General features: G+C 32.8%; 7 protein-coding genes and 1 non-coding gene across 10 annotated transcripts in view; 4 read left to right on the top strand and 4 right to left on the bottom strand.

Annotated features, from left to right (window-relative positions):
* Window positions 1-13750: 13750 nt before the first annotated feature.
* On the bottom strand, window positions 13751-14359 carry LOC105796096 (pectinesterase inhibitor). Its single transcript, XM_012625723.2, has one exon. It carries the CDS (start codon window positions 14357-14359, stop codon window positions 13751-13753), a length of 609 nt encoding a protein of 202 aa, XP_012481177.1.
* An 8957-nt stretch (window positions 14360-23316) lies between these two features.
* LOC105796899 (hypothetical protein) lies at window positions 23317-26332 on the top strand. The gene is made up of 7 exons (XM_012626735.2): window positions 23317-23537; window positions 24080-24456; window positions 24682-25240; window positions 25344-25444; window positions 25544-25633; window positions 25720-25847; window positions 25946-26332. The coding sequence occupies exons 2-7, from the start codon at window positions 24100-24102 to the stop codon at window positions 26088-26090; spliced, it is 1380 nt and encodes a 459-aa protein (XP_012482189.1). The 5' UTR covers window positions 23317-23537; window positions 24080-24099; the 3' UTR covers window positions 26091-26332.
* A 1937-nt stretch (window positions 26333-28269) lies between these two features.
* LOC105796898 (DELLA protein RGL2) lies at window positions 28270-30523 on the top strand. The gene has a single exon (XM_012626734.2). It carries the CDS (start codon window positions 28490-28492, stop codon window positions 30314-30316), a length of 1827 nt encoding a protein of 608 aa, XP_012482188.1. The 5' UTR covers window positions 28270-28489; the 3' UTR covers window positions 30317-30523.
* A 3399-nt stretch (window positions 30524-33922) lies between these two features.
* On the top strand, window positions 33923-33994 carry TRNAH-GUG (transfer RNA histidin (anticodon GUG)). Its single transcript has one exon. It is a non-coding gene; the product is annotated as a tRNA-His (tRNA).
* Window positions 33995-36640: 2646 nt separating this feature from the next.
* On the bottom strand, window positions 36641-46510 carry LOC105796893 (uncharacterized). Of its 3 annotated transcripts, XM_012626722.2 has the most exons (24): window positions 46099-46507; window positions 44857-44937; window positions 44637-44736; window positions 44468-44552; window positions 44263-44312; window positions 43808-43887; window positions 43379-43438; window positions 42837-42936; window positions 42655-42732; window positions 42320-42387; window positions 42133-42201; window positions 41970-42047; window positions 41791-41886; window positions 40876-40946; window positions 40649-40726; window positions 40448-40541; window positions 40191-40289; window positions 39301-39518; window positions 39101-39215; window positions 38284-38415; window positions 38098-38205; window positions 37912-38021; window positions 37736-37828; window positions 36641-37643 (listed from the first exon to the last, which is right to left on the bottom strand). In XM_012626722.2, the coding sequence occupies exons 1-24, from the start codon at window positions 46141-46143 to the stop codon at window positions 37115-37117; spliced, it is 2637 nt and encodes an 878-aa protein (XP_012482176.1). In that variant the 5' UTR covers window positions 46144-46507; the 3' UTR covers window positions 36641-37114. The 3 variants fall into 3 exon arrangements, 2 of the variants coding, with proteins under 2 accessions (XP_012482176.1, XP_052484010.1); XR_008194235.1 differs by lacking the exons at window positions 36641-37643; window positions 37736-37828; window positions 37912-38021; ... (1 more) ...; window positions 38284-38415; window positions 39101-39215 and having other exon boundaries at window positions 39468-39518; window positions 40448-40536; window positions 46099-46510; XM_052628050.1 differs by lacking the exons at window positions 36641-37643; window positions 37736-37828; window positions 37912-38021; ... (2 more) ...; window positions 39101-39215; window positions 39301-39518 and adding an exon at window positions 39536-39702 and having other exon boundaries at window positions 46099-46510.
* A 9347-nt stretch (window positions 46511-55857) lies between these two features.
* On the bottom strand, window positions 55858-56582 carry LOC105796895 (60S ribosomal protein L29-2). The gene is made up of 3 exons (XM_012626733.2): window positions 56468-56582; window positions 56257-56375; window positions 55858-56136 (listed from the first exon to the last, which is right to left on the bottom strand). Exons 2-3 carry the CDS (start codon window positions 56356-56358, stop codon window positions 56053-56055), a joined length of 186 nt encoding a protein of 61 aa, XP_012482187.1. The 5' UTR covers window positions 56359-56375; window positions 56468-56582; the 3' UTR covers window positions 55858-56052.
* Window positions 56583-64675: 8093 nt separating this feature from the next.
* Window positions 64676-66632, top strand: LOC105796894 (GTP-binding protein SAR1A). The gene is made up of 3 exons (XM_012626731.2): window positions 64676-64925; window positions 65132-65263; window positions 66117-66632. Exons 1-3 carry the CDS (start codon window positions 64797-64799, stop codon window positions 66435-66437), a joined length of 582 nt encoding a protein of 193 aa, XP_012482185.1. The 5' UTR covers window positions 64676-64796; the 3' UTR covers window positions 66438-66632.
* Window positions 66633-67464: 832 nt separating this feature from the next.
* LOC105796892 (calmodulin-binding transcription activator 5) overlaps window positions 67465-71764 on the bottom strand; it is a 7227-nt gene continuing 2927 nt past the window's right edge. The window contains exons 5-16 of the mRNA XM_052628049.1: window positions 71707-71764; window positions 71478-71593; window positions 71300-71388; window positions 71137-71182; window positions 70929-71034; window positions 70712-70831; window positions 70574-70632; window positions 69744-70136; window positions 68896-69596; window positions 68175-68721; window positions 67753-68061; window positions 67465-67673 (exon numbers count right to left, since the gene is read on the bottom strand). The exon at window positions 71707-71764 is cut by the window's right edge and continues 68 nt beyond it. Of these exons, the coding sequence (XP_052484009.1) occupies window positions 67617-67673; window positions 67753-68061; window positions 68175-68721; window positions 68896-69596; window positions 69744-70136; window positions 70574-70632; window positions 70712-70831; window positions 70929-71034; window positions 71137-71182; window positions 71300-71388; window positions 71478-71593; window positions 71707-71764 (2601 nt within the window). The 3' untranslated portion in view covers window positions 67465-67616. The remainder of the gene's footprint in view (window positions 67674-67752; window positions 68062-68174; window positions 68722-68895; window positions 69597-69743; window positions 70137-70573; window positions 70633-70711; window positions 70832-70928; window positions 71035-71136; window positions 71183-71299; window positions 71389-71477; window positions 71594-71706) is intronic.

The following is a 71764-nucleotide window of genomic DNA, read 5'->3' as shown; positions in this document are numbered from 1 at the left end:
CCGGAACTAACATAACTTTCAATTTAAAACTCCAAATTGAAATCTGATTCTACTATAATCCATTAGGGACCTCCTATTTCTTATTTATACAATCAATTTTATAATTTATTCAGTTTGGTCCCTACTATACGAAACTATCAATTAACTTCATAATTTAGTCTTTTTTCACCTCTAAGCTTAAAATCTATCAATTTAATACCTAAAACTTCAAGAAATCAACAATGGTAACTTTCTAAAACTTTAACAATTTTATAAATTAATACATGGGCTAGCTAGATTAGGCTCTCATGATCTCAAAAAATAAAAATTACAAGAAAAAGACTAAATTGAACTAACCGATTAAAAGCTTAAAATTTAGAACCCTAGGCCGAAAGCTCTCAATTTTGGAAATTATGGTTTCGGTTGTGGGAAGAAGATGAGAAAAATGTTTTCTCTCCCTTTCCAATTGTTTGTTTTAATATACTTTATATTATTATCATTATATAATTTTAAATATTATAAAACTTTATATATATACACAAAATCTTCCACTACCATCGATTATCATTTCTAAAGTGGCATCATTATCATTTAATAATTGGCTTAATTTCTACTTAAGTTCTCAATTGATTTTCCAATTAAAAATCCGTAACGATTGGATTTTATGATTTAGCTCGTTAAACTTAATTTAATTCAATAAAAATTACATATCCAAAATTCAATTCACTTATATAATAACTTCGTAAATATTATATTTTTGTTAAATATTTACGAATTTAGTTTATAGAAATGAGATCTCGAAACTGCATTTTCCGACACCATTGATTTTGGGTCGTTACAAATCCCACCAACCTTACCAGAACATGCTCATACTCTCAGGGAATTTGAGTTGGTGATACATTCTTGACCTTCAGAGAATTAGAGAACTATCGCAATATATATGTATGCGAATAACGCTGAATCTCCCACCTATCAAAATAGACCCTATGGCGTGCCAACACTACCCATGGTTCTATCCAACGATATTAATAAGGCATTTTTCCATTAGTAATTATCACAAAACATATTCCCAATATAATCGTAATCAAATAACATATAGCAAGCATAAGTAGATTCAATTAACATATCAAATAGTCTCATATTCACAAACTCATTTATCATACCTTGATCATAGCACATAATAAAGCATATACGTACTTCTCGACCACGTACAACATTATCATCCCTTTTATTTCTAATCAGTTATTGAATTATGCATGTAATATATGTTTATTGAAATCGAATTATGAAAGCACAAACCGGGAAAGAGGCTATTCGTCTACGACTTTCTCTTTTCATTTGTTCTGCAATGTCCTGGAATCATCGTTAGATATGTATGATAATTTTGATTTCAGAACTCTCATTAGTTTCGCATATTAAGCATAAAAACACAACAATTAAACATAGATATATTTAATTCAATTTGGTCCCTAAAAACATTAATATCTGAAACACTCGTACCTCATGATTTACCCAATTGAATCTAATTTTGACTACATAAATATAGTATAGGGACCTCATATCACTATTATTCACTATCAAACCTCAAAGTTTTCATCCTTTTCAATAATGTCTCTAACAACACATAATTAATTAATTAATTCAAACTTGACTCAAGCTTAATTCAACACTTCTTACTACATTTCTCACATTTTCATACAATAATTCTAGTTAATAACTACATGCATGAATCTTTTCTTTTCACATTAAGTTTTCTTAAGCTTTCAAAAATGGTGACTTAACCAAGACCTTATCAATTCTTAAACTTAATACTTGGGCTGTAATAGCCCAAATTTAAGGTTATCGGAACAGTGGTTTCGGGACCACAAATCCGATGAGGAAAATTTTATTTTTCTTATATTTTTATGGTCTACTATTTCAAAAAATGAATTTGTGAAAATTTCGTTCGAAAATTTCGACGTTTGGGCACTCAATTTAGTCAAAAGGACTAAATTGTAAAAAGTGCAAAAGTTGAGTTCTACATGTTAGAGGTGTCCAATTGTTATGAAACTTTAAATTGGAGGTCCTTATATGGTAATTAGACCATTGGTATCTTGGTAGACAAAAATGGACATGAGATAAGTGAAATAGAAAATTTTTAAGTTAGGGGCAATTTGGTAATCTAGTAATAAAAATAATTAAAAGGGAAAAAGATGGCAAAAATCATCATCTTCTTCACTAGGACGAAATCAGCAAGGGGGGAAGCCATAGATAGGGTTTTCAAGCTTCCAAGCTCCATAGTAAGTGATCCCAAGCCCCGTTTTTAATGTTCTTTACGTTTTTCGGATCCCTTAGCTTAATTTAGCTTATTTTAGCAATAATTTAACCTAGGGTTTTTATTTGGAAAAATACCCATAGGTGAAAAGTGTTTATTTTGATGTTTTATGATAGAATATGAAGCTAGAAATTATGTTAAACAACTTTTGCTAGCCGATTTTAAGTGAAAACGAGTAAAACGACATAATCAGAAAATATCTAATGTTCTTAAGTACATGTTAGAGTGGGAATTTGATGTTTCCATAGAAGGGAAAAATGTTCAGCATGTCATAAAACATAAGAATAAGGGATGAAGTTTAATTTCTGAGCCTTGGGGCAAAAATGTAATTATGCAAAAGTTTAGGGGTAAAATTGTAATTTTGAAAAAGTTAGAATCGAGGGCTGTTTTGATGAATGTGAGTATTAAATAAGTTAAACTTGCTATTTTAGATCAAGAAGAACGAAACTCGAGGTTAGACAAAGGGAAGAATAAAGCTGAAGACTAAGTTGGTGAATTGGACTATATTTGATACCGAGGTAAGTTTACGGTAAATAAATGCAATATTTTAATTATTATTATTAATTCTGTTATTTTCCAGCAATTATGAATTTATTTTATGAATTTATTTGATGATGATCCAAGCATGAAATGATAGAGAATTAAAATTAAAAAGTCCCGTTGATACATAAGGATGGTACTGGATACGAATGTCATGACATTTGGGTAAAGAGATTCCATGTAAGACCATGTCTGGGACATGGCATTGGCATCCTTGAGATCATGAGAGGTCTCATGTAAGACCATGTCTAGGACATGGCATTGGCACCGAGACGAGAGGTCCCATGTAAGACCATGTCTGGGACATGGCGTTGGCACCGAGACGAGAGGTCCCATGTAAGACCATGTCTGGGACATGGCGTTGGCACCGAGATGAGAGGTCCCCTATAAGACCATGTCTGGGACATGGCATGGGCACCGACATGAGAACATCCCATGTAAGACCATGTCTGGGACATGGCTTTGGCATGTTATTATCAGAAGAGACCCGAGAATCCTTATTGTTCCAATGTAGCTCAACGGGCTAATAAACGAATCATGTTCGGAAAGTTCGCTTAAAAACATGAATGGCAAGTTCAGGTAAGTTATAAGAGCTAAGAACTTATTATATTATCAATTGATATTCGACGATGCAGCAAGAGAAGAGTAAGTTATGAACACAAGTATATTAAGTAAACAAGCAAGAGAACTAGTATGAGATTAACTAAAGAGTAAACTAGAGATATAGACATTTGAGTTTAATTATTTGAGTTAAATATTGTTATTTATTTGCTAGTAAACTTACTAAGCTTTATGCTTACGTCTTTTATTTCTCTTTCTCTTATAGTATTGCAAGGCTACTTCAAGGATCTTAAAGAAGTCGGAGATCATCCACACTATCAAAAACAACTACTCGGTATTTTATGATGAAACATGTTTAAGTTATGGCATGTATAGGGATTTAGTTATTTTGTATGTTTGTAGTTATGATTTTGATAAAGAATGGTGTGTAAGTATTTGATGATGTATGGTCATTAAAATGGTTAAGCATGAAGGTATTTGTTGTTATAAGAGTTTAGGTGATAAATTATGTATGGAAATCATGAAAAGGTAAAATTGTGCAAAGAAACAGAATTCAGGCAGCAACAGTGACGTGAATTTGAAAAATCACCTAGGATAGTATAAAATGAATTAGAGGGTGAATAATATATGGAATGAAATCTTATTGAGTCTATTTTCATGGAAAAATAACGGTGTAGCAAAAGGAAATTTATATTTTAAGATATGTGAATTTTAGTGAGACAAGGTCAGAACTGTTTTTGGAGTCTCCTATTCTGAGTTTAGAAAATCATTAAAAATTGTATAAAAATGGTTATGAGTTATAGTTTATATGTCTAGATTCCTTATTGAGTCTATTTTCTGTATAAACAAGTAAGAACTTAATATGAAAATTCTACAGTGAGAAAACTTATTTTTAGTGACAAGAGGTCAGGACTGTCAGGTGGTGAAATAGGGGAGACTTTAACTAATAAACTGTACTAATTGGCTGAAGAAAAAATTCCAAAAATTTTATGGTAAGTATAAATATGAGTCTAGTTTCAGGGAAATTTACGTAATTAAATTTCAAGTTCCGTAGCTCGAGTTATACTTAATTTAGTAACTGTTGCGCGATTGGACAGCTTTGCTGTAAATAATGAAATTAATTTGCAAAGTAAATTTTTATGCTCCGAATTAGTAAAATAAGTTAAGTAATGCCTCGTGCTCGACTCCGGAAACGGTTTTGGGTAAGGGGTGTTACATTTATTGGTATCAGAGCAGGTTCAATCGGTTCTCGGAAATATGCAGTATGAATAAGAGTCTACCTATACATGCCATACTTATATATTTTGATAGTGTGACGACTCCTGACGATTTTAAAATGTTTTCTTTTATAGTAATGGATCCTGAACGAGCTAGTATAGATGAAGTAAAAAGTAATGCGCCTGCTTCCGCAGAAGGGACGGCGCCACTAGATGTTAATGTTAGTGAAAGACCTGCATCAGTTAGACAGGGAGGAGGAGCTAGAGAAGCCTTCTTCCAAGCCATGAATGATTGCTTTGCCGAGTTTGTTCGTACGAATCCGGCTGTAAGACCTCGACCCCCTCAAGATTCACAGGTTCCCCATATAGCTTCCCCAGCTGCAGGTATAGTCATCAGGGAGAGACCACCTGTTGATAAGATTAGAAAACAAGGGGCTGAAGAATTTCGGGCTACCAAAGATGATGATGCAGAAAAAGCAGAATTCTGGCTTGAGAATACCATCAGGGTTTTTGAAGAATTTTCTTGTACACCTGAAGAATGTATGAAGTGTGTTGTTTCACTTCTTCGAGATTCAGCTTACCATTGGTGGAAGACCCTTGTGTCAGTAGTACCGAGTGAGAGGGTGACATGGGATTTCTTTCAGGAGGAGTTCCGAAAGAAGTACATCAGCCAGAGATTTATAGATCAAAAAAGGAAGGAGTTTCTTGAGCTAAAACAAGGTAAAATGTCTGTGACTGAATATGAACGCGAATTTGTTAGACTTAGTAAGTATGCACGGGAATTTGTGTCCACTGAAGCTAACATGTGTAAGAGATTTGAAGAAGGACTTAATGATGATATTCGATTATCCGTGGGTGTCCTAGAAATTAGAGAGTTTGTTGTTTTGGTTGAGAGAGCTTGTAAAGCAGAAGATTTGCTAAAAGAAAAAGAGAAAGGCAAAGCTGGAGCTGAAGTGCAGGATACAAAGAAGAGGTAGATGAGTAAATCATTTCAGTCTACTTCTAATAGATCTAAGGAGCTCTCTAGCGGATCACATTTTCCAGATAGATATTCTGGCCGAAGCAGAAATAGAAGATTCGAGGGTTTTAGAGCTCAAACCACTACAGTTGCAAGTACAGGCAGTACTCGACCTCCTAGGCCAGAATGTCCTCAATGTGGGAGACGCCACCCCGGAGAGTGTAGAGCAGGTGAAAATGTTTGTTTTAGATACGGAGCACCAGATCACTTTGTTCGGGATTGTCCTGAAACAACAAAAGGGGAAGAAATAATGAGTGCAAGATCAGGAAATGCTCCTATCAGAGGAAGACCGCAGAGAAACCTAGGAGTGGGAGCCAGTAACAGGGGTGCATCTAGAGATTCAGCAGTTAGATCTGATGTTAGAACACCCGCGAGAACATATGCTATTCGAGCTCGTGAAGAGGCGTCCTCTCCTGATATAATTACGGGTACATTTTCTCTTTATGACACTAATGTTATTGCATTAATTGATCCTGGCTCTACACATTCATACATATGCACAAAATTAGTATTTGTTAAAAATTTGTCTGTTGAACCTACTGAATTTATGGTTAAAGTCTCGAACCCCCTGGGCCAGTTTGTGATGGTGGATAAAGTTTGTAAAATTGTCCACTGATGGTAAAAGATATTTGTTTCCCGGTTGACTTGATGTTATTGCCTTTTGATGAGTTTGATGTGATATTGGGCATGGATTGGTTAACTCAAAGATGATGCAAGAGTAAACGTAGATGTAAATATGTTGTGTTGAAATGCCAGAATGGAGAATTACTTCGGGTTAAACCTGATCAGACAGAAGGATTATCCGATATGATTTCAGTTATGACAACTAGGAGGTGTGTCAAAAAAGGGTATGATGTTTATTTGGCGTATGTGTTGGATACTAAGGTATCTGAGTTAAAGATACAGGTAGTGCCAATTGTATGTGAATTTTCTGATGTGTTTCCAGAAGAGGTACCAGGGTTACCACTGGAAAGAGAAGTGGAATTTTCCATAGATCTAATTTCGGGAACTGCCCCAATTTCCAGAGCTCCGTATCGTATGGCTCCTACAGAATTAAAAGAGTTAAAGGCACAGTTACAGGAACTTGTTGACAGAGGTTTTGTTCGTCCGAGTCATTCACCTTGGGGTGCTTCAGTTCTGTTTGTGAAAAAGAAAGATGGGTCTTTGAGATTGTGTATTGACTATCGGTAACTTAATAAGGTAACTATAAAGAATAAGTACTCGTTGCCTCGAATTGATGACTTATTTGATCACCTGAAAGATGCCACAGTATTTTCGAAGATTGATCTCCGATCGGGTTATTATCAGTTACGGGTAAAAGAGCCAGACGTGCCAAAGACAGCTTTCAGGACCAGGTATGGGCATTATGAGTTTCTGGTTATGCCGTTTGGGTTGACTAATGCACCTGCAGTATTCATGGATTTGATGAACCGGATATTCGCATCAGATCCGGACAAAGTTTGTAGTAGTTTTCATTGATGATATTTTAGTCTATTCTCAAGATGAAAATAAGCATGCAGAACATTTGAGAATAGTGTTGCAAATTCTGCGTGAAAAGAAGTTTTATGCTAAATTTAATAAATGTGAATTTTGGCTTCGAGAGGTAGGTTTTCTTGGACATATTGTATCGGCAGAAGGCATCAGGGTAGATCCAAGTAAAATTTCAGTCATTGTCAATTGGAGTCCACCGAAGAATATATCTGAAGTTAGAAGTTTCTTGGGATTAGCTGGATATTATCGGAGATTTGTACAGGGGTTTTCTATGATAGCTTCTCTGATGACCCATTTATTACAGAAAGATGTTAAATTTGAATGGACAGATAAATGCCAGCAAAGTTTTGACCGATTGAATGAGTTGTTGACAAAAGCACCTGTGTTGGTACAACATGAATCGGGTAAGGAATTTATTATTTATAGTGATGCATCATTAAATGGTTTAGGTTGTGTCTTGATGCAAGAAGATATAGTAATAGCCTATGCTTCAAGACAACTTAAGCCACATGAAAGAAACTACCCAGTACATGATCTCGAGCTAGCTGCTATTGTATTTGCATTGAAAATATGGCGACATTATTTGTATGGTGAAAAGTGTCATATTTATACTGATCACAAAAGCTTGAAATATTTGATGACACAGAAAGATTTGAATTTGAGACACCGTAGGTGGCTTGAATTGATAAAGGATTATGATTTGGTTATTGATTACCATCCGGGTAAGGCTAACGTGGTAGCTGATGCTTTGAGCCGAAAATCTCTGTTTGCTTTACGAGCTATGAATGCCCGGTTGTCACTGACTGATGATGGTTCAATCATAGCTGAAATGAAGGCTAAATCGATGTTTCGTCAACAAATATATGAGGCTCAGAAAAATGATGAAAAGTTACAGGCTAAACGGGTACAATGTGAGTCAGGTAATGATTCACAATTTCAAATTGGGACTGATGGTTGTTTATTATTCAGAGGCAGAGTATGTGTACCAAAGGATTCCGAGCTTATACAGAAGATTCTACACGAGGCTCATAGCGGTACTATGTCTGTACATCCGGGGAGTAATAAAATGTATAATGATTTGAAAAAAATGTATTGGTGGCCGTGTATGAAACGTGATATCTCTGAGTTTGTATCAAGATGTTTAGTATGTCAGCAGGTTAAAGCTGAACATCAGGTACCTTCGGGGTTGCTTCAGCCAATCACTATACCGGAATGGAAATGGGAAAGAATCACTATGGATTTTGTATCTGGGTTACCGTTATCTTCGAGGAACAAAGATACCATTTGGGTAATTGTCGACCGATTGACAAAGTCCGCGCACTTTATCCCAGTATGTATGGATTATTCTTTAGATAGATTGGCTGAATTGTACATATCTGAGATTGTTAGACTACATGGAGTGCCTGTCTCCATTATATCAGATAGAGATCCCAGATTTACGTCTCGTTTCTAGGACAAATTGCAAGAAGCTTTGGGTACTCAGTTGTATTTCAGTACTACATTTCATCCTCAGACAGATGGCCAATCTGAGCGTATAATTCAGGTTGAAAGATATGCTTCGATGTTGTGTATTAGAGTTTCAAGGTAATTGGGAAAGGTATCTACCTTTGATTGAATTTGCTTACAATAACAGTTATCAGTCCAGTATTAAAATGGCTCCGTATGAAGCTTTATATGGTAGAAAATGTAGAACACCATTATATTGGACAGAGCTCAGTGAAAAGAAGATACACGGGGTTGATTTGATCCGGGAAACAGAAGAAAAAGTAAGGCTGATTCGGGATAGTTTAAAAGTAGCTTCCGATCGTCAAAAGTCATATACCGATCTTAAACGAAGGGACATTGAATTTCAGGTGGGTGATAAAGTATTCTTAAAAGTGTCTCCTTGGAAGAAAGTTCTTCGGTTCGGTCGAAAGGATAAATTGAGTCCAAGATTTATCGGACCATATGAAATCATAGAAAGAATTGGACCGGTTGCTTATCAATTGGTTTTACCACCGGAACTCGATAGAATTCATAATGTTTTTCATGTATCTATGCTACGACGGTATCGATCCGATCCTTCACATGTTATTACTCCGACAGAAGTGGAGATTCAACCCGATATGACTTATAATGAAGAACCGGTTAAGATATTAGCACGGGAAACAAAGGAGCTTAGAAACAAAAAGATAAGTTTGGTGAAAGTGTTATGGCAAAAGTACGGGATTGAGGAAGCGACATGGGAACCGGAAGAGGCAATGAGAAAACAGTACCCAAACCTCTTTACTGGTAAGATTTTCGAGGACAAAAATCCTAAAAAGGGGGGGAGAGTTGTAATAGCCCAAATTTAAGGTTATCGGAACAGTGGTTTCGGGACCACAAATCCGATGAGGAAAATTTTATTTTTCTTATATTTTTATGGTCTACGATTTCAAAAAATGAATTTGTGAAAATTTCGTTCGAAAATTTCGATGTTTGGGCACTCAATTTAGTCAAAAGGACTAAATTGTAAAAAGTGCAAAAGTTGAGTTCTACATGTTAGAGGTGTCCAATTGTTATGAAACTTTAAATTGGAGGTCCTTATATGGTAATTAGACCATTGGTATCTTGGTAGACAAAAATGGACATGAGATAAGTGAAATAGAAAATTTTTAAGTTAGGGGCAATTTGGTAATCTAGTAATAAAAATAATTAAAAGGGAAAAAGATGGCAAAAATCATCATCTTCTTCACTAGGACGAAATCAGCAAGGGGGGAAGCCATAGATAGGGTTTTCAAGCTTCCAAGCTCCATAGTAAGTGATCCCAAGCCCCGTTTTTAATGTTCTTTACGTTTTTCAGATCTCGGTAGCTTAATTTAGCTTATTTTAGCAATAATTTAACCTAGGGTTTTTATTTGGAAAAATACCCATAGGTGAAAAGTGTTTATTTTGATGTTTTATGATAGAATATGAAGCTAGAAATTATGTTAAACAACTTTTGCTAGCCGATTTTAAGTGAAAACGAGTAAAACGACATAATCGGTAAAAATATCTAATGTTCTTAAGTACATGTTAGAGTGGGAATTTGATGTTTCCATAGAAGGGAAAAATGTTCAGCATGTCATAAAACATAAGAATAAGGGATGAAGTTTAATTTCTGAGCCTTGGGGCAAAAATGTAATTATGCAAAAGTTTAGGGGTAAAATTGTAATTTTGAAAAAGTTAGAGTCGAGGGCTGTTTTGATGAATGTGAGTATTAAATAAGTTAAACTTGCTATTTTAGATCAAGAAGAACGAAACTCGAGGTTAGACAAAGGGAAGAATAAAGCTGAAGACTAAGTTGGTGAATTGGACTATATTTGATACCGAGGTAAGTTTACGGTAAATAAATGCAATATTTTAATAATTATTATTAATGCTGTTATTTTCCAGCAATTATGAATTTATTTTATGAATTTATTTGATGATGATCCAAGCATGAAATGATAGAGAATTAAAATTAAAAAGTCCCGTTGATACATAAGGATGGTACTGGATACGAATGTCATGACATTTGGGTAAAGAGATCCCATGTAAGACCATGTCTGGGACATGGAATTGGCATCCTTGAGATCATGAGAGGTCCCATGTAAGACCATGTCTAGGACATGGCATTGGCACCGAGACGAGAGGTCCCATGTAAGACCATGTCTGGGACATGGCGTTGGCACCGAGACGAGAGGTCCCATGTAAGACCATGTCTGGGACATGGCGTTGGCACCGAGATGAGAGGTCCCCTATAAGACCATGTCTGGGACATGGCATGGGCACCGACATGAGAACATCCCATGTAAGACCATGTCTGGGACATGGCTTTGGCATGTTATTATCAGAAGAGACCCGAGAATCCTTATTGTTCCAATGTAGCTCAACGGGCTAATAAACGAATCATGTTCAGGAAAGTTCAGTTAAAAACATGAATGGCAAGTTCAGGTAAGTTATAAGAGCTAAGAACTTATTATATTATCAATTGATATTCGACGATGCAGCAAGAGAAGAGTAAGTTATGAACACAAGTATATTAAGTAAACAAGCAAGAGAACTAGTATGAGATTAACTAAAGAGTAAACTAGAGATATAGACATTTGAGTTTAATTATTTGAGTTAAATATTGTTATTTATTTGCTAGTAAACTTACTAAGCTTTATGCTTACGTCTTTTATTTCTCTTTCTCTTATAGTATTGCAAGGCTACTTCAAGGATCTTAAAGAAGTCGGAGATCATCCACACTATCAAAAACAACTACTCGGTATTTTATGATGAAACATGTTTAAGTTATGGCATGTATAGGGATTTAGTTATTTTGTATGTTTGTAGTTATGATTTTGATAAAGAATGGTGTGTAAGTATTTGATGATGTATGGTCATTAAAATGGTTAAGCGTGAAGGTATTTGTTGTTATAAGAGTTTAGGTGATAAATTATGTATGGAAATCATGAAAAGGTAAAATTGTGCAAAGAAACAGAATTCAGGCAGCAACAGTGACGTGAATTTGAAAAATCACCTAGGATAGTATAAAATGAATTAGAGGGTGAATAATATATGGAATGAAATCTTATTGAGTCTATTTTCATGGAAAAATAACGGTGTAGCAAAAGGAAATTTATATTTTAAGATATGTGAATTTTAGTGAGACAAGGTCAGAACTGTTTTTGGAGTCTCCTATTCTGAGTTTAGAAAATCATTAAAAATTGTATAAAAATGGTTATGAGTTATAGTTTATATGTCTAGATTCCTTATTGAGTCTATTTTCTGTATAAACAAGTAAGAACTTAATATGAAAATTCTACAGTGAGAAAACTTATTTTTAGTGACAAGAGGTCAGGACTGTCAGGTGGTGAAATAGGGGAGACTTTAACTAATAAACTGTACTAATTGGCTGAAGAAAAAATTCCAAAAATTTTATGGTAAGTAGAAATATGAGTCTAGTTTCAGGGAAAATTTACGTAATTAAATTTCGAGTTCCGTAGCTCGAGTTATACTTAATTTAGTAACTGTTGCGTGATTGGACAGCTTTGCTGTAAATAATGAAATTAATTTGCAAAGTAAATTTTTATGCTCCGAATTAGTAAAATAAGTTAAGTAATGCCTCGTGCTCGACTCCGGCAACGGTTTTGGGTAAGGGGTGTTACATGGGCTTTATTTATCAATATTTCAACTAAAATTAAGAAAAATTCTTAACCAACTCAAGCAACATTTTCCTTCTTTCTTTCTTTCTTTCTTTCTTTCTTATTCGGTGTGAAAAGGATGAGTATGAAGCAATTTTTTTATTTGTTTTATGCAGTCTGTCTCCCTCCAACACTTATTCATTTAATTAGCATGAATTAATTAATAAAAATAAAATGAATTAACGGCCAAGATTGGCTCTTGATATTATTAGTGACAATCAATGGTAAAGATCATCCTCAAGCACTAAGTATGTTATAATGATGGTATAATTTTCCTTTGGACCTAAGTTTATTAGACTCTCCAACATTTTTCAATCAAATCTCATTATTGACACTTGCAATTTAGCTCCTATACTATTATTAAATTATTTATTTAATTTAATTCTACTTAATAATTCAACTCTACAATCCCATATCTGACACATAATTATTCCATTTTAAGTTACGACAAATTTTTTTTAATCAAAACTAGCTTCGGACCGAGTTTTTCGACACTACCGAAACTTCAAATAAATGTAATCACTATTGCCATTAAATTCCATGCCATCTGTCACATGTCAATCATGTATTAACTATTTTTATCCCTTCGTAAAATAACTAAGACTGTTAGGGGGCATTTGGTTTGCCGAATTTTAGATTGTGTTCCGTAATGTAATATTACAAGTGGAATGTGTGGTTACCTTATTTGGTTCATTTGACTGGAAGGTTCAGGTATTTGGTTGATGGAATATAAGATTAATTAAAAGCACATTTACTCAATTGTCCTTGTTATAGAATTTGTTTTTTTTTAACAAATTTAGTTCCTTTAATATTTTTAGTCTCAATTTTCAAAGAAATTATGATAAATTCTTACAATTTATATATATTAATGAGTAAATATATTAGGTTGAAATAAATTTATAAATCATAATCATAATAATTCATGAAAAGTGACTGCAACCCCAGTCATAATTATAATTATAATTAAAATCATAATTAATATATTAATAAATAAATAAATAAATTATTAAATAAAATATAATGATTATAATTGTGATGTATGATATCTACTAGTTAGCTATTAAGAAAAAAAAATTTTTATTTTAATTAGTCAACTTTATTTTTAAAAAAAGCCTAAATTGATTAGAATAATAAAATAAAGGGTAAATTGATCTAAAATTTAAGATTGCATCTTTAATCTAAGATATGATAATGAATGGGCTGTAGTAATCCTATTCTATACTACAAGATGATTAAATTATAGGATGGTCGAAATGTTGAAAATTCAAACACTGCAATCACATTCCGGAACGTAATATTACCGCTGTAATGTTATATTTATGAATCAAATACCCCTTAATGTATTAAGGTAATTTGTATAACATTTCATAAGTTGAAATACCAAATAGAAATAATAAAAAAGGCGCGTTTTGCATGATCCGTGCTTGCAATACTTTGTAGATATATATAAGGGCAAATTAAATCAGTGCAGTAAATCAGTAATGGCAAGGATAATGCTACCAATATTTTGAAGATTCTCATTGATATCCACCATTGGAGAAACTCCATCAGGAACAGGATTCGGCTGCCTCGTAAAACCATCGTCACATGTTCCATAATCCGTAATGGCTGCACTAACCATGGTTTCAATGGTGCCAATGTCGTGAACTGGAATGGCGTCCATGGCGTTCTGCATATTATCCAAAGCATCATCATACATTTCATAGCAACCTTTAAGTCCCGAGATTGTCTTCGGATCGTCGGCGTATTTAGGGTCGGCAGCCATTTTTGTTGCGGTGGCATTGGCCTGTTTGGTTTGTTCAGTGCCGGCTTTTATCAGCATTTCGACAACGGATGCGATGTCTGTTTTGCCATTGAAGAAAGGTGCAATAGTGGTTAAGCAAAGATCGGGGTATTCAGTTTTCGCACACAGGCTTTTGATCTGAGGATCAGAAGGAACCACCGTCGGCGGCTGTGATATAGGCGGGGGAACTGGGGCTGAGGCAGTTATTGGAGCAGAAGCTACGTAAATGGCTAACACAGGCCGGAAGCACAGTAACACAAGCACCGTTTTTTTGTTTGTAAGTTCCATTCTTTTCCCCTTGGTTTTTGTTGCAAAGAATTTTAAAAACCAAAGAAAATTGGTGGATTTGAAGATAAAAGAAACGTATAGAAGTGACAAGTTTTTGGGCGGTTACTCTCATGTTTTTTTCCTTGAACCGGAGCGGTTACTTTTATTCATTGTAATTTGGTAGCTATTCCTATCCAGGAAAAATGAAGTCAATCTGGAGTAATAATATTTAGGATAAACTAGGTAAAATTATCGTGGAGGCCCTGTATTAAGAGTTAAATTATATTTTGTTCTTCTACTTAAAAAATGGGCAAATTAAATCATGTAAATTAGATTAAAGAGTAAACTTATTTTTTTGTTAAAAAAAATTCACCAATCTATACTATTAAAAATTGATGTAGCTGACAAAAAAATTAGATAGTGACATGTGGAGTGCCATGTGTACCTCATGCTGATGTATAGAGACCCGTTTTTAACTGCAAATGTGGATGAAATTTCTTATAAAAGGACCAGTTTGCTCTTTGATCTAATGTTTAGGGGCTCATTTCCTATTTTTTTGAATAGAAGGGATAAAATGCAATCTAACTTTTAGTATAGGGGCTTCCATGATACCTTTACCGGATAAACTACGGTTATGGTCACTCTTTTGTTAACTTGCTAATAGATGTCAACGTGGACTATTAAATCACTATTCTTCAAATATATTTGGGTAATGCTACATCATTTGCCACCAAATTATTAATAAATTTTTACTTTGGTCATAACTATAAAATATTTAAAAAATAATTATTATTAATATACAGATGAAATTACACATTAACTCATAAACTTAATAATTAATTTGATTTTTGAACTATAACTAAAATATTAATTCGATACTATTGAAATTTTAGTTATAATTTAGAGAAAAATTAACCATTAGACCTATGAATTAATGTGATTTACATTATCCCTCCATTACTGAGTTAATGAATGAATCAACAAAATGCTTCAAACCAACAAATGGCACACCAACAAAGAGTCAAAGACCCACTCGTAAGCAAAACATCAACAAGGAGGGAAAAAAAAGCTTCAGCCTAAGACATATCAGCCCTTGTATCAAAATGGAGTAGACTCCAAACTACCAATTTTCTTCCTCTACCATGCTTTTCTATGTCATTTTTTCCTTTTTAATGAGTAACGCCAAAGATGATAAAGTAAGAGTGCAGCAGCTTGTTTGAGAAGAGGAATAAGAGTGCCATCAACATGAGAAGCCACGACTTTATCCATTGCACCCACAAGTTTCCCACCAATGAACACAATAGGAATAACAAGCGTTGGAGCCGACGGGACAATATGCAATGGTGCACAAATCATAGGAAGGGAGGGAGGAGTGAGTGGTAGAGTAAGCGGAGGATTTGCATGAGATGATAGTAGCAAAGGAGGAAATGTTAAGAGGAAGTGAGGGTAGAGAGGTTTTTTTAAATAATTTTTTAGTAATTTGTATATATTTTTTACAAATTTTATAATTGTGTTATTGCACGTTGAGGATTCTTTCTTTGAAAACTTGTAATGTTGAAACCTAAGCACCAGGAATTGTTCTCACTTCTCCACAAGTAATGAAAACCCAAAAATTTGCATTTGAATTATATCTTTTTTTTTTCATTTTGGTATAATTTTTATTATAAGTGGTATTTAAATCATTTTTTTCTTAAAATGATATCTCTGCTTATTTTACAAAATAGAAAAAATAAAGAGAGAAAAATAAAGTAAAAAATAAAAATATTAAAAATATTTTTAAAGTTTATATGATGTGACAATCTATTATTGGATGACATTTTTTAATGGAGATAACATTTGGTGTAAAATGGGAAAGAAGAATAATACCACTTGTGACAAAAAAAAGTTTAGGTATCAACTTGAAGAAAATGGTATAGTTTAGATAGTAGTTTTTGGGTTAAGTTTTTTTTTAAATAAAATAGACTTAACAATTTGAATAGAGATACTAATTTTGAAAAAAAAGTAATTTAAATATCATTTGTGACAAAAATATTAGGTACCAAAATAAAAAAAGTATAATTTAAGTACCAATTGTGTGCTAAAACTTAATTTTTAATAATTTTATAATATTTATTTGTTGTTATGAATATTTTATTATTAAGTGGATGTACATCAAAATCAAGATAAGTTTTGATCAAGATGAAGATAATTTAAGTTTTGATGTTCTATTTTATTTAAACTTCTTATGTCTATAAATATAGATTTTGGAGAAGTATTATAGATTCTTCCCATTGATCAATAAAATACGCTCTCTCTTTTGCTCTCTCATTCTCTTTGTTCTTTACTCTTTGTCTTTTTATTTTATAACACATTATTAGCACGATAATTTTCTCTTTTTTTCACTTCACAATCTTTCGAAGTTGTCCCCAAAATCCAATTCCTTTTTCACCTTAATCTTTCATCCTTACAACTTCATCTCTAGAATGTTGAAAGATTCAATTTCAAAAAGGATTATTATTCTTTGTAACACCCATAACTCAGTTCCAGGCGACCAAACCGAGCTATGGATTTTACATTCTTATCCCCAATATTTGATTTATCATTGTACAAGCATGGGTAACGTATAGATTTGGTAAGACACTTTTATATTTCGATCATATTTTCTTTTTCAATTAGGATATGGCTACTATTAATTTTTATTTGACATAAAATTCACATTCTGATGGTATTTGATTTTTGCCTTTCTAGGTTAATTTTTTTTATGTAAAAGACATTATTGTTGATTAGATATGTTTGTTATTAATATGGTATATATTACTTTTGATAACTTATTTTTTAGGATGAATCCTTTGATTAGACTCAATGTTTTGTCATGAGTTATTTAATTTCTTTCATAGTTGAATTATGATTAACTTATATATCAAAATTATTAAGTGATTTTTCGTGTGCTCTTTTAATGAATAAAACAATCATGATCCGCTTTAACTTATTGGTTTATTTTTTATTTTAAAATATATGTGATCTTAACATTATTTATATATGTCATGTGAGACAGTATTTTGTCTCTAGATTGGTTTCCTATTTTAGCTAAATTTTGTTGAATTATTGAATTATAAAGATTTCAACCAATTGAAATAGTTTGAAGTAGGTGCTTGTTATGAAGCATTAAAAATTATATATATTTGTGATTTAAAGTAGGTGTATGTGGATGAAGCACTAAGAAATCATACATATTTGTTATATTATTATGAATTATGTGATTTAATTATAGGTTATGATTAGATAAAGAAATATATATATGGCCATAAGAATATGATAGTTTTATGATTTGATGCACTTGAAAGATCTCCTATCTAAAGCTCGTTATGGTTGGATGTACCTGAAATTGTAAGTTTTTAAAACTATGAGTATAACTCTACAGTATATAGAATAAGTTCTCGATTAAAATTACGTGGAAAAATATTACTGATGAGAACTTGCAAGAGAAGACTCATTCATCTTTTCATGCTTCAAATGTGTTCCTACAATAGCAGTATCTTGAAAAAAGATTTCAAGAGTTAATATCATGTTTACTTATGATTGAACAACGATTTTTAATCATGAATCTAATCATTCCCTGAAGAGAATGTAACAATATGCAATAAATTTGAAAGACATAATCTTGGACATGGATGTAGTAAGTTGGACTATAATAATAGTCATAGGGGATCGTCGTAATAAATTTTCTCACCACCAGAAGAGGAAAAACAGAAGAAAGCAAGAAAATAAAAGAATTCCCAAGAACTCTTTAAGGAATGGAGATAACTTATGTTATCAATATGGTATGGAAAGTCATTAGTTGCGTACCTGTCAAACACCTAAACATTTAGTTGAACTCTATCAAATTTCTATCAAATGGAAAGGAAACAATATGAAAATGAATAATAAGAATGATGTTGAATCAAATTTTACATATCAAATTGATGATTGTGACGAATCTAAACAATAAAGGGATATTGACATTGTCTTTATTATGATGATCATTTTAAATATTAGCATGCCAATTTTAGGATTTCTATAATCCATATTAAGGAATTTTTGCTATTGATATTCATTACTAAACTTTAAGTCAATGATTTTTTTAGGATTTTATGTGTTTTGTTAAAGATGGAATCTCTAGTATGAGTTGTATCCTTTTGTGAATTGTGACACTCATTACTTAATTTTGGATATCTTATTAGTAATATTTCTTTTCGCCACCGTAGTGAAAAGATAGAGATAAAGAAGAGAACAACAAGAGTTCTCAATATAAACTTTCAAAGAAGAGAGACTACTTATGTATGAAAATTCATTAGTTATGTACTGTTGTACACCTAAAAATAAGATCCACTCTCAAAGTTTGCTATTAATAAATTTTGATTTGATTCAAAGTCTACTATTGGAGTTTAATTTGCTTATTTCTTGATAAAATCGACAAGACTGAACGTAGAACAAAAAATGTACATCTTTAATATTAAATCGACTTGATATATGGTTTAAATATTCGAGATGGTCTTCTGCTTAAGTTTTGATTACATGGGTTACATATTGTTTTAAAACATTTCATTTGTTCACGAAAATGAACGTTAATCGATTTATTTATGTTGTTATAGTAAGTTTTATAACTAAATAATATATTTGACTAAAACATATCTAGTATGCAAATTTGTGTTAATAAACCAATGAATTTTATGATTATTCAATTTGATTTAGTTTAAAGAATTGTTAAAGGTAATAATTCATATGTTTTATATTATTCCATTTGTTAATGATATAGAGAAATGACATGAGCAACTGTAAATGAAAAGTTCTATAAACATGGATGGTTGGAATTTGAATTAAATTTCATGCATATTTACGATGATGATTATGAAAAGAAAATTTGTTAGTTTTTCATTATGTCATATTTTTATGTTAGAGATGCGACTTTTATTCATATATTTAATTTAGGCTTATTTCTATACATGATCTAACTAGTTATTCTTGATAGTTAATTGATTATACAAAACTTTTATTAAAAGGGCTTTAAAAGTATTTTGAATTGATATTATATCTTCTTATGGCTAAATAAAATAACAAGTTATTCGCTCCACCAGTTCTACTCCATTTGATGACGTGAATGTAGCAATACATAACAATTATGAAATTTTAACTTTTGTCATTATTGATAAATAGATAAAAAGAAGATGGATGATTCAAAATGTTGCCAAATGTTTATTCTTAGTTCGAATGCTCAATGATTTATACTAATTTATCATTCCTTGAAGCAGATGATAATTATATAATTTTATTGGTAAGAAATATGATATATGCTTACATTATTGTCGAATTATTTTTGCATATTCCTTGAACTGAATGTCTGCAATAAATATAATAAATATTATATTTTTTATCATTAAAGTCAATTTGGACATTTGAAGATTTTAGCATATTCCCTTGAGCGAATATTGCATATAATTGTTTGAAAATTATATTTATTCTGTTGACTTAGTGGCATTAGAGTTCACATTGATTTAGACATTTCCAGTAGTAAATGTCACAATAGTACTTATATGTGGATAAAAAGTAAAATGAATGACAGTAAAATTGTCAATTTGCCACAATTTATATTGATATTATTAGTACAATTGAAATGCATATTAAAGCAAACCAGAAGTTTACTGATACAAATACATTTACTAGGGGTGTTCATTCGGTTAACCGACCCGAAATAACATTAACCGAATTAACCGACTTTTCAAAATCTTTAACCGTTAACCGAACCGAAATTTTTTTCAAAAAAATTAACCGAACCGAATTTTTTTCGGTTAATTCGGTCGGTTAACCGAATTAACCGAAAATTATATGTTTTTTTATTTTTGGTTAAAAATTAACCGAATTAACCGAATTACCCGAATTAACCAAATTACCCGAATTAACCAAATTAACCAAATTGAATCACTACATAATTAAATTATTTTAGACTTTTAGACTTTAGTTTTAGTCTTAGTTTTAAAATTTTATTTTTATTTATTAAATTATTTGTAATTTAATTTTATGATTGGGTTGGGTTGGGTTGAATACTTGAGTTTAGATTGGGTTTAGGTGAATAGTGGGCCTATTTATATATTATAATTTTATTTATTAATTTTTTCGTTAATCGAAAAATTCGTTAACCGACCGTTTCGAACCGAATTAACCGTTAACCGAAAAATCAAAAATAATTAACCGACCCCGATCGAAAAAATTCGTTAACCGACCGATTAACGAATTCGGTCGGTTAACCGAATTTTTTCGGTTTTACCCGAATTTTGCACACCCCTAACATTTACTACTTGGCGTGACCAGTTAGACCATCCTAGATCATATATGATGCAAAAATTAATTGAGAATTCATATGAACATTCATTAAAGAACCAAAAGATTCTTTAATTTAAAGAATTCTCATTTATTAGTTGTTTTCAATGAAAATTGATTATTAGAAACTCACTAGCTAAAGTTAAGATTTAATATATTGCATTTCGAAATGAATATGGGTTCATTCATCCACCATGTGGATTGTTTTGATATTACATTATTTTGGTAGATACATCTATAAAATAATCATATATGTGTTATCAACTTGTAACTCTGTTGTTTGCAAGATTACTTGTTTAAATAATTAATTTTAGATTATGTGATTAAAACAATCCATCTTTGTTAATCTTGATGAGTTTATATCTTAGTCTTTTATTGATTGTTATATATAACCTTGAAAAACTTTTGTAAAAACTTGCTATTTATGCTCATAATGGTTTAGAGAAAGTATTGATTGAACGTCTCGATTAATATCTAAACCATTACTTATAAGAACTAAACTTCCTATTTCAACATGAGATTATGATGATTTACATGTTGTACACATCAAGCCAATAAATATTCAGCATTACAATTGGTTTTTGATCAAGAGCTAAATGTTTCCATCTTTGAATTTTTGTATGTGTGTATATGTTTCAATTAATCCACCATAACGCACAAAAATGAGTGAGTCCTCAAAGAAAGTTGAGAATATATATTAATTACGAGTCTCCTTGTATTATTAGATGTTTTAAATGTATTGGAGATTCAATTATGATGTGATCTGTTATTACTATTTTAATTTGATAGTTTTCCCGGCATTAGAGGGGAGAAATAATAGCTAAATGAAACCACTGCTTGTAATGAGTTTTCATTATCTAGATCCTTATAGAGAGTAATTTGAATCAGAAGTTCAAAAAAGATAACTCACTTTATTTCAAGTTAACTATCGATGTATTTACAAACTTAATGAGAATAATCACGTGTTATATATCATTTAATATTTTAATTTGAATCAAAGTCTCAAGAGAATAATCGGTTAGAATAAATGATAGATTGATCTGCTTCAAATATAAAAATTCTTCTAGATTGTCATATAGTGGAGGCGGGTGCTCTAGAAGAGACCTAAGACATAACTAATAACTAAAACTCCAAAAGAGATTCAAGTACAAACGAAGATTAAAATAGTAAGAATAAAACAAATCTTAATAAATTATGTCAATTCAAGAAAATGTGGAACCAATAATAAAAGTGATTGACAATGGTTTTGCATGCAATATTATTGCTAAAATAATGCAATAAAGGGATAATCTTGAATAAATCTATTGAGAAATATAGATATGAAATAGATTGGTCAAAATAGAAAGACGCAACTCAAGTATAATTAAATTTAGGAGTTTTTGGACCAAGAGTCCAAATATCTAAATGTATATAAAGCTAGTGAGGGTACAAATAAAGTAGTTTTGCAAAAACAAAATAAAAATATAAAGTTTTTCACTAAGTCCCGACATTGATTATGAAAAGATATACTATTCTTTTGTAGAGGATACAATAAATTTTAGATATATTATTAAACTTGTAGCTCATAAAAGATTAGACTTACGCCTAATGGTTGTTTTACAACCTTTATGAATCACTATATAGTAAAGTTTATATTAAAATCCTTGAAGGATTTAGAATGCTAGAAGCATATTGAAATTCTCGGAAATTATTCATTTATATGAATTGAAATAATTTGAACATATGTGGTAAATTTGACTTAGTGAATAGCAATTGAAGAATGATTATAAAATGATCCAAAATACCTATTTGTATTTTTATATAAGAATTATGATTAAAGTTTGTTATGATTATTATTGAAATTCTTGAATAGATCAAAATATATTTCTCCAAAAAATTTCTCACTTATGACTTTCAAAAGAATGGTGATATAAATGCTTAGCAAATACGTTTAAATGGTCATTTGAAAAACTAATGCTCAAGATTGAATACGTAGAATATGAGATATTATGTAATGTTTTCATGAGGGAGAGTAAATACACGTTGTACTCTTTTTCCCTTAATTGAGGTTTTGTCTCATTGGGATTTATTGGTAAGATTTTTAATGAGACAACATGTTATACGTATTAAATATGTATGTACTATTTTTCCTTTGCTAGGAATTTTTTTCCCACAGGATTTTTATTTTAGTAAGGTTTTAACGAGACACATTATCAACCAATAGACATCCAAGGGGGAGTGTTATGAATATTTTATTATTAAGTGGATGCCCATCAAAATCCAAATAATTTTTTATGTACTTTAAATTCTAATAGCCATTAGAAGTAGAATTACTTTGGAGAAGCATGATAAATTATTCCTACTGATCAATAAAATACGTTCTCTTTCTTTTATTCTTTACTCTCTATCTTTTTATTTTATAAACTATATAAATGTTGTTATAAATATATTTCATCCATATGATATCATGGATATACCTAATCTAATATATATTTTTTAAAATGCTTCAATAAAAAGAGAAAGAAAATTGGGCTCAAGCCTAATGGTTTAAATAATGGTCCTGCCAATGGTATTGGTCTTTTGACGACCTATCCATCTCTTAAGATTCTGCTCCGTATTAAAAAAGGAGGAAAAAAAATCAAAAAAGAAAAATAATTCTTACGGCTCGGTTAGTTTAGGAGCGAAAAGAAATTGAAAATAAAAATGGAGCAAAAAAAAGGAAATACTTACTTACAGTATCATTTACCAAAGCCATTTCTGGAAAGGGAAAACCCTCTGCTCGTTCTCCAACCCAATATTTCTTCAATACCCAAAACCATAATAAAATTTAACAAAAACCCTCTATCTGTAAAAAGGCCTACCTCTGTTTTTCAGTTCTTGTAATTGGGTAAGTCTTTGCTTTTTTTTCTTTATTCCTTTTCTTTTGGTTCATATTATTTTCCCCTTTGTGTTGTTTAATAGGAAAATTTTGATCTTTCTTTTTGCTTTTGAACTTTCAAATGTGTAAAGTTTGAGGCTAGTTTTTGGGAAATGATATGTTTTCTTAAGGTTCAAGTTGTAATTTTTTAGGGTGAAAAATGCAGTCTTTTTTTATGAATCTTTGCCTTAGCATTGAGGATTTTGAGCTTCAAACTGAAAGTTCTTTAGCTTGGGTTTGGTTGCTTTTCCTAGTAATGAGAAATTTTCTGCCATATTAATACTGATTTAGACTAATAAAGGACCAAAGTTGACTAAATAAGTGTGAGATTTGATAATCTGCTGAATTTTTTCTTCTTTTTTCTTTAAGGGGTTTCATTCCAGTTGAGGACATTGTTTGTCATTTATTGCTAATATGATTATTGAATATCTTTTGTGGTTTAGACTTTAGATTGTTTCCTTAATATTTTACTTGTGCATTTTGAGCTTACTTTTGTCATTTGCTGTTTAAAGAGTTGGATTCCCTGCCCATTATGGAAAGCTTTGGTGGGTCGGAGTTAGCTGTCGTTGGCTGTGCCGTAAAGAAGAAGAGGAGTGGCATCTTACGACGTCCACGTGTTGCTGTGCAGACATTTACACATAATTACATTTTATTGTCATCACCAACACCAGCCATAGGTTGTAGTGGCAATGAAGATCAAAATTTTAAGAATGGTTCTAATGGATTTGGAAGTGAGAATAAGCTGAAACTTAAGCTCAAGCTTGGTGGGGTTACACGTACGATCCACACAAACTCCACCGTGGATCATGCCTTTGATGTTGAGCCTGGCTTAACTAAGTCTTCCCATTTCTCCGATGTTTCTCAAACACGAGAGAAGTCCTTTCTCCTGGTATTTTCATCTAATTCGAACAAATCACTTCCTGCTTTTACTGTTTGTATAGAATTTGTTTTGTCATGATTGGCTGTCTGTTGTTGTCACTTTTACTTTTGCCATATGTGTGTGTGTGCACGCATGTGTATCACTTTACAGTGTCTCATTTGTTCTTCGGGTATTCTTTATATCCAGTTCAACCTCTTGCAAGCTGATGGTTTGTTGCATGAACAATCACTGCAGGGCAAGAAAGGCTCCTGTGTTTCAGATAAGGGAGAAGGCTACGGAGTTCGATGGAAGGATTTATCCCGAAGTGGCTCCGGTTATGGAAAGGGGCATTCCTCTAGGGGAAAAGCAACTGGTGTATGTGTAGCTGGGAATGAAAATGACAGACACGAGCCAACTCGTAAGAGCAAACGGGTTCCTAAGAGGCGTGTATTGGATGTTGGTATAAATAGTGATGATGATGATGAAGATGAGGAAATCCGTTATCTAGGGAGACTAAATGCTTCAAATGGTCACTTGAACCTTAAAGATGAAGAGGATGAGAGAAATGGGGGAGAAGGTGCTGCTTTTGAGGATAGAGATTATGTGGAAGAAGACGAGTGTATATCCGATGATGAGCCTGGATCTAAAAGGAAGAAGCTGGGAAGGGGATCAGTTGATTTGTTTGTCGAAGGAAGAACCGAATCAACTCCCACTACACGAAATCGAGCTCTTCAGTCTGGGAAAGATCTCTTATCTGGTCCGGGTGCGACTCTTGTTGAGTTCCCTGACGGTTTACCTCCTGCGCCATCTAAAAGTAAGGAATTACCCCACTTGTTCTTTCCCTTTCTTGAGCATCTTTGAGCTTTCCATGCTAAATGTTATAAATTAATTGTTTTAATAATGATCTGTGGTCATAGAACAAAAGGAGAAACTTTCCGAAGTGGAGCTACAGTTGAAGAAGGCCGAGGCTGCGCAGAGGCGTAGAATGCAGTCTGAGAAAGCAGCCAGGGATGCTGAGGTTTTACCCTCTTTTTTCTTTTCTTCTTTTGATTGGTTTTACAATTGCTCCACGATCATTCAAGAAACAGTATTCAGTAGGGTCTTTGAATTGTCGTAGGCTGAGGCAATCAGAAAAATACTTGGTCAAGATTCCGCAAGAAAGAAAAAAGAAGATAAGATGAAGAAGCAGCGGGACGAATTGGCACAGGTCTGTGACCCTTTTTCCACGTCATGCTTTTTTCTTGGTGCCATGTAGTACTGATTTCATTCATTTTGATGTTATAATTGATGCAGGGAAAGGCAACCAAATCCGAAACTCTCGCATCTAACACGGTGAGGTGGGTTATGGGTCCTGGTGGAACGACAGTTATATTTTCAGAAGATATCGGTCTACCACAGTTATTCAATTCAGTGCCATCTGGGTACTTCTACAAATCCATCTGTCTCATGCTTTTGACGATTTATATACGCTTTCTCCAGTAATTTATTTGTGTTATTTATGCATTTCTTTTCCCTCTAGTTATCCACCACCAAGAGAAAAGTGCGCTGGTCCGAATTGTACAAATGCATACAAGTATCGAGATTCCAAGTCGAAGCTTCCACTATGCAGTCTTGATTGCTACAAAGCAATACATGCAAAGGCTCAACCTTTAATTGCATGTTGAGATGAGTTCTTTCGATTTCCCAGATTGATGCGGAAATGTTATATCATTCGTGAGATGAGAATCGAAGGTGACCATTGATCATGTCATTTTTCACTTCTAATGTTCGAGCTTGAGCTCGAGCTCCTACATAGTAACCAAGCTCGCTCACTTTTGTAATTGTACTCATTCCAACGGCTTGTTTGTTTGTGGACAATGTATTCATGCCTCTAACCACAGTAATGAAAGCTCCATTTCTCTTTTCATTCCTCTATTTTGTTATGTGGCTATGCCCTATGTTATTCACATTTTGATGTATGTTGGATGCAATATTTGAACTTTTTCCTTTTGGAAAGGTTTTCGGAAGATTATATCTCGATATCTATGAATAATTTTTCATTGAACATCAATGTCAGGCATAAAGCGACAGATTTTGCCTATAATAGAAAAGTGAATATGCTTTGAACATTGCCTGTCTTCAACCATTGTAATACTATCTGATCGAATATCGAACCACCACCACCACCACTGTCACCTCTACCGTAACTCTATTTGGTAAGCTATGTAAAGTAAATATACAAAATTGAAAGAAACTGAGAGGAGAATGATTTGAAGGGTAAATTTCTTTTTTGGTCACTCAATTAGTAATTTTTTGTTATCCAACCATGAAAAGTTACAAAATGATTATCCAATTATTAGTGAATTTTTTTTTGGTCACTCAACTATAAAAATTACAAAAATGGTCACCCAACTATTCAATTTTGTTTTTTGGGGTCACCAACAGACTAACGTAAAAATGAAAACACCCAAAAATCAAAGATAGTTGGATGAAAAAAAATTATTAATAGTTGGATAATCATTTTATAACTTTTTATAGTTGAGCGAGTAAAAAAGAAATTTAGTTGGGTGAGAACTAGTGTAGTTTACCCTAAATTGAAATTATAATTAAGCTGGGCTTGGAAAGTAAGAATAAGGCCCATTAAAATACTTAAGCTATTTTTGTATGAAAAACCCATTAATCCAGGGCTTTGACTAGTTTCCAAAAGCTTTACTTCAATGGGATTATTTATGACGTAAAGTTGGGTAGGATTAAATCTAAAAAGCTCATAATAAATTGAAATTATTTAAAATATTACATCTTTTGTTTCAATAGTTAATTAAAAAATTCAGATATAAAATTAATTTATTTAAAATATAATAATAAATAAATAGTTTTTAATAATTAAAATGATATAACAATACATTCGAACATTTGACTCGATATTAATTTTTTATTTAAAAAATTCAATTGAAACTTAGAAAACATGAGTTATGACCATATCTATTCTTTTTTGACACAATGCCTAAAATTACCTATAAGCCTCCAATCTATAAATAGGAAGATTTTGAGTTTCAGTGCACTCAAGTTTACGTCCTCTTGTATTGACAATAATACATATGTCATTTGAACTAAAACTAAACCTAATTTTAATTGTTTATAGATAAAGAATTTATTTTTAAAATATTAGGGTACGTAATGAATTATGTCATTTTTTTCATCACTTTCAAGACTCGTATATCGAACATATATATATATATCAATGCCCGACAACTTAGTTTGAAAAACATAGCTTAAACTATTCCATTCAGAAAATCAATTATCCCTAGAGAAAATCCTTGAATGAATTACCAATTATGCATAGAGAAAGATCCTTTTAGAGCTTTGTAATTATAAAATTTGATGAACTGTGACATAGCCACCCTCATTGGGAAGAAACCCAAGTTGATGCGTCAGCTAATAAGTTGATTTTCCTCCAAAAATTCATAAAAAAATAATGGCAATGTAAATAGATGTCCATTAGGGACAAAACATACGTCAATTGCCTGTCTGTCATTCTCAAAGTACGAGTCGTTGTTGCAGGCAGCATTGTAAGATCTCCCTTTCATGTCTTTATCAAGGTTTGATTATTGTTATATGCACTTTTCTGTTTGTCATTTAATGATCTTTTGTTTCTTGTTTATTTACCATTCTATGCTCTTTTAGTCTTTTTAACCACGCAATTGTTTGATTCATTACTTTCTCAACAATATATGATATCAGGCATTTGAATAATCCTGGTTTGCTCCTTTCCAATATTTATATCTAAAATTTATGTTAAACACACATTTAAATTGTGAGAACGTGGATTCGAGTATATTAAAACGTATTATTTTTAATTTAAGAATTGAAGAGAGGTTATGTCTTTGTTACACTTTGAAAATATCAGTATGTATATATTAAGATTGCTATACTTTTTCAAAGAACAATATAGTATTATATTCCTTGTAAAATAAGAAAATCTTCTCGGTTACATCATATAACAACATATACAAATTGTTGAAATTGGTGAAATACTTTGTATTAGTTTCCTTGTGGATTCTCCAACTTTCCATTGCAGTTTACCATGGGGAATGATGTGTTCTCTTTTGTTGACTTGAATGTTTATGGAGCTCCAGATAAGTTGAGTTCTTCTAATAATGAATTTGAGAGCTCTGATGGAGGTAATAAAGGGAAAGCTGGTGGTTTTTATGGTGTTGAAGATTGGGGTGAAACTGGTGGCATTGATTCCTTGCCTTCTGATTATGGATTCTATGGAGATGCATCAATGGAGGCCTCTGGTTTCAGTTTCTTCAAACAAGATCATCAGCAGCAGCAGCAGCAGCAACAAGAACAACAAAGTTTTATAGAATATGGTCTGCATAATGGTGTGAGTTTCAATGCTCAATCTCCATTGATTCAAGCATGTTTCGATGAAATTGCAGAGCTTGGTGGGATCAACAATGGAGTTTATGAAGATATTGGTGAGGCAAAGAAGGGAAAACAGTACCCTGGTTTATCTTCTCTTGGACTGCTAAACAACTATGGCAATGGATTCAAACGGTTGAATGGGGAAAGGAAAACCGATGATGACATAACCGTATCCGACACTCAGGACGAAGACCGAAAGCTTTCGACCGAAGAAGTCATGAGGGTTGCTGGTGAGATGTTTCTCAAGTCATGTGGCCAAACTATTGATGGAATCTCTGGGGTTGATCATCCTTTTAGTCTTTCTTTTTCGGGATTTTCGGATCGGGAGACGAGAGATATCGAGCTTGCGGCGCTCCTTCTTGCTGCTGCAGAGAAAGTAGGGTACCAACAATATGAAAGTGCAAGCAGATTGCTGAAACAATGTGACTACATGTCATCGAAAACCGGAAATCCGGTTCAGCGTGTGGTCTATTATTTCTCCGAAGCCCTTCGAGAGAAGATCGAAAGAGAGACCGGAAGAAGTTCATCGAAGAGTTTAAAATGGAAACCTTTGTGTAATTTCGACACGGATATGATAGCCTTGAACCCTACTGTATTGGCATGCCATGGAGCTTTCCCTTTTGGTCAGGTTTCACAATTTGCAGGGATCCAAGCCATTGTGGAAAATGTTGCTGAGGCCAATAAGGTTCACATAATTGATCTTGCAATAAAAAATGGTATTCAATGGACCATCTTAATCCAAGCTCTTGCATCTCGACAACACGAATATCGTCTCGAGCTCTTGAAAATAACCGCGGTTGCAACCGAAGCAAAGGATTTAATTGATGGTACCGGTAAGAGGCTCTCGAGTTTTGCTCAGAGTTTGGGAGTACCTTTTGCTTTTAAGGTTGTTATGGTCTCAGATATGTTAGATCTTAAAGAAGATTTCTTTGAACTTGATGCTGAAGAAACCATAGTTGCCTACGCCGCGTTTGCTTTCCGGAGCATGCTTGCGACGCCGAACCGGATCGAAAATATAATGAAGGTACTCAGGGTTATGAATCCTTGTTTAATGGTGGTAACCGAAGTCGAAGCCAACCATAACTCACCGATCTTCGTGAACCGTTTCATCGAAGTCCTGTTTTACTTCAGTGCATACTTTGATTGCATAGCTACTTGCATGGAACAGGATAGTAAGAACAGAGAGATCTTAGAATCAGTGTTCTTTGGTGATGGAATTCGGAACATGGTAGCGGCTGAAGGCACCGACAGGAAGGTCCGGAACGTGAAGTTCGATGTTTGGAGGGCGTTTTTCGTCCGGTACGGGATGGAGGAGGCCGAATTAAGCATGTCATCCAAGTACCAAGCAGACCTTATTCTCAAAACTTTTGCGTGTGGGACTTGTTGTACACTCGATATGAACGGAAAATGCTTGCTCGTCGGTTGGAAGGGAACGCCGATGCATTCGATTTCAGTTTGGAAATTTCTAGAAGCCAATGTCTAAATATTACCAGTCTTTTAATCTTTGATGCTTCCATTCAACTGTTGAATTATGAAAGTCTCTATAGCATGATCATCATCAGCAGCAGCAGTGAATGTGATGGTATAACAGTTCTGTTTCATAGTCTTTTTGCTTAAGGATATCTTATTTGATATCTTTCAGTATTCATTATTAATGGAAAAACAAGTTCTATGCTTTTGCAGTTTCAAATTTTTTAGCTTTCGATTTTTCATAAAATTTAAAAAAAAATAATTTTGAGGTATATATAAAACTATGGAGATGGAGTAAATGAGAAGCTACTGGAAGATAAAGATTTTAGTGTTGGATACTATTATTGTTGCCAGATGGGAGAATATTCTGTTTATTTGAATATGAACGGAAATCAAATATCAACGTCCAACCACATTCTGCAATTGATTAGCTAAAATCTACTGTGCCAAAGAGAAGTATTGGTGCTTCTCCCTACACGTACCGATACCAAGTCTTGGCTCAGGCCACTGCACTGTTTCAAGTTGTTTTGATTTTCTGAGATCTGTTTTGAGTCCCGAACACTTCCGATCATCCCCAAATCACTTTTAAATGATTTATTAAATTTCTAATCCTAAACTTCATTTAATGATTTTATAAAAATGTTTTAGTGATTGAATATGATCCAATAGTACCTCCCATCCTTACCGACTACTGGGATAAAAGTCGATACCAGTTCAAGATGCATCATATCTATTACAAAAGCCCTTGAAAAACCCAGTAAGGCAAGGATGAAAGCATTACTTAAGGTTATCTTTAATTGTTCAAAAGCATCTTGTGCGAAGTTTTTCTTTCTTCAACAAGTCTGACAGAGGAGATGCAGTTTTAGCAAATCCATTAATAGAACACTTTAATACCCTACTATACCCAAGAACCCCCTAACTTCCTTGAGATTGTGGGGGCATCGACCACTTTAGGATAACTTCAATCTTGGAGGGATCTACTTGCAACCCATAGAGACAATATAACCCAAGCACTTAATTCTACTTCACCCAAAAATGCATTTACTCTCCTTCGCTACTACTTTATTCTCATTTAATGTCTCAAGAATAACACGTATGTATTTTGAGATGATTAGATAAGGAACAATTATGCATTAGGATAAAGTCGAAAAATACAAGTACAAATTTATGCAAGTATTGCTTGAAAATGTCATTCATTGTAGTTTGGATTGTTAAAAGACTACAAGGAATTTGTAATGTTCGCCATGTGTTCAAAAAGATTGTTTTCATCACATCTTCAAGTCAAATTTAAACTTGTTGATAGAATTTAAATTTGTTGGTATCCTTTTTTCTTTTTCATCATCAACTTGTCGTTTAATTTTTAAGTGGAAGTTCAATCTCAATTTTTTTCTCCTCAATGATTACCTTATTAGGGGTTGTTCGTTCTTTTATTGCGCTTTCGTTTGGATCAAACGACAAGTTAAATTTCTTAGAGTATTTGTTTTGGGGTTGGGTTTAGATGTATCCCCAAAAGGGAGGTGGTAGAAAGGATGGTCTAATCAACTTAAAGATCCACAGATCCCATGCTCTCTAGTAATTGACCACTCTTAGCTAAACTTAGTCTCCTGTAAACAAGCTAGGCATTTTGCATGGTTCGCACTAATAGGCTTAAAGGATAATCCCTCATTCTTAATCTCAACTCCTAATCATGAAATGTAGTCCACCAAGAATGACAATGGTAATCCAGTAGTTTAATTGGACAAAGTCCCAAAACGATTTCGATATTTTTCTCTTGTAGATGTTTGTGATGTTAATGCCAATAAGCCCTGCCGTGCCTTCAGATCAGTAAACTTAAACAGCTCAATCATCAGTTCGGTGAAATTTTACCAACACGAGAGTTGCTGCATCTAAAGATACCATGGAGCGTTCCCTTCAAATAGAAAGCTGCCATTATAATCTGAATGATGTCCTGCAATTTAGTCTTAATTTTATTAAACAAGTACCATCGGTCATGATAGAGCAATGAAAGCACCAATTGGAACAAACTGCATAATTGGTTAATTAGCTCCAAATACACTGAACCCAAAGCAACACAAGAGAAAAAAGAAGAATGTGGAGTGAAGGGAGATTATAGATTAAGGAAGAAAGGTTTCAGTATGAAGTGTACTAAACCATGAAATAAGGTTAGCATCAACCACATTTATTCAAAATTGCTTGCATACCTTTAGGTTATCTCTACTTACTTGTATTAGATATAGATAGTACTATCCTAGAAAGATATTTCCTGCTTGTATTCGTTGGGTGGTTCCTCCTCAATATGGTCTTGGTATTCTTATTCACCTGCATCTATCCAATTATTACTTTAATTCATCATAAATCATGAAATATGATCTTCTAAATATACATCGAAATCAGGATAACATAAAATCATTTATGCTTAGGACAAAAAAACTTATCAAATCATTAATTAAATATCTTGGCACCTTTAAAGCTTCATGCAGAAGATCAAAGAACAGTAATATCAATGAATTTACAAATGGTAGCCCTTAATTCGCTGACGAAGTTGGATGACGATGCTGTCACTCAAGAATATCAACTCTACACCGTCAGAAATTGTTGATAAGGAATATATATATGTATATATAGCTTTACTTTTAAGTTTCAGCCATTAACTTTATTCCTATTGCTGTATTTTCTTCATATTAGACTTTTCGGAAATGAGTAGGCATCGAACATATTCAGTTTTTTCAAAATTTTTAAAGGATCCTTGAAAATTCATATATTTGTTTATAAGTAGGAAGGTGGTGGATAAGTCTGGCCAAAAGCAAAGAGAAAACAAAGAAAAGCCGATTGAGGCGATGAGGAGGAACCAACAGCAGGTGAGGAATCATGTGAGTGATTCAGTAGAACACGGAATCGATGAGCTGCACCGGGCAGCTGATCGGTGCCTGGTTTATCCTTTGGCTGCCATTGAAGGCGCTATCCAAGGAGCCGCTAGAGGGGTTCACAACGTGGTCACTCAGAAACACCATTTAGAAAACGGAGCCACATGCGGCAGCAGCAGCCACCCTGGCAAGTGTAAGTGCAAGAGAAAGAGCAAGAGCAAACCACATTGTTCTAGATGTGGACACCCTGTTGGATCATCAACACCCTATGAGTTTTACAGTTATCCTCCCGCTCCGCCTCCGCCTCCGCCTCCGTCACCACAGTTTCAGTATCACCATCAACCCACTTTTCCAGTTCCTTGCCGCCCTCCCTACTAGTCACTTTTATGGTCTTAGCAATACCCATGTCAAGTATATATATGAATAACAAGGCAGAAAACATATATGTTATGGCTGTATCACCTTGAGCTTAATTATAATAATTTGTATTAGGTAAATGTTTTAAGCTAATATTTTAAATTATAGTTGTGCTTTGGTTAAAATTAGTTCTTCTTGGAACAGTACAGTATTTTCCTGGGCCAAAGACAACGGTTTGAGCTGTGTTATTGAACAGTACTTTTGCAATCGATGGCAGCCATCAGGAATAAAAGATTAAATTGGAAGTTTGGGTTGAACTATATACCAGCTTAGCATCACAAAAACAAGATTCAAAAGTTAATCTATAATTAACTTAATATATAACAATTACCAAGCATGTGGCTGTAGTTTAGTGGTAAGAATTCCACGTTGTGGCCGTGGAGACCTGGGCTCGAATCCCAGCAGCCACATCTTTATATTTTTTTAAAAGCACATGTTTCACGTGCTTGAATTGAATGGCTTATACTTTGAGAATAAGACTTTAAGACCACCTTTAATTTAAAAATTTACGATTACATCCTTCCTAGTGCCTACCATAGTTGTTAATTTGGTTTTAGTTTATTTAAATGTTTTTTTTTATATTTTATATATGATTCATGATGATTATGTAACTGTTTATTTTATTTAAATGTTGGGAAAAATATTATAAACTTATTTCAAAACATACAACATCCTTTAATAGTTTATATTATTTTTAAAAATAATATAAAACTTATGTACAGGCTTTATTAAACAAAATCTCACCATTGTGATGTGTCAAAATTTACAACTTAACAAGGGCAATCCATTCTTTTAAAACCCAGAATAATTTATTATAATTAAATGGTCACACTTGAAAAACAAATTAAGCTAGAAAATTCTGTTTAGGAACAAATATAATTATTATAATTTTATAAAATAAAATGATTAAATTTAAAATTATATATAATTTTTATGTAGTATATATTGTAAGTTAATGAATAATTAATGTAATATATGTAGCTTTAGTGAATTGGAGTTTCAGTATATTCTTCTTGTATCCAGTTGCACAATTCCTTTTCCTATATTTTGCAAATTTTCAATTATTTCCTGTAATAATTATTTTAAATTATATTTTTTCGGGCCATACCTCAAAGATGTTGAAGGAATTAAATTATTAATTAGAACATCGTGTCGTGACCTAATGGTCAGAGTGTGTATTGCCTTAAATGTGGCTTGGGTTTAAATTGCGCTAATCGCGTTGTTGTTAGGGCATTGCCCACCTCTTGTCATATCTACTTTTTTTATATAATATCTAGAACTACCTATAGCCCTCTCTCCAACCCTTAAATAAGAGGATAATGCGCTTCAACGAACTCGAACCCACAACCTTATACCAATCGAACTAAGACACAATTAGAAATTATATATTCTTTTTAAACCCTACTCGTTTTATTTCCACACATGTTAATATTTTCGTTTGGAACATTAGCTTTTAAATTTAAATTTAACTTTATTTCTTTTCAGTTAATCTCTTTCATATATAATTTGATAAAAAAATTATAAGTAATAATCTGAAAATATCGGTAATTTAATAATAGTATTTCTTTTCTTTTTTCTTACATAAAATATGCAACAATAAATAGAAGCAGCATACAATGTAATAAACTAGTATATGATTTTTTTTTACAGAATAATCCTAAACTTATATTTTTATTTTTAAAAAAATGTGAACTACAAAAATAGTCACTTTTGTTTGCCTTGAATTATATTTTAGTCACTTATGTTTGAAATGTTATGTTTTAGTCATTTATGTTATTGTTTTGTTACGAAGTGGTCACTCTACCGTTAAGTTTTGTTACCTCCCTAATAGCGGTCCTACGTTGCAGTCCAAATGGATTTTAAATGCTAACTTGGATATCCTACGTGGCAATCCAAATTAAATTTATTTAATTAAAAACCTATTTTCATCCCAGCAACTGAACATCCAAGTTGACATTTAAAATCTATTTGGACTGCCATGTAGGACTACCGTTAGGGAGGTAATGGAGTTTAATAGTAGAGTGACCACTTTGCAACAAAACGATAATGTAAATGACTAAAACATAGCATTTCAAATATAAGTAATTAAAATATAATATGAGACAAACAAAAATGACCATTTTTATAGTTTACCCTTAAAAAATGTAAAAACGACAATGAGTAGTTTATAATTTTTAAAATATACAATTATAATACCTCTATATCTTATTATTTTTGAATGATTTAATTTTGAGTTAATAAGATACACAAATATTATAATCAATCCATGTGAACAAGAAAGAAATCGGTATATACTTATCCTCTCTAAATAGACAATGTTTGATTATAATAGTTAAGTTTATTGTAAAACTAATATTTTACCATAAAATATGAAGTAATTTTTTACTAAATTAATTCTTTCTATACTAAGTGAAATAAACATGATCAATTTTAGTTAAAATATTATTTTAATAAAATATATTAATTACATTTTATAAAATAAAGATATGTAAGTTTTATTAAAATACAATTTAAATATTTTGTTTTAAGTACATAATAATTGCACTTTATAACATCTAAAATTTTGATAAATAAATGAAGGAGAAAGAGTTGTACAATTGTATTGTGTATATATGTTGATGAAGCATTTTTACTATTTTCTTTGTAGGCAAATTTGGGTGTGATGGATTGATTTTCCCTGTTCTTGTTTGCTTTGTGCTCCTACACGACATGATTATACACTCCTTTCCTTCGCCTCCGCTGAGTGTATGATTCCAATGAGGTAGAAACAAACAAGGAAAAAGACTGTAAATTCCAATTTGGGAATAAATTTAGGCTTTTTATTTTCTTTCCCCGGCATTAAAGAAGAAAATCCCCCTTCAAAAGTAAATTTTACCTACCTACTACTAAATTCTAATATACAAAGAGGGTCTGTCTATAAATGAGGTCTTCACTCACTCTTCACCCTACAATCAAAGAGAATTTGGCCCCTTCTACCCACAATCAAATATTATATTTCATCCCCCTAAACCCTCCCTCTTGTTTCTCTCTATAACAGCCACACCCACCACAAAATCTGAACAAAGGGGACACTAACGCATCCCCAATTTTACTGCCCATTCTGTCGGCTGGTTCACAAAGCTAATATTTAGAACAATATTTGATTTTTTTTTCTTAAAGAAAAAGAAAAGGTGAAAATTTTGACAAAAAACAGGTAATGTTCTAAAGAAGCAACAGTTTGGTGGTGAGGCTAAAAGCAGAAAGTCCAAAGCTCAGCTCAATGCATCAGAAAGGCCTGGTAGACTTGGCTTTTGCATATATAATTCAGTATAATTTTCCCAGCCCTTCACTTCCAATTTATATGGTGATCATCCGTCCCCTCCCTCCGACAAACAATCCGAATTTTCTTCTCATCAGCTTCTTGATTTTTCTCTGAATCCAGTTCTTTGGTAGCCCGTACTGAGACCCTTCAGTCACCAAGCACATGCTTCAGTTGAATACAACAAACAAGATAACAAGTGACACTGCGCATGATGATTCTCCAAAATAACTTAAGATCCATTTACAGTCATTTCAGGTGAGGATTTTGGTGGTACCAAGGGACAGTCATCGCCACTTAATTGTCTATTGTCTGAGGGGCTATGCAAGCAATCTGAACAATTTCTAGGAGGTTCCTTCTCTCTATGGCTATCCTCTTCCGAACCACTTTTACCAGAACTTCTAGGACTGCTAGATTCCATCTCTGTATGATTTCCCTCACCCAAGGCTTTGGTCCCTTCAGCTGATTGACTAGATAAAGGCATAGCGTTTGTAGTTTTCTTACTTGGCAGCACTGCCTGGCTTAGGGTCGAACACAAAGCCGCAAATACACTATCTCTTGCTTTGGAGCTTTTACCCAGACGCTGCTTCTTATAAGCTACTTCATTCTCATGCTCTCTAGAAATCAACTTCCGCTTCAACCTAAGGGTCTCCAAGGTTCCTTCATCGTCCTCTGAGGTCTCAGTATGCTTCTTGGGAGGTGGTCTATAGTCTTCATCATCCTCATCGTCCTCATAGTCGACCAGTCCGCCAGATCTTGGGCTACAAAATCAGAATGAAAAATATAAATTATGAACCCAAACACACCATACAGCATTTTCAGTAATCAACCTAGGATGAGGCCATTGAAATACCTTAATGATGGGTAGCTTGCAGAAACTCCATCAGATGAAACAGGTTGAGATTGTACTTTCCGAGTGCGAGATTCAGATGATGTATCGTCTTCACTGCATATGCATGCCAGATATAATCACTATAGCAGAAATGGATCAGAGGAAAAGCGTCGACTCATCTATTGATGAAAGCATACCTGTCCTCATTGAAATAGTCTTCCTCCTCTTTCTCCAGAGCACGCTCATCAATTCGTTTTCTTGAGTCCAACACATTAACATTAGCTTTTGTTCCACAATTTTCCAAGCACTGCAAAAAGATAGTCACATCAATGAAGTTTAGACCTAAAAGTCCCAGCAGTAAAAAAGGGCAGTAACCGGAATACCTGTTCATATTTGACTTTCAAGGACTGAACAGAAGCCAAATACTCGAACTTAACCAACTGATTCCAAAATGAATCAACTATATATCTAACCAATAACTTCACATTTTCCTGCATGAAACAAAGTTATTAACAGACAGAATCATCAAGATACTCTAATATCACTATACAGACCAGATATATATGCACCTTGCGGATATATTCAAAAAGTTCCAGGACTGCAGAGTTCAGCACATTGTAACGATTCCCATTAGCAACAAAAGCATCTATAACTGGTTTGAGAAGGTTTTTCTTAACAAAATGATTTACCAGATGTTCATCCTGCAAGATGAAAGCTTAATTTAACCAGTTAGAACATGCAATAGCTTTTACTCAACTTGTCAAAAATATTTAGCATCCATAAAACTGCTAATTTGCAACAAGTAGAAAGAATTTAAATATGGGAAAGTCATTGTCCTAGAAATTGCAACTTACAAATGCACAAAAAGAACAAAAAAAAACAATAATCATACAAACAAACATAATAGCTCAATGCTTAACTGAGCCATCTAAAACGACAATAGTTAGAAACACTAGAGGCAGGAGATGTGCCAACAATCAGCAAAACACAATATATGTTATTTATGGTACCCCTACATGGGTGCGTCCATTATATGGATGTCATAAAGGTGTCAAATAAACCCCTATCAGCCTCTATGTCCAATTCGAGCAAGATGTCAAATAATTATCAGACATAACTTGAGAAAAAGTGAAGAGTCAAAGCCACATATATTTACTACATATCTTAAAAGATAAATAGACCTTTAAACTAAGAAACTAACATCCTCACATGCAACTAACAGCAGTCAAAAGTGAAGTCAGGCATCATTCACATAGTAAACAGTTTCACCTCCAATTTCATCTGTATCAATGCTATTTTATTATTCTAAAGATGTCATGAGTGAGTGTGAACTATTCAACTTGATAGGATAGAATTTATTCTAAAGCTTAAACTGAACTCACTTACACGACGAGAGAGAATAGTGCGAACAAAGCGAACCGCAGCAACTACTAGGTATTTTTCCCTTCTCCGTGTAAGTAACAAAATTTTGTCTATAACATTGTTAAGCAGAAAATTACACCTGAACAATTAAGAAAAGGCCAGTTAATATCTTAGATTAAAGAGTCAAAATTTTCTAGATTATATAAAAGTATAGAAAAGATTACTTTATTCTATAAGGATGATGCACAACACAAAAGCAAAGCAATTCACATATGTTCAACAGAATTTCAGGCTTTGTGCTATTTTGACTTTCAACTCTTCCAGCACTGCTTGCCAAATTACTTGTTGACTGGCCAACCTCATCAGAAGGACATGATAATATTATGACGTCAATTAGCTGGCCCAAATGCTTGTCATAAAAAATATCAATAATGGTATCTCTCTGCAACAAAAACAATATAAAGTCAAGCACTTGCAAGAAAGAAATGGAACTGGTAACTAAAAAGTAGGAACTAGCAATGAAACCAGCATAGTGAAAAAAAGAAATTAAATCTTATCTGAAAGTTGACATTCCTCCAACATACAATAAACCAAAAATCAACATCCAAAACTTCTCCAGACGCAAACTAAAAAAGAATGTGGATTACAAATATTGTGATAACCAAAATATGAGGCATGAAAATCAACTGCTAATCTTTCTTCTGTCATGATATCTCAGTATGTTATGGTAAGCATCTCTCAATAATCTAACAGCAACCAGAGGATCAAGCATAAGGCTTCTGAAGTTTGATTGAGCTAGTTAGACATGAAAGTAGAATCTAGCCAACTTCTATGAAACCTCAGCTCATTCATCGACTCCACAGCTTGATGCATGAGAAGCTGAATTCAGCTTGTTTTCATATTTCTCATCCTCCACCATGCTAGGATGTAACTTTATACAAGTCTATGGTTCCCTAAGAACTGAAGTAGAGAATATGGTACATATTGTCGTGCAGTAAAGCAACTTAAGACAAGTAAAGGTTGGAATTTAGGTTGAGTGTAAGTCTATACAATATCCCATCTATCAAAATACAATATAACACCAGCACATAGAAATAAAGATCAAGGTAGGCACCTGAGCTCCTGTCAATGAGAACGAATCCAATAAACTACGAAGAATTTCAAGAAACTGGCAGTGCATATCCTCCCCAAAATCTGTTATCATCCCTTTAACCTGTGGATAAACAACTATATCAGTTCTAATTCTATCTCCACATATATAGACACATATGTAAAACAGTGAAGGATATTTCTTAAGTTCATCCAATGGTACTGCTTCAATACAAAAATTAACATCATATCATCAATCACTAATAAAATTAAAATGCATACCAAAAGTCCTAAAAGAGGAATCCCTTCCTGGCGAACAACATGAGAGCGCAGAAGGGTTGGATCCTGATTCAAGAATAGTATGAGGATGTCTGTCCTGCATCCATTATTGAGACCTATTATTAGAACTTAACTAGGGAAAAGATTACATGCTACGCTGGAAAGAAAAAAGCATATTAAAGAGAGATACAAAAATTGCATTACCCAGTTAGTACAAGCTTTTTATCTTGACTCTGCAGAGCATCACTGATAATGTCAAAAATACCTTCATTTATAAGATCCCTAAAATGATCAAGAAAAGAAACCAATTCAGCCATAAGATAAAAAAAATTTAATTGTTTAAAATATAGGAGAAGCGGTAGCTTTCAGAATCAAGAAAGCAACATGAAAAGAATGCTAATACCAGATGTCTAACTTGTAGAAAAGCCTACCTAAATAGTTGAAGCTGCTGCACCATCTGCAGGCTCTTGCTTAAACTACAAAATTCACGCAAGAAATATACCTATTGAAAAAAAAAAACATGATTGATACCAAATCAATTAGAATAGATCACATAGATTAAACCCATCGGAAGAGCCACAGATAACAAATATTCCAAAATGAAAATATTTGACCTTACCCAAAGCATGACCTTTTGCAACCTAGTAAAATGCTAACATCTAAACAGAGAAAAAAATTGCAAAAATCAACGGCCTAAGACAAACTAAAAGCAAAGGAGGCCTAAGCAAACTCACAATCTAGGCCTAAACATCAATTCATTTAACCTCAGTTAAATCTAAACATTTTAAAATTTAACTGAATATAAGGTAAAATACTAAAAGAAACTCCTAACTGTTTCACTTTTTTAAGTAAACCCCTATACTTTTATTGTACCCAAATACACCCTCATTTTTCAATTTGTTCCCATACAAGCCTTTATATCAAATGAAAGATTTATGTTAAGGGATTACATACAATACCAAATTAAAAGTTTAGGGTTTATTTGAGTATAATTAAAAGTAAAGGGCATATCTGGGTGCAGATTAAAGATTAATGTAATATTTGGGTACAATAGAAGTATAAGGACATGCCTAGACAAAGTGATAAAGTTCAAAAGCTTTTTTTCCTTTTTGGGGGGGTTATTTCAGCCTAAAATCTAACATCTAAATGGATAAAAGAAAATGCATCTTACTCAAATTGAAAGAAAAAAGAAGGGAAAAGAAAAAAGAGGGGTAATTAACTAAAGGTCAACAAAGTTAGATATCTTACAATCTGCAGCTCATAACAGTTAGCATTAGAATAAAGGAAGTAGCAATCATAACCAAATGAAAAATCATTATACAATTAAAATTCAATGTCATGATTACCAAATTCTTCTTTGATTCAGCAGATGTGGTGGGTGACCTCAACCTGGTAAACAATTCTTGAATAAAGGTGCTATCGTCCTTCAATAAAGAAATAACCTAGAAGACAACACTGCAGTTAAGTGGAAAAGAAACAAAAACCCTAGGCCTCACATATTAACAAGAAGCACTAAAAATCTTACTATAGCATTGTTAGAATGAATCATAGAATTGAGACTGGCAACTGTTGCCTCATCCAATACCCTCGCCAAAACAACATCCTGACAGAAGCAATCAGAAGCAAGAATTACAAAACCAAAGACATGAAGAGTCATAAGCCTTAGCCTTAACATTTAAGATCCTTACCTTCAAATAACCAACACGGTATGCCTGGTGTATTTTTGAGATGACCACCGGATTTTTAATTGGAACGGCCTGTAAAAGAATAAGAATGAACCTTTTTTTACAGAACTCCTGATTTTCTTTCACCTGATCTAAACTCCCTCTATACACCACCACTATAAGCAGCAAGACCCATGTAAAATTAAATTACCTCCTTAAAAACAACATGTTCTTTCAGAAAATTCCGATAGTGTTGCACCTGAGGAACATCAGGATCATCTGCAAACCAGAGAAGAAGAAACTGCCTTACCAAAACAAGCTAAACTATTAAGAAATAGACAAATTTTGGGAAATAGACATCAAACATAGGAACATTCAAAAAGGCAAAATATATAAAAAGGTTATTATCATAAAAAATAATTGTACAATATCTTATAACTACAAGCCCACATCCAAACAATCATATGAAGTTGCAAATTGAACATTCAATTCAATCCACCAACAGTCCCTGATAATAAATCTGTAAACAAATAGTGATATACTTACACTCAAGAGAACCAATAATATCCATGATCAATTCCTCCCCAAATATTTTCTCGAAAATTTGAGCACTATTGAGCAAAACTGTAAGATAACCAATAATATAAATCATGGATCCATGAATCAGTCATAAATACAAGCATGTTTTAATAAAGAAAAAATAGCATTTAAGCGAAAAATGTACTAACTTATCCCCTTGACTATTTTAAATATCATGTGAAGACCATCCATATTTTCCAAGTCTTCACAAATTCTGAATAGCTCCATCAGCTTCTGGAAGAAATCTTGCTGCATTGAGATCAAACTCAATTTAGCACGTCCGAACATTTAGAATTAACACAATAGAAAGTCAAGACAGATACTAAACCATAAGTTTGAAACAGAAACAAAGAAAACCAGGAAACCAAATAATAGAAAGCATAGCGAAAAATTAAAAATAACCAAGAAATAAAGCACATAGTTACATGTAGAAGAAATATGCAACATGTTTGACATTTCTCCCATATGATATGGAAGATCGCTGAGAACACAAAAGCTCAGAGAGTTGAGAAGCCAGAGGAAAATAAATTATTACCTTGATAACACAGCCACAACTGATAACTTAATGTGGCTGAATACCAACATTATCAATGGTTAAGTGACTGGCAGTTAACCACAGAATACTAAACTGCGCAAGATCTACATACAGAAGATATTAACACACGTAAGCAAGGTTTTAAAAGAAGCATACATCATTCAATATTAGTTCTGTCAGCCGCATCTGATCAGCAATGCCACTCTCAGTCACAGTCTGCAGGGGAAATTGATGAACAAAATGAAAAAATATTTAGACAGGTATACCTGCGCAGACTAATTTGAAGAAGCTTTCCAAGAAATATAAGCAGATCATACAGAAAATATAGAAACTACTAAAAGAAACAAAAATAGACAACCTACTCCAAATTACAAATAATTATAACATAAGCTGAAATAATTATAATCAAGACTAGCATAAAATAAATAACAACTTCAAATAATAAATAAGGAAGAAATGAGGAAAAAAATCATTGAGTGAAAACTTCCAATACGTTTGAAAAGGAAAGAACTCCAGGAATCACACCAAGCAACAAAAATAAACTTAAACAGAATGTAATCTAGAGAACGACTAGTTCATTAAAACCTTGAGGATTATTGGGAGAGTAGAAAGTTCCACAGCTGGCAACTCCCTCAACTCACTATTCATTGAGTGAAATGTTTCACCTGCGGTAATAATATATGAGACAATTGTTATTCATCAGGGTATTTCAAAAGTGCTCAATGATAAGTTCGATACAGTTCGTAATATAAATACATTGCATACTCTAAGAAAACAATCATTCTGTGCATCATGGCTGAAGATATGGCCACTAAACAAAAGAAGCCCATTTAATAAAGGTCTGCCTACATTTAAGGCAGAAGACAAATACATTATTTGATTAACAAAACTAATTCTCTTTACAAATTTTCCAGTTTCTAGAACTTAAGTCTTTGTTTGGACAAGATTGACTAAGGGAGTTAACCATTTATACAGATCTAATGTTTAATCAACTTCGGAGAAGAGTTAACTTCAAGGGTTTCCAAAAAATACAAACTTACTGTTGAGAGAACTGAAATGTATATTTCGTTGCACATTACAAATGTGGTCCCTGTAATAGAGAAAAAGGATTAGTAGAGGGGTAAAGAAAGGGAAATAAAGGTTGATGTCATAAACTTCCAGCACAGTGAACTGTAAGAAAAAGGATATAAAATTTGAGATCAAAAGCATTCAATGCGAATGAAACAACTTATAAACATTACTTACCATATGTAAGAGCATCCTGTGTTCTCTTGAAAACTAAGTGCTAATTCTGTAGTATACTCGGAGTCTCTCCATGATATGATTGTATCTAATGATAAACGCACATATCATGAAATCAAACTGATATTTTAACAAACAACAAACATTGCTATTAATGAAGGCAGAAGAATACCTTCTTGTTTTCTGTAAATGTCATCAGGGCAGATACGGTGCACAAGCAATGTCTCGTTGTCCTCTTCATCAAAAACATACAAAGCCAGCTCTTCTGATCTCTGAAAAATAATATACGCATTCATTTAAAAAAGAGAAGGATAATTTATTTTCGAAACCAAATCCAGCATATCCAGATTCAAAACAGAAAAACCTGAACCAGATAAGAGAATTGAACAGACCTCCAAATAATCAACAGTGACATGCCCAGTTCCTTGATCATCCCATTTACCATCCTCATTCAAGCGATAGACCTTTACTCTCTGAATTTATATGTAAATAATTTGACCAAAAGAAAAGGAGAGAAGAGTTAAATAGCATTCAAAGACTCATGCAAAATTCAAGAAACAAACATCAGAGACTGAAAATGGTGTTGGTCTGCTGTACCAGAGGATATCATTAAAACACTGCAAAGTCCCACAACATGAAGTTAGAACTTTAGCTGCTATCTGAGCCATTCTACTCGTAAGAATATATGATTTTCTTATGATTTGACCCAAAAATGTAGAGTATTTAAATAGCATTCCCAAACTCATTGGTAAAAGTCTAGCACACTAAACAACGATATCATTGCATAGTCCCAGTAACATAAAGTTAGACCTTAAATGTTATTTAAACCATTCCACTGACAATGAGGAAAACTTTTTATCCTTTTCCCGTCTGCCACAACACCCCCCAAAATGATAATTCAATCATCTAGAAGTATGAACTATGGCACTCAAAATAACAGAATACTAAAATCCGATACGAAAATTAGCATATCCATACGGGAAAAAAATTTTCCCCCAAAAAAGCAGAAGCATATAACAGTGTACTAATATTGCAAAACAGGATAAAATCCCAGTTAGCTAGAAACCTAACCAAAATAAGCATGATGACAGGTGCAATGAATTAATACTCATTTAGAATAGTTGGTACAGTTGCATACATCCTTTGACATAAACTACAGTAGTCATACTCCAAAAGAATCATAACTTATTCCAAGTTTCTTGAGCGTAAAATTGATTAAAGGCTACAACACAGCCCAGAATGCATTTCAGACCCATATTAAGCACCCGAACCAGGGGAGGAAATTCCATGAAAAAGCACAAAAACATGAACTTCAAACCGATTTCTCTAACAGCCCAAGAAAAAAGACAATCTGGCACCCCACTTGAAGCTAATTCACTTCTCCAAACACTTCAAACCAAAACCTAATGACTAATACTATGGAATAGATAAAAAGGGTCACACCTTTACCTATAAAGCAAAAAATAATTCAAAACTAATTGAAAGATTAGAACTTCACTTTGTAAATTCACATATCATTTCTCAATAAAAAAGAAGAAGCTATAATTAATACCCTAACTCATCCTAGTAGTGAAGTAGCAAAAAGTAAAACAAAATTCTAGGGTCCAGACGAGGACAGAGAGATATGAACTGACCTGCAGCGAATTGGAGTTGCCTTGAGATTTCTCTTGAGCGCCCATCGAAGCTTCTCGGTCTCCGGTTCCGAAAACTTTTCGAATCCCAAATAATCCCGTGGAGTCGTCAAGATTGAAAATTCGAAGTTAAAATTGAGAGATTAGAGGGATGACCTCGAATTAGGGCTTTTGGGAAACGAGAAGAGAGAGAAAAGAGCGGGCACTTGAAATAATAGGCGGGAGAGAATAAGAATTCCTTTTGGGAAGGGGATCAATAGAAAACCCTAACCACCATTAACGTAAGCTGAAGAAACCTTAATTTTTCCTCTCTTTACTCTCTTTTTCTCTCTTTCCTTTCCTTCTTTCTATTTTCTGCGCTAAGAGCTTGTCGTTCCCCGGCCTTCGATGAGTGAAAGGAAAAGAAAAAGAAAAAGAAAATAATAAATAATTAACAATTGAAAATTGAAAATTTGTTGTTTTTAAACAAATAAACAATTGAAAATAATTGGGCTTATTTTTGCATTTAATTACGTGTTTGCTTTCTGGTAATTTAAAATTGGTTTCCATGCAAAATTTACCCTTAAATTATATTGATTTTCTCATACCTATATATATTTTGTCTAAACTAATAAAATAAATTATTTAGTAAATTTTAAATTTTACAATCAAAATTTAAAAATTTTGTTAAAACATACTCTTTTAAGATTATGTATTAAAAATTAAAATTTTTGCAAAGAGTTTCTCTATACATTATGTATAAAAATCCTTAATATATATATATATATAAAAGGAAGGCACAAATATCTTTTTCCTCGCGATAAAAGTGTTTTCTTTTTTATATTTTTAAAAATGATTAATTTTTGTTTTAGTCTTTTATTATGTACAAATTTAAGATTTAATCTCTATATTTAATTTTAACATAATTTTATCTCTATATTTTTATAATGTTATTAATTAATCCAAATAATTAATAGTGTTAACTTTTAATTAAAATATTTCGTAGTTATATATAATTCGAATGTTTGGTGTTTAGATTTTAATATTCGATCATCACATAATCTCACATTACAGTCATCTCGTAATATATGATGTAATCTCATTACACTCATCCCTTAAGAAATCATAGATTACTAGTGTAATCTTAAATTTTGGACCAATTTACATTTTAATTTTATTATTCGATCAATTTAGGCTTTTTTTCTTAAATAAAGTTTAAGAATAATTAAAATAAACAATATTTTTTTAATAGTGAACCAGTAAATATCATGTATTACAATTATATTCATTGTACTTTATTAAATAATTTGTTTATTAATATATTAATTATGATTATAATTCTTGTAACACCCCTAATTCGAATTCGTTGCTGTAACAGGATTATGGAGCATTACCGGAGTTTACAAATTAATTATCAGACATATCATTTCATCTAGCATTCATATTAGAAACCAATCAAAATCATACATATTGTCCCTTAAACGAGCCCTCGAGGCCCAAATTATGGATTAAAAATAAATAGGGACTAAATCGAAGAATCAAAAAAAATTTCAAAAAATATTTAAAATTTTCAACACTGCAGGGGTCACACGGCCGTGTCACCTGACCGTGTGTCATACATGGTTGAGACACACACTCGTGTCTCTACCCGTGTGGATGAAAATAGGCCATTTTACAAACCTTATTTCTCACCCAATTCTATGTCAATCTACAATTAACATTACACATATCAACAAGTCATAATTAGACATCCAAAACAAGCCAAAATAAGTGGCTAACCCAACAAATTATGTATAGACCATCATTAAACAAAATACCTATACATACCATTATAACCAAAATCAAAACATTCAAAAGTACCGATAGAGCCGATGGATAGTGTGATACAACTCCAACAAGCTTCCAACCCACTCGAGCTTCCAACCCAATCAAGCTTCTGATAATCTGAAAAGTAAAAGGAAAACAAATACATAAGTAATGAATGATTAGTAAGCTCGTATAAACTTTAATCACAATACTTCTTTTCAAAAATGAAATTTAAACATATCAAGAATAGTCCAATATTGATACCTCAATACTCATGAAGTTGTATTTAACATCTCATTAAGTGAATAAATGCACAGTATCACTTATACATATTATTCCTGGCATAGTAGGATTTTAAACAACTTTAACTCTTCCAAATTTCTTTATTTTTCATTTGCGTTTTTTTACTTTCCACATTCATTCTGTATGCATAACACACCATTCATAAGCATATCATTCCATCATATCTACAAGCTAGTGCATTTAAACATAGACATTTTTTCAAATTAATCACATGGTAAATCATTTCATAAGAAATTGCATAACTTAAACTTTACCACTCTTTCATAAGCACAAATATATTTTCATCTGAGCACTTACCATTTCAATGCATCTTATAATTAAACATGTTACCATTCAACCAATAATTTGGCACTTGCCTAAGCATCAAACAACAACACTTGTTAGCGTACTCGAACATATTTCATATAATTTCAACATCGATAACCTTATTATCTCAACATGTCACACTTGAATTTATTACTCGTCTCAGTTTACATAATTTTCATGTTTCAACATATCAAGATATTGATATATATATTCATTTCATGATACATATCATCTTTTACTGTTTCTTCATATACATATATCATCCTAGACAACTCCCGATAACTTACCATTCGAAGAACGACTTACGGATATGAGTACAATCATTTTCAGAAGCCCGAAGGCTAAACTGAAGCACATAAGTGCTAAACAGAAACCCGTAAGGATCGAACGGAAGCTCATAAGAGCTGAACGGAAACCCATAAGGGTTAATTAGAAGCTCAAAATAGCTGAACGGAAACCCATAAGGGTTAAACAGAAGCTCAAAAGAGCTAAACGGAAACCCAATAGGGTTAAACAAAAACTCATATGAGTTAACTGAAGCTCATGGAGCTAAACGGAAAGTAAACACGAAAGTTGGCAACAAATGTTGAACCTCAGTTTACTTGGGTAAATTATCGTCGATTCTTCCTTCGCCACACAATAATCGTACTTAATCCCACATTCCACTTTAGCCAAATGTTCATTTCAATTCATAATTTAACAATAATTCATTTTTCAACAATATGCTAAATACATAATAAATTTAGTAACATTTCATTCAATTTCATAATTTTAACAATAAATTTTATTTTCAACAATAGGTATGAATAAATACATAATACCATTCATCAATTTAATATGTAAACATTAAATTTTAACCATACAAACTTACGAATTGAATTGAAATATTTGTAGGAGTTCAGGGCTATTCCACTATTTTTCCTTTTTCACGAGTATCTTTAGAATCTTATTCTAAAATATAAAATTTCTTATTTATTAGCATATATTTCAGTTCCAATTCATTTCACAATTTATACCCTTCAATTTTAAATTTACACAATTATCTCAACTTTTACAACTTTTACAATTTAGTCCCTCAACTAGTTAATCTATCAAATCAATTATTTTTCTCGATTAATAATTTATCCAAATATTGTAGGCTATCATACAACCCTTAATAAAACAGAAATTTAATACCAAACCCTAATATTTTAACTATTTTCACAATTTGATACTAACATCAATATTTAACAAAATCACTTTATATTATAATCACACAACAAAATTAATGCTCTAAACTCACTTGATATTAATAATTTCTTTCAATACATTAATTTAGACAATAAAAAATTTATTTCATGCAACTTTGGTCTTTTTACATTTTTAAAAATTGCCCTAAAATTTTACTTTTATTCAATTTAGTCCATGAGCCTAAAACATGCAAATTATCCATTTTAATGTAAACCCATGCTAGCTTAATATTCATATATATATCTTCTCCTCCTTTCCATTCCACATCCTTAATGTATATAACATTATCTATAATCCCACTATTTACTTATATGTTCATTCAAAGCTGTCCACTTGAGTCATAGTCACTAAATTATTTATATCTTGAGCTACGAAATTCTAAATTAAGAACCACTTGATGCTTTTGAAACTAGACTCAAATATTTTTCTACCATAAAAAATTCAAAATTTATAATTAAGCCAAAAAGTACAGTAAAATCTTCAAATTTATCCCTGTTCTGCTGGTTGACAGCTTCGACCTTTCTTTACTAAAAATTAATTATCTTTTAGTACGGGGTTTGGATGATGTTTCCATTTGTTTTTCTTGAAAACAAACTCATTAAGAATTTAAAAATATAAATTTAAACCCCTAATTATTTTTTTTACAAATTTTTATGATTTTCCAAAGTCAGAACAGGGGAACCCGAAATCATTCTAACCTTGTCTCACAAAATTTATTATATCTCATAATTTACAATTCCATTGTTTAAACTGTTTCTTTTATGAAAAACTAGACTCAATAAAATTTAATTTCATATTTTATTCAACCGCTAATTCGATTTCCACAATTTTGGTGATTTTCAAATTTAAACCATTGTTGTTGTCCGAAACTATTTTAATGCTAATTTTACTCTTTCATGGTTCTTTGTATTAACTTTCATTTAGACAAACATAATCATTATACTTTTAATTATTGTCCAATTTAATCCTTAAAACTCACTTATCATCAACTTTTTTATAACTTCTCTTATTTCCATTATAAATTTTACAAGTTTACAATTTAATTCCTAATATCTTGAAAATTCATTATTTACTATAATTTCACTTTAACATCACTTTGTAACTAATTCACTAACACTCAACATTCCATTTAAACTTCCTAACACAATATTTTATTTCACACATCAACTTTTGTACACTTTACAATTTAGTCCTTATTACATTAACATTCAAATTCACATAACCTATTTTGTTTACTTTACAATTTATTCTCTTTTCTACTACTTCAATATACCATTTTAATTTTATACATAATATTAGCACATTCACAATTAATTAAACTAATTTAGCATACTCTATACTTGATTAAAATTAAATAAAGTAAATTTCTTGAAGTACTTACCTTGTCCCTTTAATTTCCTCACTTTTTCTACCATTTTCTCCACTTTCACTTCCAATTTCTCTCTTCCAAGATGGTATTTTAACTCTCTAGTGTCTCTACTTCACTTCTTCTTTTGGGTGGTTATGAAAATTTTCAAAGAATTTGAGAGAAAAAATGAGATTTCATAGTAAAGGACCAAATTGTAAAGAAAAGAAAATTTCTTTTCTTTCTCTTCTTCTCACGTAGTAGTATGGAAAGATGAAGAGAATTCTTCATCATTCTTTGCTTTTATACTAAATATAATAATAATATAATTAAAAATCAAGTCAAAATATTAATAAACTATTATTTATTTATTTGATTTTAATCTAAAATATCACCAACATCATCATTACTCTTCAAAATTATCTTTCTTGCTAAATGACTATTTTACCCTTTATGATCTTTTAAAATTTCATCCTTGAGTCATCACTTAATTTGGTAAAATTACGATTTAGTCCCTCATAATTCTTCACCTATTAAAATTGGTCCTAAGTCATCCATTTTCCTTAGTCTCTAGATCCTTCCACCCTTAAAATATTTGCACTATTAGTCCTTTAACTTTTTCATATTTACACTTTAACTCTTTAAAATTTGAGTATTTACTCTTGGCCACAAAACTTCTTACTTTTGCGATTTAGTCCTTTCTTGAATTAATATATCATAATATACTTCCCAATGTTGACATAACTCAAAATTTCCCTTTTTGTCACTTTATTTCTTTACTTTACTATATCAAGGATAATATCTTACTTTATTCTTGTAGTAATTTTCGGGTATTACAATTATAATTATGGTTGGTGTTACAATCACTTTTAATGAATTATTATAATTATGATCTATAAATTTGTTTCAACACCAGATTCTATAACAAGGACAATTGAGTAAAAGATGCCTCTAAGCAATCTTACATTTCGTCAACCAAACATCTCAATCTTACATTCCAGCAAAATAAACCAAACAAGTTAATCTCACATTCCACCCGTAACGTTACATTTTCATAATTTTATTACAAAACGTAATCTAATATTAAGCAAACCAAATGCCCCCTACGAGCTTTAGAGATAAACATGGAACATTTCATTTCTTTTAAGGTTGCATTTTTTTTACATTATAAGACAACGGTAAAATTATAATTTTGACCACTAAACTATGCTGAAAGCTAAGATTTAATATATATTTAACCGTTGACATAATTCAGTGCTTCTACTTTTGTGATACCTTAAATAGTTAATATTGTTAACTATTTCAATCCGTCAGTTTTTGTTAAAAATACTACTCCAATAAAAATAATCATTTTATCATAACTAGTTCGGATGAGTATTTTTAAGAAAATAACCCCAATCAACATTCTCAACCGTTATTTTTATTGTTATATAATTACTAATAATGATAATTATAATTGACCAAAATTTTAAATCTGAAAACTCTATGAACTCAAATCCTGAAAATAAAAATGGATGACTAAATTATAAATGTATGAAAGATATAAGAACTTAGATGAGAAGCTAAAACGCATGTTAGTTAAACAATAATTAATAATAAGCTTTTGAACTCTTATCCATGCCGCCATCCAATAAAAATCGCACAACGATTCGTTAAAACGAGTACCGAATTTGTATTTGACACGAAAGAACGCAGCATCGAAAGGTAGTTTTAATAACGTCATCTGCCACGTGAAGACATCTGAATGGTTGATTTTAAGGTACGGTTATAGTGGTGAAATGACGGGTAAAGGAAATTGCGTTAAATTGTCAGAAACAGTAGGAAAATTAAGGTGGAAAGACAAAAAACAAAGTCACAAATTTCCTCATCATTACTTTGTTTGAAGTTAAATATAATAAAACAGAAAAAATAAGTTACGTCGTGATGATGGATTGATGATAATGATGATGATGAAGTCATACCATGTCATAATCAGGCATATAGACTTTTGAAACATTTAAGGTGTTTTTTTAGATTCGTTTAAATTCTATGGCTATGGTTGAATGGAAGCCTGGAAGGGAAGGAGTGGGAACTCAAATTTTTTAATTTAATGATTAAATTACAAATAGTTGACTTCCAATGAATTTTTAATATGAAATTAAATTTAAGTGAGATTGATTTCAATAGAGGAAAATTTGACATATTATTTATTTTGGTATTTGAATTTAGTTTTTCAAATAAGTACTTAAATGTTTGGAAATGTCCTGTAATAAAGATTTCAACAAACAGAATTAGAAATGAAAATTTAAATCTCATTCTTCATTGAAAATTTTGAATAGAAAATTATAAATTAGTGCAAAATAAAAAAGTTCTCTGACAACTGTGACAAAATAGTAAAGATTCTTTTTTTCTAATCAAAATGACAGCGTGAACACGATGTAGAAATAATGTGACATGTACGATCAATTACCGTTAGATTTAACGTTTTTTTAGGATAAAAAAGAAATTGACCTAAAAATTGTGTGACCAAATGGATAGTTACCCATTACATTTATATTATTTCATAATAAAAATATAAATATGTTAAAAATAATACTAAATTAAAAGGGCATTTAGGCATAGACGAGAGAATACAATTCTCAACACCACTGAAGTGTATTGTGAGGATGAGCCTATTTCACTGGGCAAGAACCAAGATGTGTAAAGCCAATTTTGAAACCCCATCTTCTAGCAACGGTTTCAGTGTCAAGTCACCCTACAATGCAAAGATGTCAAAAATCTTAAAACTAGCAAACCCCTCAACATGTTTGGTACTAAGCTCGAGGTGTCTATGCCCGAGTTTATCTCTAAATCTATGTTTTACCTTTGGTGGGTGCATTATAAACCCACCACTTCCTGAACTCTCGACAAAGTCATTTTATGAACTCGTTTAAACTCTCAATGAAATTAGGAGACAAGCTTGAGGATAAAACTAAGCAAGTCCAATACCACACTAGGATAACACTTAAGAGTAAAAAATCTCTCAACCGTTGGGGCCTCCACTAGGGTGATGTTAGAACTGCATCCATTAAAGATTGGATTACTTTAGCCCCTAAATGAATTTGGAGTCCGAATGACCTATTTACTGTCATAGCTAGCTAGCTTTGTGTTTGAATACCTGGATACACAGGGACCGAGTAGCGGTGGATGGGATTGATCATAGTCCTATTTCTGTCATCTATCAAGCAACCCAAATCCTCCAACTATATGCACAGATTCAAGGCGAATAGGCCAGTTTTTAAGAAACCAACCTGTGGATGAGAACCAGAGAATTTCCCGAGTTGGAAGGTAGCGGTGGTGGTGTTTCTACTAACACATCAGCTTGGATACGTAAATGGCGTTTTAAACAGATCAGTGTCGGTGGTAGTACAAGCTTTAGCAAAGCTCCTGGAATGCACCCACTATCTAGTCTAAAAGTATAGACAGGCCACAATTCTCGCCCAACACCTCCAGATGCATAGGATGGACACATCACCTTGGCAAAATGACTTCTTTTCAAGACCACAGTAAATGCACACTCATCCTTGGACCCTGAGAGAAGCAATGGCTCTTCGCAATAGTGTAGTAAATAGGGGTCTTGACTAGACTTTTCTCCTTATCCGTCTTTATTTCCTTAATTCCTTTTATCCTTTTGCGTTTCTCTTTGCTTTTGTGCTCTTACGTATTGGAAAAAAAGTGAGCGTAAAATGGAGATCACTCCCTCAACCGAAGATCTTAATCACCTGTAAAAATTTGACTGGGAGAAAACAAGGCAAAATACTCTTAGGATCCCCTCACAATGGAGGTGGAATGAGATCCAAAGGGAGCGTAAGCAGTTTTGCACTTAAAAAGTTAAAAAAATTACACCAAAAATAACCAATGCCAAGAGTTCCCATAGACGATCAAATCTTATACAATTCCTACTAGTCATACAACTACTCGTAAAAAGCAACATTCAAGGGATTCAGAATTTAAATCCCAACATTTATAACTCTCTCCCTGTCATCATCTTTTGTGGCCACCTTTTTTTTTTTTTGAAAAAAGACCAAACCTAAAGGTTAGTTCAATCGGGTCACGCAACAATCAGAAAATGCCAGCATTTTCAAATCTTTCTGCAGTCTGCCTAAAAAATTCCACAACATATGCCTAAAACAGCAATCCTCCCTACACAAAATTCAGCCTAAGAAGTGGCCAGAATCAAGAGCAAATTCTTGAATGCAAAATAGGTTCGCAATTCTAATTTATGGTGCTAAAATATAATCTATGGTCACTTTTAGAACGTAATGTATAAACCATGACAATTCTTACAAAGAACTATTCCGGATTGAAGACTATCCTCAAAAGTCAAAAGGGAAAGTTATGATCCATAGTCTTTGCCTAAAACTAAAATTGCATAAAAAAGAAAACAATACTATGCCAGTAATCAACAAGTATACTAGGTAGGACATCGATATGAGAGTATGACACTCCAAATACATGGGAAAAATTGAAAAAACTTGTACAACACGTAGTTGTGTTTGATACCCATACCCAAAATCGAGCAACTAGTTTCTGGATTTCTTTTACTTGGACCAATAGCTAAAAGCAAAACCCCAAGTCTACTTGGACCATAATGCTTAATAACACCTAACATAAATCACTTCGGATAAGAAAAGCAAATTATAAAATCCACTCAGTGTCATCCATGTCCATGCATCATTATATAGCTAAAAAGCAAGAATTTTTCCAGGCCAAATCAATTAACTTTTAATACATGAAAATAATAAGAGAAAGAAATAAGGAAAAAGAACAGCGAATAAGATCAAAACATGTTCATGATATTAATAAGCTCACAACTTCAGATATTTTCTAACAAATATAATCAATAATCCCATAAAACAACAATACAAAAACAAAAGGAGTGTAAAATTAACACTAAATTCCATAGAATATAGTAAAACAGCCCTAACTAGAAAAACCTTAATGAAGGATAATTTCTTTTTCATTTAAATTTACTCTTCCTCAGCGGCAGACTCCCCATTCTTCTTGTTGTGCTTCCTTGCATACCTCTGGTTCCTCAAGAACTTTGGATCCATCTACACTCACAACAACAACAACAACAACAACAACAACAACAACAACAACAAAACAATTTGTGAGATAAAAATCTTAAGTTAACTCAAAATTCGATCGGAAAAAGAAAATAAAAATGATACCCCTTTGGTGGAAGTATGGCGTTGCCTCTTGGGCTTCTTGATGCCATTCTTGTGAGCCTTGTAAGACTGATTGTGAGCGGTGTGGTTCTTTGACTTGGCCATATCTGCTCAACCCTAATCTGAATCAGACCCAAAAAACCGCTGTGTTAAATTGACTCTGTAGAGAAAAGAAGCGATTTTCAATTGAATAGAAATGGATTTAGAAGCTAACCTGATGGATATCAAGATGCGGTGGCTCTCACTAGGGTTTTTGGATATTATATATAGGGGAAAGTTTGAAACCCTAATTTCTTGATGTTGGAAGTTGAAAGACGAGAATGCCCCCGAATTGTTTATTGGTAGATGGGTCGGGTTTTACCCATTTCGGAAAATCAGATAAACTCATCATTAAATTTTATCAATGCCCAAATTATATTTTTAGATAAAGCTCAAAAGGGAAAATATAATTTTTTAAATAAATCTACGAGGGATAATGCATAAATGATCCCTTAACTATAACAAATATTTGAATATGGTATATGTCTTTCTTCTTTTTTTTAATTAAGGGTCGTTACTTGTAAGTTGTAAGGGCATTTTATTAGTGTCCACAATTACAAAGTCATGAATTTCGACAAAGTAATCCATCTCAAACAGTACATCGTTATCACTATTAAAACCTATGCGGCTTACGCAATCCGTTACTCTATTGGTCAAACAGGTTACATACACAAACTCGATGTTTAGAAATGTTACTAAAAGTCATTATTTTCTTTGAATCATCAGTGTCTAACACTCATTTCCGATACATATCCTATGGTCAGGGAGAAGTCAGGGAAACTAAGTGGAGGTTCGAACTGACTGATGTTGAAGAATCAGTGGATGGGTTGTGGTTAGGGGTGAAATGCCACTCGAACCCAAAGCTACCTAGTTCTCCCCGAAATGTGTTGAGGCGCAGTAGTTGACTGGACATATAGGGGTAAAGCATTGTTTCGGTGCAAGCCGCGAGAGTAGTACTAAATTGAGGCAAACTTTGAATACTAGATATGACCTCAAAATAACAGGGGTCTAGGTCGACTAGTGAGATGATGGGGGATAAGCTTCATCGTCGAAAGGGAAACAACCCGAATCACCAGCTAAAGCCCTTAAATAACCACTCAGTGATAAAATAGGTAGGGTGCAGAGACAGGCAAGAGGTTTGCACTCAAAGGTAGGGTATTTCCCATTTTTATAGGAACTTTTGTACCAAAAACAATGGTATCTCCAATTCTAGCCCCTCTGGGATGTAAAATATATCTCTTCTCACCATCCCTATAGTATATGAGACAAATGTAACACCCTTAACCCTTATCCGTCGCCAGAATAGGATTATGAGGCATTATTGGATATAACACAATTTAGCACAGTCATGAAATTCATCTCATACTTAATTGTCCTAAATAAACTCTAGAATTAAATAACAATTATTCTATAAAATTTAAAAGTCAATTATCACGAATGAAACACTTAACTAATAAAAACATTTGAGTTTTATTATTTATAATACACAAATGAACCATGCATCATCAATTCAATCACATCAATATTTTTGGTCTACTCTAAATATTTGAATTAAATTGTTGTACCACAAAATCAATTTTACACATATTTCATATTTACAAGATTTAAACAAGATAACTAAAAATAATATGATATTCAAATTACCTAAATTACAACTAGGTATGTATTACACCATGTACCAAACGCATATATTTCCACAATAATTGCATATAATCATTTTATAAATAAGCCACAACTAATCTTACCAATTCGTATCATTAACCAAATATCTAACATCTCTTTTAGCAACTTCAACTTAAGTGCCTATTATACCACTTAAAATTTATACACATATATGGCATTTGTAACTTACAATATGGTCAAATATACTTTTAGTACCATTTATGCATATAGCCTCATGCGTACAAACACCGTTTCAATTTGAACCAATTTCGATCAACACAGGGGCTATATAAAAATCGGTCCTATATAACTAAACATTCATGCATAGTATACGTATATACTTGTCATTACAAACCGAATCCAAATAGCCAAACCACAAATAATTATATCTTAAGCATAAGTATACATATTTATTTCATCACTAGTCGAATACAAAATCACATCATTTACCACTTTCACACCAATTCATTTTACAATTTATACAATCCAATAATAAGTCAAAAATAAGCCACAATAAAAATTCGTCCATAAATCATATATCAAGTTTACTAAAATGATCTAATCATAAGCCACATTTATATCAATAATTCCAACCGAAATCAAATACCAAACATAACACAAATATATATATCATACTTCTCAAAATGAACTTATACTATAATCGCATATTCATAACTATTAACAACATGATCTAGCCATTTTCGCATGACTATACATATATGCACAATTCAAAGACCAACCATATCAAGCTAGACTATACATGCCATAAGTCATAAATACAAGTTTTCTTTCAAGGTACCAAAATAGATATCGATAGTGTGATGACGTTCCACGACGATCCCGAGCTCGAGCTAGTTTTCAAAATCTATAAAACAACGGATAAGCACACACAAAGTAAGCTTGGGAAGCTTAGTAAGCCATAAGCAAATAAAGTATAATATGAACATTAACTACATTTTTCTATTTGGCCGAATATGAATAGTCACATGTACATACAACTTACCTATTTATAACATACACATTTCATATCTTCATCTCAAATAACTATACTTACTTTACTTTCATAATCATTTAACTTCGTACGTACTTGAACCATTTAGCTCATTTCCACATTCGATCTTAACTCGATATTGCCTGTTGAACCCTTTAGAATTAAATAGGATACTCGGATAACTCAAAAAGCTCATACAATGCCAACGTTCCAGACGTGATCTTACATGAAATCAAATATCGATGCCACTATCCCCGACAGGGTCTTACACGAACTCGTATACGATGCCTATGTCCCAGACATGGTCTTACACGTAAATCACAAATCGATGCCAACGTCCCAGTCTTGTTCTTACACATAATCACATATCGGAATCCTATGTCATGACATAAGTATCCTATCTATTCCTAAGGTTCGTACAGGACTTTTAGACGTCGTAATTCGATCGATTCAAACTCATAAATAATACTCCCATGATTAATTCAATTAAGCATATACACTTATATTTGTAATAAATCAATTCGACACTTATAAAATATATACATTCAATTTAACGACATTTAATTACTTATGTACTTACCTCGGACAAAGACAAGCAGATGGAATCGACTACTCGACCACTTTCGACTTTTCCCGATCTAATTCGGTTTTCTTTTGTTCTTGATCTACATAAATTCAAATTTGGCTATTTAATAACACATTTCATTCAAATTTATTCCAAAAACACATAAATGAGCAAATTGCATCTTAGCCCCTAATATTTCACATTTTTCACAATTTAGTCCCTATTTCACAAAACACAAAATACACATAATTTAACAATATTCTAGCTTGGCCGAATATTCATATAGCTCATATAAGCCCGCATATTTCATTTATTTCACATTTTAGCCCTCAATTTTTCATTTTCACAAATAAATCCCTAATTTGTATTTTTATCAAAAGTTACTTAACAAAATTTAATAATCTATCAACAAATATTTATTTTTCATTATCAAACAACAAAAACAATAATTCCTCATCAATGGAAATTCACAAAATACACAATCAATTCAAAGATTAGGACACGAGCTAGCTAGAATACGAAGCAACAATCTCAAAAACATAAAAAAATATAAAAAACCAAGCAAAATACATACCAAATTTTAGCTTCCAAGGTGCCGAATGCTTAAAACACAAAATGTCTTCTTTGTTCTTCAAGTTTCGGCAAAAACAAAGCCAAATGCATGGCATTTTGTGTTTTATTTTATTTAATATTATGTTATTTACCTTTTACCATTTTAACCTTAATGATATATTAATTTAAAACACTTGCATCATGGACATAAATGTCCACTAACCTTATAATGACTTATTAACCTTTTAAGGACTTCATATATGTCAAACCATAACAAATTAACATATTAACAATGAGAATGCCACTTTTACTTTTTATGCGATTTAGCCCTTTTTCACAAATTAAATACACAAAATGATAAATTAAATCACCGAAATTTCACACATGTCAATTCACATACTATAAGCACGGAAAATAATATTAAAATATTTTTTTGACTCGGATTTGTGGTCTCGAAACCACTATCTGACTAGGGTCTAAACCGGGTTGTTACAACAAATGTATGCATTTCGATTAGGGTCGTATTCTATGGTTACAATTCTACCATATATGTCTTTCACATTTCATCGAAAATCCTTTTTACATTATAGACGCTTATGACCTTCTCCTTGGTTATATCAAAATTTGGGAGCAACAAAAATTTTGGTAAGGACACTGTTCAAATAGGATCTACTAACATCATTGAAAATATTGTTAAAATACTTTTACGAGAAGGTTTTATCGATAATGTAAGGAAACATAGGGAACACAACAAATATTTTTTGATTTTAACCCTACGACATAGAAGGAATAGAAAAGGACCACATAGAACTATTTTAAATTTACGACGAATGAGTCGACCAGGTCTACGAATCTATTCTAACTATCAACAAATTCCTAGAATTTTAGGCAGGATGGGGATTGTAATTCTTTCTACTTATTGGGGTATAATGCCAGACTGAGAGGCTCGACTAGAAGGAATCGGTGGAGAAATTTTGTGTTATACATGGTAATCTGTCCGGTATACGAATTGTATCCGAAACTCTCCATTTGTGAAAAAAAGAAGATGAAAAAAGCACGGGTTGTCTAATAGAACTCCTCTTGCCCTACGGTAGTTGATACGTCAAAGAAGTTTTACTTGGAATAAAAGAACAAAAAGATGGATTCACGACTAAAATGGGAAATTTCTCTTTTAGCCTCTTTCTAATTTATAAGATTTTAAATTAGTAATGGTAAAATAACACTTTGCTTCTAAAAAAAAGATAAAAATTGATTTAATCCTATAAAAATTATAAATGTATATGCCATTAAAATGGTGAGATTATATTTTTATTAATGTAAAAATTATACAACTTAATTCCGCCTCCAATTTTTTTTTTTAACTTCAGTCTTTTATATATGTGATTTATTTTTTACACATATCCAAGTAGTGTGCATATGAGTAGTGGTATAAGGTGGTGAGTGGCTAGTAAATGTTCTAATAGTAGCATTCCGTACATCAATCCAAGCTTAACCCAAGTAGTTTAAAAGATGTTTGTGAAATTTATCATAGAGTTGGACGTGGTGGCGGTGGTTTCAAGATTTCATGGTCTGCCGTTGTTCTCAAGTCAATTTGTTAAGGTAAACTACTTAATTCGTCACTTGAATGTGATCATCCAAATAAAAATAATTGTAATTTAGTAAGTGAGAATTTGTTCTTTTGCCATTATAATAAAATTATCTTTGCCCGTGGTTTTTTATCCTCTTTGGAGGGGTTTTTTCACGTTAAATTTGTGTGTTCAATTTCTTAATTTATTCCGCTATTTTTGTTACTTGTTGCTTAATCGGGTCAATTCCTAACAAGTGGTATCAAGAGCTAGTTCAAAGATCAACCCATTCAGATATGGCAACAACAAGGTTTGAAATTGAGAAGTTTGATGGTGAGACAAATTTCAATCCGTGGCAAGTTCGGATGATGGCAATTCTAGTTCAATCCGATTTGAAAAAGGTTGTTACCAGGAAAAAGCCTGAGAATCAAATAAAATAGAATGGGAAGAGCTTGATGAAAAGGCCTTGTCTGCAATCCAGTTGTGCCTCGCGAATACGGTATTGCAGGAGGTATTGATAGAGAAGACCTCATCCGCCTTGTGGAAAAGGTTAGAAACTCTTTATGCAACTAATTCTCTGGCTAACCGTTTAGTGTTGAAACAACATCTATTTACGTTTCGCATGAACGAATGTGAGCTTCTTAGAGATCACATCAGTCAATTCATTACTCTTTTAAATGATTTAAAGAACGTTGAGGTTCATATTGGTGATGAAGATCAAACTATGCTATTATTGTGCTCTTTACCCCATTCATACAAGTCTTTCAGTGAGACCCTGATTTATGGCAGAGACAAAATCTTGTTCGAAGATGTGAAGGGTCATTTGTTGAGTAGAGACAAACTCGACAATGAGCTTCATTTGGATAGCAAGGTAGATAGGCAAGCTTCCATTTTAGTAGCATCAAAGAAACGAGACAAAAGGTGTCGCTATTGTAAAAAGTTAGGTCACGTCAAAGCAGATTGTTATAAACTGTGAAATAAAAGAGCTGCTGAGAGTAACGAGGAAGATGTAGCTGGTGCTAATTTGGCCAATGAAAGCGGTGATAATTTCTTGTTAGTGTCAACGAGTGATAACTCCAAGCTCACGTCCGAGTGGATCCTATATTCGGGATGTTCTTTCCACATGTGTCACAATAGAGAATGGTTCTCCACATACAGTTCGGTTGAAGGTAGAGTTGTGTGCATGAGAAACGATTCATCTAGTAAGGTAATTGGTATTGGTACTGTTAAAATTAGGATACACGATGGGACGATTAGGACACTCTCAGATGTCAGGTATGTACATGATTTACGAAAGAATCTCATCTCCTTGAGTATTTTAGACTTGAAAGGATGCAAAATCAACATCGAGTCAAGCGGCATTAAAGTATCTCGTAGAACTCTCATTTTGTTAAAAGGTAAAAGAACTGGCAGTCTTTATATTCTGGAAAGTTCTACAGTGACCGGTGAAATCGAACGTCCCTCATCCGTTACAGAGTCGAAGTCAACTCGTTTGAAGCGGAGGCAACTTGGTCATAGGAGGGGAAAATGTATGACTGTTTTGTTGAAGAGAGGTTCTCTTTTGGATACAGGTTTTGAAAAGTTAGGGCACTGTGTTCGTGAAAATCAGACCCCGGTTAGTTTTGATTTGGCAGTGTACAAGTCGAAGGCTAGAAGTCTTCCAGTTTCTAAGCACAAATTCGACTTAGTTAATTTCCTACATAATTCAAGATAGGCTCGTGGCGGACTTTGGCAAAGATGGCGTTGTAGAAATATGAGTCAAGGTAGATATTTGTTAAGTATGACTCCTATTTTTAGTCAAATTTGAGAAATAATCTTCTAGTTAAACTCTGTTTATTTGTTTCAATCAAACACTGATTAGTTTAGATTGTTTTATTATTATTTGACATATGAATTTAGCCTATAAATAGGCTATTTTACAACCTTAGAAATAACACCCAATTTAGAGATTAGAACTCATAACACATTTAGAGAATTTTGTGTTTACGTTTTGAGGGTTATTTGTTTTCGGGTTTTTTGGGGTTTAGTTTTATCTCCATTTTTTGTACTCTTCGTTCTTTTGCCATTATAATAAAATTATCTTTGCCCGTGGTTTTTTATCCTATTTGGAGGGGTTTTTCCACGTTAAATTTGTGTGTTCAATTTCTCAATTTATTCCGCTATTTTTGTTACTTGTTGCTTAATCGAGTCGATTCCTAACACATATAATCATTTTGCGATGAACAATAGCAAGTCAAAAAATAGTAAAAAGATGATGATGTGAAATGCTACATCAGATTTTATTAGTGGATAAACGGTTGAGTGACTAAGATGTTTAATTATTGTAATGATTGTGATTAAATTATAAATATTTTTATTTAAGTGATCAAAATGAAATTGTCCAAAAAGTTAGGTGACCAAGTAGTTTACTCAATTCGTTAATATGCTATTTAGTACTTAAGTTTGGCTTAATATTAAATTTGATATCTGAGTTTAGTTTCAATGTTCAATTTGGTACCCAGATCAAATGATATTACGTGAGTTAATAAAAATTCGACATTTGCGCTCTAGTAAAAAAAACATAAATATTAAATTGAGAAAAAAAATGTATCAAATTAAATATTGAAGTCAAACTTAAATACTTAATTGAAAAAAAAATTTCTAAAACCAATTTCGAATTTAAAATTTATTTCAAAACCTAATCAGAATGGAATGAAGTTTTGCCAAGTAACTCGACCCTGCAATCAATCATCCAAATGAAATCTTGCACGTTTGGTCTCGGATACACTCGGTTGTATCCGATCTTTCCTCCATCATGCCACGTACGCAATCATAATGGCACCGCTATTGATTTATGTGTTCTTCTCTAAAATCCAACGGCCACGCCACCCCCTTATGACGCGTACCAACCAATCACCGTCTTCCACAAAGGCTAATCCCTTTTAAATAACCGGCGATTCCCAGTAGCTTCTCTTTCCTTTCCAGCATCCACGTCAGCATCGTCACCGGCCAAACCAGTCACTCATAGCCAGCTCAGTAATCTGTTTAAATCAAAATCCCAGAATAATCTTTTCAAAACCACCGAATCTAAGTTTAGAGAAAAGAAGAGAAAAAAATCTTTCCTTTTTGTTTTTGTTTACATACTTCAATTTTCTATCTGTCCAAACAGAATTTAAAAAAAAGAAAAAAAATGTTTCTTGTAGATTGGTTTTATGGGATTTTAGCGTCTCTTGGTTTGTATCAAAAGGAAGCAAAGATCTTGTTCTTGGGACTTGATAATGCTGGCAAAACAACTCTGCTTCATATGCTCAAAGATGAGGTTTTTTTTTTAAAATTTGTTTTTCAATTAATTTTTAAAGTAATAATCTGATATGAATACCTTTTTTTAGCTTTTAGCTATTACTTGAGCAGAGTTTCTTATTATATGTGAAATCTCAAGGCTTCTTGTGAGTCTGCTTGGTTGCTGAGAAACTAAATGAAAATATCAAAGTAAAAGTATTGAGTATTGGAATTTGAAAATTGCAGAGACTAGTTCAGCATCAGCCAACACAGTACCCAACATCGGAAGAACTAAGCATAGGAATGATCAAATTCAAGGCCTTTGATTTGGGTGGTCATCAGATTGCTCGTAGAGTCTGGAAGGACTATTACGCCAAGGTATTTGCATTTATGTATGTATGTGTGTGTGTATATATATTTTTTCAATAAGAAACCAACTAAAAAATTCAAGTATTAATCAATTGTTATCACCAGTTTAATAAGAAACATGTTAATGGATGGTTGGATGGTGAAAAGACTCAAAAGACAGCAAAATTTTGCCCATATACATATTTGCTTGGTTGTATGCCCATATTTTTGCTGTAATTTTGGGATGAGAGAGTTTTGTTATCTTTTAAAGAGCATAGGTCATCTTTTAACCGGTATGGATGAATTTGGTAACCTTCCTACGTGATTGAAATCATTTTGGGATGGTTTTAGGGTTTGGTTCTTTATATTTTTCTTTGAGGGAACCATTTAAGCCTCCCGAGCCTGGTTTGTCATTTGCTACATTATCCTAGAGGTAGGGTTTTGTATTAAGATTCTGATTGTATTGCTGTTTTACATAAATTAGTTGTGGCGTTGCAAAATGTAATCTGATTCTCCATCTTAGACCCTGATTTATTATCATGTAGGTAGGGACGTATATTTGGCATGGATTTTTATTTTTTTATTTTTTCCCCCTTATATTTGAGGAATCGTACCACGTGCCTAGTACGGGTACTTGAAAATGGTTGGTCTGGGTAACATAGGTAATTTATAATGAATCTTCATTAGTTTTTACTGAAATTGTTGATGCAATCCTTCATATTGAGGATGATTACTTGATGTGAATTGGTTGAAACATCATCAAAAACGAAAGAGTTCTTAGTTTGGAGGTGGATATTATAAAGGTTTGATTGTATGAATCAGTTTAGCTACGTTTCAAGTTCTTCAATTTGGGTTTATCTATGGAATCTCAAATGTGACGCAGGTCGATGCTGTGGTGTATCTGGTTGATGCATACGACAAGGAACGATTCGCAGAGTCGAAAAAGGAGCTTGATGCCCTCCTTTCGGATGAATCACTAGCAGACGTACCATTCCTCATCTTGGGGAACAAGATCGACCTACCGTACGCAGCGTCGGAGGACGAATTACGTTTCCATATGGGGTTGACAAACTTCACAACAGGGAAAGGGAAGGTTAATTTGGAAGGCACCAATGTGCGTCCACTCGAAGTTTTTATGTGCAGCATTGTGCGTAAGATGGGATATGGGGATGGTTTCAGATGGCTCTCTCAGTACATTAAGTAAAAAAAAATTGCCATTTTTAGCCGGCAAGAAAAATATGTGTGCGCTTTGTTGTAAATGTTCATCTTAATCTAATATTTAGGATTGGAACTTTGTTTATTTTGGTTATGTTGCTTATAGAGAGGATGGTAAAGTTACTTTGGTTGCCAGTTTGGTGAGAATCAAATATAGACCAAGAAGGAATCAAGATTTTGTGTAGCTGTATGTCAGTAAATATATATACTTTGATTTTAAAACAAAATAAATCTCTCTTCCAATGCTTTTCTAATTTAATTTTAATTAAATTATATAGAATTTTATAAAATCGAGTAGTTTATGATTTAATTCTTTTATTCAGATTGATCTGTCAATTAATTTTAATCTAATTAATTCGGTTTTATAAACATACAATTTGATTTTAATAACCTAACAACCATGTATATTTCCTCTTAAATTCAATATATTTCAAAGAAACTTATTGGACATTAAAAGAATTGAGCTCAAATTTAATATTATAAATACGAGATAAATTTTAAAATTATATATAAATTTAAATTTAATGTGTAATTCGATACATAAACTTTGATTTTATGTAATCATACATGAAATTCTAATTGTGGTTCAAAGATATATGTAAAATTTTAATTTTGATTTAATTATATATATTTTAAGAAATAAATACATTAAATTATTTTTATAATAAATAAATATAATTATTCGTATATGTAATATATAAATTTAAAATGATTCTATACCAATAATTATGTTAATAATTTGTAAGACTTGAATCTAATCAAAATTTCAGATATAAAATTACATAAAATTAAAATTCATACGTAAATTTATATATAAAACGAAATTCATATATAATTTTGAGATTTATCTCTATAAATAATTATAGGTCTTTGATTTCAATTTTGCCGACTCAAATGTTAATTTTTTTAATATTATAAATAATTACACGTTTTGGACTTAACCTCAGAGTGGAGTTTTTTTTTTTTTTTAAATATTTTAGTATAAATCCTAAACCCTATGAACAAAGTCAACAAACTTAATTATTAAGGCCATTGAACTTGCTCATTAGCAAAGAACATGCAACTCTGCAAAACCACATTTGGAAATCAAAATTCTTAATAACCTAATCTTAATTCTGAATGGCACATACACCGGGACAGAGATCGGCTTAATACCCTATTATGAGCTTCAATGTCTGCAAGCATCCATATCCGAAGGAAGGCCACGTAGGTTTTCATATTCCAACTGCAAGAACCGAATTTTGTAGGTAAACGTATCAACAGGATAGAGACAACTTCTTTGAGATTTCGGAGAAATCACCTACCTTTGCCATATCATGAGCCAACTTCATTCTCCGGTATTCCTGCTGTGCTTTCTTTGACCGGAACAAAGTTTGAACTCGCACAACAGCTTTTACTACGCGTTCTTCAGCTTGTTTTCTACCATCTCTGAAGAAGCCCTCCTCTGTGTCACTCTCTTGGCTTCGCTGTGCGACTTCTTCAGCTGTGTTAATTTGTAGTCCACGAAGACCTTTTCTCTTAAACCGCCATCGCAGAATTGCTTTCTCAAGCACACCAACTGACCACAGAATCTTATGGTACTGTCTCCTTACTTGGAAGCCCCGAAAAACAGCCTGCATTAAGTTCACATGCAATGGCAATTGTCAAAGAGCCAATGTAAGGTCATAAAAGCCGCGCGCACACACAAGAAAAAACTAAAATTGTAAGAAGAAAAGAGAGCATATACTTGGATTTTGATAGCCTGGCGGCGCATGTTAAGGAAATCTTTACGCATTTTCCAAGTAAGGAAACTGTATTGGATACGGGCAGCAGCAGTCATCTTTTTCTTAATCTCATAGTTGCGAAAGGCATGTTGAATCTTCATAGCAGCAACTATATTCCGTGTTTCATCCTCTGGATGGGAAGACTCAATTGCTTTAGTTCGTAATTTCAAGGAATGCACCCTAAATGCAGTCTGTATCCGTGAAGCTGCATCAGCAGCTGTTCTATAAGCTGCTAAAGATTCTTTCAAATATAGTTCATCTTCATTAAGGTTCTCCGAGTTTGTTGCCTCTGTTCTACTGGTTTGCAGAGAGCCACTAGCGTTTCCTGCTACGGCCATATCATTGAAATGTGCTACTAGAGCCTCTTCCGAAAGATAAGCGGCTAGCCCCTCATAACCCTTCAAAGATGCAAGATCAGCAGCAGTGTAACCGTTTGGATTCCGGGTGGTGGGGTCTGTCACCAAGTTTGGCTTTGCCCCTGCAGATAAAAGAACAGCAACCATTTTTTCCCTGCATGGAAAGATTTTCTAAATCAGAAACAATTCGAAGAAATACTCGGAAGTTTTTTAAGTTTACAACGAATTTAGGACTTGAGAAATGTGCAGCAAGTATTACAACGCATACGTTAAATATAGGACATTTGAATATGGTACAAGTAAAGATTAACAATCATTAAAAACATACCGCCCATAAAATGCTGCCCAATGAAGAGCTGTCCATCCATGTTTATCACGAAAATCCAGTGAGAGACCAGACCATGAATATAGATACATAGCCCAAGTATAACCAAGAATGGCACACAAATGAAGAACTCCTTGACCTTGAGTATCATGTTCGTTTGTTTTACCACCTTCGATTATTCTTTCCAACAACCAGTCTCTTAGCCTGTTTTTCAAAGCAATTTCAAGTAAACTATCTTTTGCTTGTGTAGATGAAACCCGGTTTTCTTCAAATGACTTCATCAAATATTTCCAACAATCAGACATGTTAGTAGTTTTTTGAGCAAACTTCTTAACCCCTTTCAGGATATTTGGCGATACTTTATTACCCAACAAAATGTCGAGGCTCTTGGAAGTAGAGAAGAGCAAATAAGCAAGCCTCATCTGCAATTGGAACTCCTCCTGCCTGGACTCATCTTCTGTAGGAAATATCCGGTCATGCGATAAAGGAGTACAATACTCAAAACCAAGCACTTGGCTGATGGGCTTATGGCCATCAAGGCTCATATACAGGTTCACTAGTCCCGGGGAATGCTGAGATAACAAACAGCGATAAACCCCAACCTGAACAATTTCTGCTGGGGTACACAAATCACCACATACACAAAACAAAGTGGATTTAGCAAGATGTTGATAAGCTTGATGAAAGACTCCAGTGACTAAAATCTGCAAAGTCAATAGATAAATAAAGGTCAAAACATACTAACACAACCAAAATTCATGTATGTTATTCAAATGAATAGATTTATAGCATCAGTTCCATGAACAAGACTATCATTGCAGCAGTGGCAGAGAATTTTTCCAGAGAAAGACCTTTGTCTTTTCAGTTGAATAGGCCCATCCCGGTGAGACTTCAGTTATGCTAAATATTTGCTCCGGAGAGGTGAATGAATCATTAGCAGATGACAATTCTAGCACAGAGTCACCTACTGAACCTAGGGGTTCGGTGATAAAGTCGTTAATCCACTTTCCAAAACTGTCCTGACTTTGTAAACCATGATTGACCAAAAAGTCCAACGAATCACCTATCCCTAAGGCACAAGAGTCTTTCAACTGACTGGTAGTATTTACTTGGCCCCCTGATATCTGATTACAAACACCCCCCGTGGTGCCAAGGTAAGCATTATTGCTTTGAGCAACCGGTGCAATTGAATTAACGAGCAAAGAGGTTTCTGTTGATAAATTATGAGCAGAGATAAGGCCACCCTGCAGAAAGGAAGCAGCTTGAGTGGTTCTCAAGCAAACCAATAGAGCACCAAAAAAACAAAAAGCAGAATATTGGACTGGTCTTCACAATAAAGAAATGATGACTTACATGTCAATCAAAAAGAAGATGAACACACAAAAATAAGGATGAAAATGAAGACACCCGAGCAGATGTAAGAAAGTACACATATTTATAGCAAAGGGTAGCCTAAATCATAAATTCCAAGGAGGTCTAAAAATTAGTTTAAAAGTCTATCTTTTCAGTTTCTGCCTTCTACACAACATGCATAAAGTCTTTCAGTATTACAGGCATGCAAAGAAGCTATTAGCCAACATACAACCCTAACAGGTTGCCTGATAAGAAAAGAAAAGAAAAACTAACAAAAGCAAATTTAAAATATATAAGAACTTAAGAGCTAGGAAATGGTTCTGCTTACATAATTTGAGAAGTCATTTACTGCCATTTGGTTCTGTTGGTCAAAGCAAGAAACATTGTCTGCTATCACAACCAAAACATGTCAACAATTCAGCAACTAAATAAGTGTTACTGCTTATACTGGAAACTAATACAATACCTCCTCTAGATGCAATCGAATCATTAGCACCATTTGCCACCAGAAGCTCATCCCATTCAAGTGTATTAATCTCAAGAAGCTTCATTTCATGATTTCTAACATTAACACTCTCACCTGGTTCTGTTCACTTTCCACAATAGCGTTTAATGAGAACATGATGTATTTGTTCACATGATTAATCTCTGGAAAATTTCAACATCACCTAGACTCCTCTCACCTTCAGAATATGTATTAGCAATTCCAGAATCAAACTCTTCTGTAACAAGCAAAGGAGTAGACTGATCTGTTAACGAACTCGAATTTGAATGTGTGGCTAGTGAAACCTGCAATTGTTTGTAGCACAAATCCACAAACATCATTCACAAACTGGTTCTGAGTAGGAAGAAACATAAAAGACTGCTTTATTCGGGAATGGTATCTCAAACCTCCTTTGTTTCACGATAATGAACAAGAACTATTTGCTCCAAAGACCTGAAACAAGAAGTTAATCATGATCAGAGATTAACACAATGCAACTTGGGTTAAAAGAGAACAAGTAGGGACAAGTTAGGTGAGGTTAACTTTAAATGTAAAATACATCATACATACTTATCTAGCAGCCAATAACACCTGCGAACAAAGGTTGAGTTATCTTCACCATGTGCATAATATACATGAATCCTTTCTTTATCACCAACCTGGTTCATGAAATAAAATACAATTGTAATCACATTTTGGCCAAATCAAAATAATTTATAATATAAGTTATACAAAAAGCAAAACCTACTTTTAAGTGTTCATGAGCTTCTTTAATAGTCTTCCCATCCTTTTTCTTTTTCCAATTATAACCATCTTTTCGAAAGTTCCTCAGCATCTTTCGATCAAACAATACAATAGTACCACCTATAATGACAAGGGAGTTATATTCATTCGTAAGTAGTAAACTTCTTCTGTGTTCACTCATGTGGGCGTATAGATGAGGGAACAAACAGAATTTAATTTTTATCTGTAGTTACTTTTCGGCATGTTCACTGGCTTCGCTTGAATGGAGAAATATCTATGGTTGCACAGTAT

The sequence above is a fragment of the Gossypium raimondii genome, chromosome 3, assembly GCF_025698545.1.
Source record: "Gossypium raimondii isolate GPD5lz chromosome 3, ASM2569854v1, whole genome shotgun sequence".
NCBI classification, from domain to species: Eukaryota; Viridiplantae; Streptophyta; class Magnoliopsida; order Malvales; family Malvaceae; genus Gossypium; species Gossypium raimondii.
The sequence above is the reverse complement of the archived record's forward strand: the minus strand, read 5'-3'. Positions and strand labels throughout refer to the sequence as shown.

Coding starts and splice junctions, on each gene's coding strand:
- LOC105796899 (XM_012626735.2), top strand. CDS start 24,100: ATGGAAAGCTTTGGTGGGTCGGAGTTAGCTGTCGTTGGCTGTGCCGTA. Junction 25,241..25,343: donor ACCTCCTGCGCCATCTAAAA/GTAAGGAATTAC, acceptor CTGTGGTCATAG/AACAAAAGGAGAAACTTTCC. Junction 25,445..25,543: donor AAGCAGCCAGGGATGCTGAG/GTTTTACCCTCT, acceptor GAATTGTCGTAG/GCTGAGGCAATCAGAAAAAT.
- LOC105796893 (XM_012626722.2), bottom strand. CDS start 46,143: ATGGGCGCTCAAGAGAAATCTCAAGGCAACTCCAATTCGCTGCAG. Junction 42,388..42,654: donor TATTATTGGTTCTCTTGAGT/GTAAGTATATCA, acceptor TCTGGTTTGCAG/ATGATCCTGATGTTCCTCAG. Junction 40,542..40,648: donor AAAAAGCTTGTACTAACTGG/GTAATGCAATTT, acceptor TAATGGATGCAG/GACAGACATCCTCATACTAT.
- LOC105796096 (XM_012625723.2), bottom strand. CDS start 14,359: ATGGAACTTACAAACAAAAAAACGGTGCTTGTGTTACTGTGCTTCCGG.
- LOC105796894 (XM_012626731.2), top strand. CDS start 64,797: ATGTTTCTTGTAGATTGGTTTTATGGGATTTTAGCGTCTCTTGGTTTG. Junction 64,926..65,131: donor TTCATATGCTCAAAGATGAG/GTTTTTTTTTTA, acceptor TGAAAATTGCAG/AGACTAGTTCAGCATCAGCC. Junction 65,264..66,116: donor GGAAGGACTATTACGCCAAG/GTATTTGCATTT, acceptor AATGTGACGCAG/GTCGATGCTGTGGTGTATCT.
- LOC105796895 (XM_012626733.2), bottom strand. CDS start 56,358: ATGGCCAAGTCAAAGAACCACACCGCTCACAATCAGTCTTACAAGGCT. Junction 56,137..56,256: donor GCCATACTTCCACCAAAGGG/GTATCATTTTTA, acceptor TTGTGAGTGTAG/ATGGATCCAAAGTTCTTGAG.
- LOC105796898 (XM_012626734.2), top strand. CDS start 28,490: ATGGGGAATGATGTGTTCTCTTTTGTTGACTTGAATGTTTATGGAGCT.